Source organism: Eublepharis macularius, chromosome 4 (assembly GCF_028583425.1).
Source record: "Eublepharis macularius isolate TG4126 chromosome 4, MPM_Emac_v1.0, whole genome shotgun sequence".
Classification (NCBI taxonomy): Eukaryota; Metazoa; Chordata; class Lepidosauria; order Squamata; family Eublepharidae; genus Eublepharis; species Eublepharis macularius.
The window spans coordinates 166,256,631-166,327,006 of NC_072793.1; the positions used below are offsets into that span (position 1 = coordinate 166,256,631).

The following is a 70,376-nucleotide window of genomic DNA, read 5'->3' on the forward strand; positions in this document are numbered from 1 at the left end:
AAAAGGGCTAGATACTCCCTTTTGAATCAACATTGGGAAATAGTAGATTATGGCAATAAATTTTTATAACTATAGCAATCTAGCAATTCCTTTTTTTAAAAAAAAGCCCTCTGCAGGAGGTGCAAATGGTGGCTGCAAGTAACTGAGGCAAGGAAAGTACAGGATTAACTGCTGTTTGGGTGCTCCATTGTCCCTATGAATGCATTTGCCACAGCAGCAAAAGGTACACAAAAAATACTGTCCATCTGGAAGCATCCAAGGCCTTGATTTGAGCATTTATGTGTCTTTTTCTGCCATACGGATTTTCTCATGATTCAAAAGGGACAAGTGATGTGAGAACCACCTCCTACATTGTCAACATTCATATGGTTTCTCCCTTGTGTGGCTCCTCTGATGTACAACAAGAGGAGTTCTCTGACTGAATCTCTGCCCACAGTCTGAACATTCATATGGCCTCTCTCCTGTGTGGGTCCTCTCATGAGTAATTCGGTCTTCTTTCCGACCAAATCTTTTCCCACAAAAGGAACATTCATATGGTTTCTCCCCTGTGTGGATCTTCTCATGCCTCAGAAGGGCAGAGTGATGAGAGAACCACTTCCCGCACTGTGAACATATATAGGGTTTTTCTCCCGTGTGAGTTCTCTTGTGCCGAATAAGGTTTCGTTTCAGGCTGAAGCTCTTTCCACAGTCTGGGCATTCATAGGGTTTCTCTCCCGTGTGGGTCCCCATGTGTGTGATAAGGTTTGATTTCCTATTGAAGCTTTTGCCACAGTCTGAGCATTTATGGGGTTTCTCACCCGTGTGGATTTTCTCATGCCTCAGAAGAGCATAACGTTGAGAAAAACATGCCCCACACTCTAAGCACTGGTACGGCTTCTCTCCTGTGTGCGTCCTTTTGTGCTCTGTAAGCTTTGAACTGCTGCTGAAGCTATTGCCACATCGTGAGCATTTATACAGAATCTCACCAGTGTGTATTTTTTGGTGACTTACGAGCCGAGAGCTAGTATGGAAGCTTTTCCCGCACTCGGAGCATTCGTAAGGTTTCTCTCCTGTGTGGGTTCTCTCATGCTGAATGAGGTTGGACTTCTGAGCAAAGCTTTTGTCACACATGGAGCATTTGTGGGGCTTCTCACCTGTGTGGATTCTCTCATGTCTCAGAAGGACAGAACTCTGAGAGAACCACTTCCCACACTGCAGGCACGGAAACGGCTTCTCTCCCGTGTGGACCCTCTTATGCTCTGTAAGCTTTGAATTGCTCCCAAAGCTTTTCCCACACTGTGAGCATTTGTACAGTTCCTCACCTGCGTGAACTTTTCTGTGGCTTCCAAGTTGAGAACTAGTGCAAAACCGTTTGCCGCATTCCAAACATATGTATGGTTTCTCTCCCAAATGGATTCTCTTGTGCTTAACAAGGTTGGTTTTCTGATGGAAGCTTTTGCTATACTGTAAGTATTTCCTTGGTTTCTCCTCAGCATCTGTTCTCTCTTGTATTATCAAATGTGAACGCTCATGGAAACTTTCAGCATTGTATGAGTATTTATATGGCTTTTCCTCCAAGCACATTTCCCAATTCTCAGAAAGTGCAGAACTCTGAAGAAGGCTTTGTCTGTCCATCTTTTCACCCCTATGCCTGCAGATACCCTCTTGGAAGACACCGCCATGGAAACCTTCCTTTGATCCATTCCCCAAATGCCTTTTCTGGTGACCTTCTGGTCCCTGCTGACTTCCAAGCTTCTTATCCAATTCAGAACCCTTGAAAAAGTGTTCTTTCACTCTTTCCAGCAACGGTCCACTGACGCTCGCTTGCTCAGTTCTTCCCAGCTGAAAAGGCACGCCCCATTCTTGGTCATTACCTTCTGCAACAGAAAGAAAATAGTAACAATAACAATAATAACAACAACATTCGATTTATATACCGCCCCTCAGGATGACTTAACACCTACTCAGAGCGGTTTACAAAGTATGTTATTATTATCCCCACCACAACAATGTTGGCTGTGAATTGTGTTTCTCTACACAATGCACAATTTGCTTGTGAACTTCACTGCTGCAAGATGCAGTGCCAGCCACTAGCTTGGATGGCTTTAAACAGGTGTTTGCAGCCTTCAGCCCTAGGGTTGAACATGGCTTAGAATGGAACCAAATATGGTCCTTTAAAAAATAAAATGAAATCTTTTAGGTGTGTTTGGCACTAGAAAAAACAAGTATGTGAAAGGAGCAGTAGGCAAAGATTTTTATGGGACTTCTTAGATATGCTTTACAGAAAGGAAAATTATCGTGGTAAACAGTTGCCAATACTACAAGTGTGATCCATGCACCAATGCTCTAGAACAATCACACAAGGTGCTTCTGTGTAAATGTATTACATGTTGTGGGACCTTATGTGTGCCGCTACATTATAAAGGACTCACAAAAAATGTGTTTGGATTAGAGAAACTTTACTGACAATTGACATATTGATTAACAATCTACAATGTTAAAATGCATATTTTCAGTTATTCAGATGGGCTTTTTTGTCAATCCCTAGCTCTGAATTTTGACATTGTTTGGCTCTTAAATGATAAAAGGTGGCTGAATCCTGGTTTAAAAGGGTGGGGAGGGGGGTTAGACCCAGCCACAGAGGACAGGCCAGTCAATGGTTCAATGGCTGTTCTGGTTTTGATTGTTTTAATGATGTGTCTATTAGTTTTAATGGCTTTACAGATGACATTTTATGATGCATGTTTTAACTTGTTAGTTGCCTTTCTGGCCCTATGAGGGCAAAAAAGGCAGGATACAAATTTTGTAGAATAAAATAAAAAAATAAACATTCTTGATGGCGAAGTGTACCTCAGAATAACAGGAACGGAAGGGGGGGGCACAACGGGGGGGGGGTTCTTGTGTCCCAACTTCTGAGCCTTCCTGTGCCTCTGGTGGGAACCAAGATGCTAAATAAGATGGACTTTATGTCTAATGCAGGACACCTCCTTCTTATGGCTGGACCTAGTGGAAAATATCTGTGAGCAGAAGTGAGGGGATTATTGCCAATTCCCTGCTCCTGCTACAATCTGTGGTCCCTCCCCCTTTCTGTTCCTGGGAGTTGCCCAGGAGCATCATTGGGGGGGGTCTTGGGGGGGGGCACAGGAGGAACAAGGAAGCAAAGAATGCCTGCTCCACTATCTCCACTGACAAAAATCTCCTGAGAGACAATGATCGGCTCCAGGTCAGTGAGCTTCCACGGCCAAGTCTGATTTAATTCCAGGCCTCTTCACTCTGAGTCCAACCCACTAGCCACTATATCTCACTCTCAAATAGTAGATCCAACCACTTCATTTTAATTTTTAAAAATCCTCTTTCGCAAGGGAGGTGACATTGCAAAATGCATCAGGAACAAATGATATTATCCTGTCCCGCATAGCTGTTTGTTGGTCAGGGCTCCCCCCCCTACACACTTTTAAACAGTGTTTGATTCCTCTTGGATTTTGTACAGGGAAATCTGAAGTCACAACCATATTCACTTATGACTCTCCTAGCATGCCCCATTAAAAGGTTTGCAAATTTTGTGTCAGCTCCACACATATACATATTCCACCCCTAAATATGTGCAGACTTTTGGACGTAGATATAGGAAACAAGAAATATATGAAATGGCCTCGAAGAATTAGAGGCCATTTGTAAACCAGTGGCCAAGCTCTTGCTTTGCATATAGGCTTGTAATTTGCCTGCCTGTGGCAGATAGACCCCTGCTCTGAGCCCCAAAACCCTAGCCTTGAGAAACTAAGAAGCAGGGGGGAAATGGCCTCCATTGTGATGGTCTAGGAATCCTCCCTATGCCTCTATAGTCTTTTCCACAGAGATCCAGGAAAATTCCTAAATGACACTGCAGCCTCCCAAATTCCACCTTTTGCAGGCACCATTCTCAAAATCTTCTGACATTTGCTGAGGCAGTGCTGGCAATCCTATCTGCATACCTGTTAGGAAAGCATAAAATGTACTAGGGACTGCTCATGTACTTCACCTGGGAGCTTGGGACTTGCAGCACACACCTGATTGTCAGAACCGAAGGTGGATGCAAGGGAAGTAGAGCATGTAGTTAAGCCCTCAGACAGAGAAAGGTTTTTTCTCCATGAGATCCTTGAGACCCTTTTTAAACTGGAGAAGCCAGGAATTGAACCTGGGACCATGCAAAGCTTCCCATGAAGGGAGAGAGAGAGACTGGGCCAAAGCTAATATCCTAACCTTCAACAATAAAGATATGAGAATCTTTACCAATGAGAGAGGATTTGTCCTCCTCTTCCTCTTCCTCCTGCTTTGCATCTGTGGTGAGCCGGATCTTGACAATGTTTGAGGAGTCCTGTTCTGACTGGGAAGTAATAAGTGCTTCCTCCAACAGCACTGGCATCTGATGTATTCTCTGAGATACATAAACAAGCCAAGGAGTCAGAATGTCTTCTTTTTAATGATTTATATGCGTTACACTTTGGCTACCACTAATCCTGTTTCAGAAGATCTCTTGTGCCCAGTCTGGAACAAATGTCAACTCAGTGTGTGGCAGCAGTAGAAAAGGTCACCTCCATGGTAGGAATTATTAGGAAAGGGACTCACAATGAAACGGCCAATATTTAATGCCTCGGGTAAAGCTATGGTGCCGTCACATAAGATGTGCGGTTCTGCTTACTGTATCTCAAAAAGGATATTGCGGAACTTGGGAAAATACAGAAGAGGGCAACCAAGATGATTAGAGATTTGGAGCACCTTTCCTATGAGGAAAGGCCGGAGGGTCTGAGACTTTTCTGTCTTGAGAAAAGACGGCCTAAGGGTAGGAAGGACAGAGGTTTATACACTTATGCAAGGGGTTGAGGAATTGGATAGAGGGAGCTTTTTCTCTCTCCCCCGTAATACTAGAATTCAGGACCACCCAGTGAAGTCGATGGGCATTAGATTAGGAATGTACAAAAAGGAGATACATCATTAGTGAATGAGTAATTAAACTGTGGGACTCACTGCCAGTGGGTGTAGCACCCACAAGCACACAAGGTTTTTAAAGGGGGTTAGACAGTTCATGGAGGGGAGGTCCATGAATGGATACTACTTATAGTGACTGAAGAGAACCTCCGTATACTGTGGCAGTCAATCTGGGATGCAGCACTGGAGAAGGCCTTGGCCCCTATGCCTTGTTTGTTTGGCCCTCCAGGGCAACGGGTTGGCCACAGTGTGAGGCAGGATGCCGGACTAGACAGACCACAGGTCTGATCCATCAGGGCTCTTCTTACAAGTCCACTGGGAAGGGATCACAAGATTCTAGAACCAGCTCTGCCCTCAGAATTGCCCAGTTGCCCTTTACCTTTTGTTCGGCTATTTCAGCATCTTGCAATCCACAAAGAAAGCCTTCTGCCAGAGTCACGGCCTCAGCACAGGTCTCTGGACGACATTCCCTGACCTGGCTCTGCATTTCCTGGGGCAGGATCATGACAAATTGCTCCAAGATCACCAGCTCCAGCATTTGCTCTTTGGTGTGCCTCTCGGGCTTCAGCCACTGACGGCAAAGCTCCCAGAGCTGCCTGAAGACCCCCTGGGGACTCCCAGACTCAAGGTAGCAGAACTGCCTGAAGCGCTGGCGCCACACCTCCGAGCTGACAGCGTCCCCCTCCTCCTCAGTCTCTTCCTTCACTTTCACAGAGGGATCCAAACCATTGTACGCTTTGAGGTCTCCTCCACTGAGGCCTGGAAAGGTTGGAGATTCGCACTTCCCTCCAGGCCTCTGAGCAGCCTCAGCTGTTTCCATGGAGATTGTGTGGGACTCTCTCACATTTTCCTCAGGCAAACCCATCTTTTCCCATCCTGACTGAGGGGGCTGCATCGTCTCCAGGGAGTCCTCCCACTGGGCTTCCCAACACGGTTGCAGGCCTTCTGCTGGCTCCTCCTTAATGCATGATGAGGATGCTCCAGAGTGGGTGACCCAAGAGACTATTCCGGCACCTTCCACTGCATTTGGTTCAGCTGTGTCCGCCTCCTCCATTTCAATTCCTGGTTTGCTGTTCCTAAACTGGAAACGCAAGTTGCCTTTGCTTAGTGCAAAAAAATGCACTAAGCCCCAAATATTAGTTTGGAGGATTTTTTGTGTAATGCCAACCTCAAAACAACAGCTTGCCTCACCACTACATTTATTTATTTAATCCTTTCTATGCTTATTTATTTATTCCCTGCTTTTCTCCCCAATGGGAACCCAAAGCTATTTACAACATTCTCCCCTTCTCCATTTTATCCTCACAACAGCCCAGTAAGGTAGGCTAGGCTGAGAGGAAATCACTGGCTTAAGTCACCCAGCAAGTTTACATGGCAGAGCGGGGATTTGAACCTGAGTCTCCCAGATACCAGACCAATTATCTAATCACCATGCAATGCTAACTCTGTGCCTCTGTGTATCTTACTTACTCAAGCTGACATACAAAGATTTCCTCTTCTCATTTTATCCTCAAAACGACCCTGTGGGCTGGGTCCATCTGAAAGAGACAGAGCGACAGGCCCAAGGTCACCTGATGAGCATCATGGGAGTGTATAGAATTTGAACCCAGGTCCCTCAAAGCCTACTCTGATGCTCTAACCAGTACCTTCACTGGCCCTCATTAGGAAGATAAACCGAGTCTGAGATTTTTTTAAAACAAAAGAGCTAGAAATCCTCGCTCAAAAATGACCTGCTCTGCCGCCTTTTTAGGCAACAGCACCTAATTATCTCTGCCTCTCCCCCACCCCATGACAAAATTCCAACTGTAAGCTCCTGGGGGCAGAGATTAGTTGCTTTTTGTTTATCTTTCTATTTCCCACATTTCCTCCAAGTAATTCAAGGTAGATTGTGCGGCTCTCCCTCCACTTTTATCCTCACAACAACCCTGTGAGGTAGATTACCTCAGAGAGTGGTACTGGCCCAAGGTCACCTCTATGGCTAAATGTGGATACAAAGTCAGGACCACTACAATCAAAGTCAAACCACCACACCACACTGGTTGTATTTTGTACATAGCACTTGAAAGGGAGAATGGCCCAAATGAGCACTTAAATATGATTTTAAAAAACCAAGTATCACTGTAAACTGAAGAAGTACTTCTTGGAGAGGATTTTAGTGTTTTAAATACGAATAGAGTTTTGGATTGCATCATAGGAGCAATATTATTTCACAGTTTATTTATTTATTTATTATTTCACAGTGTGGGTGGGTGAAACAAAATCAGTGCACGCTTCAGGGCTCAGTTTGGGCAGGGCTCCCCTTGCACTGTGAAAGCTAGCCTATCAGGGAGAAGGCCAGCTAGCTGGATATCGATGTGTATGAAGAGAGGGGTGTGGGGAGCATGTTCCCCTAAGAAGTATTGATGTTAATTCCCATGCACAAGCCAAAGTGGTACAGCAAGAGTTGCCAACCTCCAGGTGGGGGAGCCTGGAGAGCTCCCAGAATTACAAGCGATCTCCAAACTACAGAGATCAGTGCCCCTGGAGAAAATGCACGCTTCAGAAGATGGACTCTGGCATTATAACCCACAGAAGACCCTCCCCTCCCTAACTCTCCCACCCCAGGCTGCACCCCTAAATCTCCCGAAAGTTCCCAGCCAGTACTTGGCGACCCAAGGTGCAGCCCTAACAGGTTGCCGGAGAAAAAGAGGGTGACGCTGCAGACTCGCTTCGTTTCCCAGCCATAGCTTTCCTCCAGTCCCCCGCGTCCAGGCTCCCTTCCTTGCCTGCGGAACTCACCTCCTTGCCAGCTTGGCATTACGCCCGCTCCACAGCCCCTCAGTTGAGCCAAGGATGCAGGGAGAGGGCGCCAAGGGGCAGTTTCTCGAGTCCCAACAGGAGGGAGGGAGGGCGGCCTCCACTTTTAGCAGCTCCCCTTTCTCCCGTGTTTCTGGGCCTCTCTAGGCAGGAGAATGCGGCGTCCGTGAATTTAACTCCTTTCTGGCCCCTTAGAAAAGCCAGCCAGCATGTCTTCCTCACGCAGCGATTGCAAAACGGAGCGTGCTCCTCAAGAGAATTCACTCCAGTACAAAGGAAAAGTTTCTTGGGGATTCGATACCTGTGCAAGAGCCGGCCTCACCTGCCGCCTCTCCGCATCATGCAACTTGACTGGCCTCAGCATCCTTCTCAAGCGGACCCTGGCAAGAATGGCATATGGGGCGTTTCACACATGCAGCGTCTAAATCGGCGTTGGTTGGATTCTGAATTTTTATACTGTTTTTATTTTTACTTCATTTCTATCCCGCCTTCCTCCCCAGTGGGAACCAAAAGCAGCTCACATTTCTCCTCTCCTCCATTTTCTCCTCACAACAACTCTGTGAAGTAGGTTAAGCTGAGTATGTGACTAGCCCAAGGTCACCCTATGAGCTTCCCTGGCAGAGTGGGAAATTGAATCTGGGTCTCCTGGACTCTAATCTGTCAATCTAGCCACTACACTACACATGAGATACTTAAAAAACACCTTTTGCCCCTCCGGTGTACTGTTGGAGGCCTCACCTGAATGTTGTCAATGCACAAAGTAGAAAATAGGCGATGTAGATTTTGTGCTGGGGTGGAGGAAACTGAGGTAAATTACCACTCCCCTAATTTAGACAGAGGTGCCCTACACAAGCAAGAAAGGTTAGGATTGAAGCAATATAGAAATAATGCCCCCATGTTGATTACAACTATACAGTTAATGTCTCTTCCCCTTTTGTATACAAATGCTCCTTCATCCCGGTAGCAATGAACACACAGAGCTATTGGCAACACATCTGTTCAGGTGTTTCCTGTAAGTGGAGCATGAAGGCAACTGTTATTCTCCATTATATGTCCCCTGCTTCTGGAAATTGAAGGTATACTGCCTCTGAATGTGGAGGCTCTATTTGTGGGTATGATAGGCAATACTTAACTGTACACGTCTCTATCCTTGAACCAGCGAGGTCTGTTCTTGAAACTCATAGGGGCTGGAGCACATGCCCCATTCACTGCAAGCCTTTTCTGTTTCCTACAAGTGATGGGCGAACTTTCCCCACCTCACACTGTAATCTGAGCCTCCAGTTACATGTTGTTGGCAAATGCATTTTGCACTATAAATTGTGGGAGGAAATTCCATAATTTTGGTGCCTCAAAGGTCAACATAACCCCCAGTAATTGGCCCCACACACCCACACACACCCCACACACGCTCGTGCGCGCGCATGCGCATAAGCATTCTGGTTGCAGCATTCTACACCAACTGTAGCTTCCAACACTCTTCAACACGTTTCAACAGCTATTCCCAAAGAAAGCATACTTTTAATTCAGCAATAGAAACAAACTACTTGATTAACGAACATAAAATGCACATAATTTAATGAACTAATATTTCTTTAATTGGATGCAGCTCAATATTAAGTAAATAATAAAAAATAAAAATCCTTCCTCTACGCTAGAATACAGTGTAGAAGAATGCTGAAGAAAACAAAGTATTAAACAAATGCTGGGGAAATTACATATAAATGAGTATATTAAACATGGTTAAAAATACAATCAACCTAAAAAATCCAGTCTTGCTCTCTGTTTTTAAAGTGCAATATGAGTGGAATTTTTCCCAATGGTGCAACAGCTTTGGAACAAAATCTTCAGATTCCTACACGCCCACACCAGCGTTGAATGTATTAGGGACCAAAATTTACCAGAAAGGGCTACTTTCATGTCTCAGAAGCAGTTGGGAGTCTCATGTCAGCAGGCAGCAGAATGAAGCAACAGAATAGACTATGCCCCTTCAGGCTGTGGGTGGAAGGATCACTGTGAAAAGCTCCCCCTTGGGAAAAATTGCCTGGAAATGGGGAAAAAAACAACACCTAGCACATCCGAGAGAAAGGTTTTGAGTTCTGCCCCCTGCTTTATTAGTTTTCTGCTCTCTTTGCAAGAGCGAGCATTAAAAAAACCCAATTTCTTTTGCCGCTGTCTGAAGTAGCACCTGCCACTCCACCACCATATAACTTTACCCCCTAATTCTGCAGCATGTTACCTATGGTGGTGAGATTATATAAAGTAGCCAAATGGACTGTACTACTCAGACTTGGAATCGAAGAAGTCCCCTTGCAAGCATTTACTTACTTTATACCCTGCCTTTCTCCCAATGGGGACTCAAAACAGCTTACATCATTCTCATCGCCTTCATTTTATCCTCACAGCAACCCTGTGAGGTAGGTTTGGATGAGTGGGTATGATTGGCCCCAGATCACACAGCAAGTTTCCATGCCAGAATGGAGATTTGAACCTGGATTTCCTAGATCCTAGCCTGACACTCTTAACCATTGCACCACACTGGATTTCTGTAGAAAACTAGCACAGCAGGGGAAAATCTAGAATCTGCTAGTTTTATCATTACAGGTTTGTTTTTTTCTAAGAGGGAGAGTCAAGACATTACATTCCTTGCTTGCATAAGAACGTAGGAAGAGCCCTGTGGGATCAGATCAGGGATCAATCTAGTCTAGTCACAGAGAGGACAATCAGATGCTTTTGGACAGGGAATAGAGGCCAAGACTTTCCACTGATGTGGCCTTCCAGCACGGGTACTTCAAAGGTTCGCTGCCTCTGGATGAGGAGGTTCTTTTTGGTCACCATGAAAAGCAGCCATTGATGGACCCCTCCTTCATGAATCTAATTCCCACTTAATGTCATCTATACTTGTGGCCATTGCTGTCTCCACTGGCTGTGAATCGCGCAACTGAATTACCTGTCCAGTGAATCCTTCCATAGGTTGAAATGGTACAGTCCATTCTGCATCCTCAGGACTGTGCCACCTCAGCCTACTATAGGGACATAGACTGGATCCTCCTTTGAGCACCCAACACTTTTATAACCAATCTTTAACAGGGCTCTCCTTTGCTGTACAGTTTCATTTCTTTGCTCCTATGAATCGTCTAGTGGGACAAGTATGACAGATGCTTTCCCTCAGACTCTAGATACTTGGGACTGAACTGCATGGCTGGCTGCAGACCAGAGCTACCCCCAAACAACTACAAGACCACTAGCAGAGGACAAGATCTACTGTGGAGATGGGGTGGGGGTGTTGAGGGAGTCGCTTAATCCTTCCCTGGTTGTCTTTCCCTGAAACACCCTCCCCAGGGTTGCTTTCCATCTGATATATGACAGATGCTTGGAACTCTGGTTTGAGGGGGAAATGAAGGGAGGAGAGACCTGCTGAGGAAAAATGGCCAGTGAGGGTGAAGGTTGCTGCTTCTCCTTTGCAAATTATGCCCTCCTCACAGTTGTTCAGCGCTCATAAATCTCCGCTCTTGTCCTTAGGCCTTTAAACTCTGGGTTATATTTTCCTAACATATTCCTTTATATAATTTCAGCACCTGCGTGCATTTTCTCATGTTTAACCAAGCATGATTTCTGACGGAAGTTTTTTCCTGTAGACTGAAGATTCATACGGTTTCTCTCCTGTGTGAATCCTTTTATGCTGTACCAGTTTGGACCTACGAGTGAAGCTTTTCCCACAGTCAAGGCATTTGTATGGTCTCTCTCCCGTGTGTACCTTTTTATGGTTGATGAGGTTAGAACTTGAAATGAAACTTTTGTCACAGCTGGAACAACTGTAGGGCTTCTCACCCCTATGTATATTTTTATATTCTACCAGCTTGGATCGAGTACCAAAACTTTTCGCACACTCTGAGCACTCATACGGTTTCTCCCCTGTGTGAGTTCTTTTGTGATGTATCAGGTTGGACATTGAAATGAAGCTTTTCTGGCACTCAGCACACTTGTATGGCTTCTCTCCTGTGTGAATGTTTTTATGTTCGATAAGATTGAAGCTTTTGCTGAAGTGTTTCCCACATTCTGAGCACTTGTATGGTTTCTCTCCTGTGTGTACCTCCTTGTGCTGAGTGAGGTTGGATCTAGAATTGAAGCTTTTCTCACACTCAGGGCATTTATACGGCTTCTCATCACTGTGAGTCCCCTCACGAATGACAAGATCTGACCTCTGACTGAAGCTATTCTCACAGAGCGAACATTTATATGGTTTCTCCCCCGTATGTACTCGGATGTGCCTTATGAGATGAGAATTTGTGCTGAAGCTTTTCCAACAGTCTGAACATTCATACGGCTTCTCTCCTGTATGGGTTCTCCCATGGTTACTCAGGGCTGCTTTCTTATTAAAGGTCTTGCCACAATCTAGGCATTTATATGGTCTTTCTCCTGTGTGGATTCTCTCATGAATAAGAAGGTATTCTTTTTGACCAAAACTTTTGCTGCAGATGGTGCATCTGTAAGGTTTCTCTCCAGTGTGGACCCTCTCATGTTTAATAAGGAGTGTTCGGCAACTGGAAATTTTCCCACAGTGTGAGCATTTATAACATTTGTCTTCCATTTGCATGATCTGATCCTTATGAAAGCGAAGACAGACGCTTTCATCAGTACCTGTCTTGACTCTCTTGTGACCGCAGATTTCCTCTTCAAGTAAATCTTCCTCATAAAGAAAGACTTGCTTAGCTGCTTTCCCTGGATGGCTTTTCAGCCCTCTTTCTACCTCCTGCTTATTTGGAGGCACCTTTTCCTGGTCACAAAATGGAAAGACATTCTGCTTGTTTCCCTCCAATAATGTCTCATTGAGTACCACTTGCCAAGGTCTTCCCCAATGAAGATTCATCTCCTCTTTTCCCCTCACTTTCTCATCATCTGCTGGAATAAACAAGAGCTTTATAAGACATATCTCATATTAGAAAGAGCAGGAATCTCTTACCAGGAAAACTAAAAGGTTAACAAAATCACAGAGCACCAATACTGAAGGAATCAATTATTAGCTTCAGTCCTGAGGAATATTTAGGAAGATGTCAAAACCACCATCAGCACCCCACTTTTTGGAAGGCTTGGTACTTGTTTTGGAGTTTGGGAGGGCCGTTATCTTAGTGGTACTGTGCCTGCTGCATAGTGAAATGGTTAAAGGGTCAGAGTAGGACTGGGGTGATCTGTGTTCAAATCCTCCCTCCTCTATAAAGTTAATTGGGTGACACTGGGTCACTCACTGTTTCTCAGAATAACTTTTCTCACAGGGATGTTGTGGAGATAAAATGGAGGAGTAAGATATTGGCCTGAGTTCCTTGAAGGAACAGCAGGATAAAAATGTCCTTAATATCAAAACATCTTCTAACCAAAAGGAAGAGGGAAAAACCAGGCTGAGAAAGAAAAGAAAACGTGATAGATGGAACAGGACTGGTGGCTTCAGGCAGCAGATTTGGGAGGGGAATGGCGACTTCCTGTCTTGGCCACCATCAGCTAGTCATGTTAAGAGGATAAATGTGTGTGCTCATAGATTGGAGAGGAGAAAGGCATAATTTATATGCTTATGCATTGTGGGGGAAAGAATAAATCCTGATACAGACATACAGTTTGGGACAGCATCCATTAGCAGTTAGCAGGGCTTTTTTTCAGGGGGAACGCGGGGGAACGGAGTTCCGGAACCTCTTGGAAATGGTCACATGGGTGGTGGCCCCGCCCCCTGATCTCCAGACAGAGGGGAGTTGAGATGGCCCTCCGCGCCACTTGGCGCGGAGGGCCATCTCAACACCCCTCTGTCTGGAGATCAGGGGGCGGGGCCACCACCCATGTGACCATTTTCTCTGAGGGCAACCCACCTCTTTCCCCAGAAAAAAAGCCCTGCCAGTTAGAATGTCAGACTGAGATCTGGGAGACCCAGGTTCCAGTCCCCACTCTGTCATGGACACTTGACTTTGGGTCAGTTACTTTTTCTCAGCTGAACCTACCTCACAGGTAGGGTTGCCAGCCAACGGCTGTTGGCTGATGCCTGGTGGGAGACAACGGAGGTGCTGTTGGTGCATGCAGCATGACATCACCTCCAGGGAAAACTTGAAGTGCTTTGTGTGCTTTGTGTTACACATTTTGATTTTTTTTTTGCCAGAGGGGTAGCTAAGTTAGCAAAACTTCACAGGAGTCCAGTAGCACCTTAAAGACGAACTCAATTTATTCCAGCATAAGCTTTCATGAGTCAGATCTGATGAAGTGAACTCTGACTCATGAAAACTTACATTGCAATATATGTCAGTAGGCTTTTAAATGCCAGTGGAATTTTGTTTAATTTTTTAAAATCGGTATGAATAATGAAGTTCTGGTTTTAGATACACACACGGGCCGTTTCCAGACGGCTTACCGGGCCCCGGAACGTCGCGCCACGGTGCGGGGAAAACGCGAAATATCGCGTTTTCCCCGCACCGTGGCGCGACGTTCCGGGGGCCGGTAAGCCGTCTGGAAACGGCCATGGTCTAACCTTAACATTATATATTTACGGATGCAATTATATTTATTTAATGATATGCATGGAGGTAATTAAATGACAAGATGTATTTAAAAGATAAAGTGAACTTTGAAACAAGAATATATGAGGCAACTTGTATTCAGGTTATTGAGTTTTCACACTGCATTATGAAACCCCCTTAAAGTCCTCAGGTGCCTCAACATTTCTGGCTGTACCGAGCAAAGAAACCGCTCTCTTACCCAGTGCTCCAGCCACCCCTTCATGCTCCTGTTTGGCCTTCCTGGAGAGCCACATCCTGTCAGTGCGTGATGGCTCCTGCTCTGATTTGGGACAGTGCGCTGTAGGGCCTCCCAGAAGGCCTGTCTGAAACAAAAGCAGAACTCAAGGCATCATGGGAGATATGAGATGGATGTAGCACAAGGAAAACAACCCATCAGCCCCTCACAGCAGACCCCTGCCTCTTTAGGGTTGCAAATTTCGGGTTTAGAAATTTGGAGTGGAGCCTGGGGAGGCCAAGTGAAGAGGGGAGCTCAGTGGGGCATAATGCCCTAGAGTCCATCCTCCAAATCAGTCATTTTCTCCAGGGGAACACTGATCAGTCGTAATTCCAGTAGAACAACAGGCCCCACCAGGAGGATGGCAACCCTGCTTCTAGTGTGGCCAGCCTCCACGTGGGACCTGGAGATCCCCCAGAATTACATATGATCTCCAGGCTACAGAGATCAGTTCCCCTGGAGCAAATGGCTGCTTTGGGGGGTGAACTCTACGGCATTAAACTCCACTGACATCCCTCCCCTCTCCAAGCCCCACCCTCCATAGGATCTACCCCCAAATCTCCAGGAATTAATCCAAACCCAGAATTGGCAACTCCAAGGAGAGCTAATCTCTGTAGTCCGGAAATCAGTTGTAATTCTGGGCGAACTCCAGGTCCGCCTAGAGGATGGTAAACCGAATGCAAATAGAAAAATGGCACAGGTTGTTGAATTGGTTTTCTGTTTGCAGGGAGTTTTTAGCATCAGGGAGCATTCCTAGACACATGTTGCTCAATCATTTATTATCATTATTTACAATGTAGTCTATCTTTCTTCCCCATCAGAGCCATCAAGACAGCAATTGAGTACGAGTGCTTTTCTCCCTCTGCCATGCACATTATTTTCCAAGCAAGGCCTAATTCTCACTGAGGTGGCAAGTAGGGTGGCCGGAGACCTGGCACTTACCTTAATGAGTCTCTCATCACGTCTGAGAGTGACATCAATGTGTAGGCCCCAGGAGCGCTCCCATGTTTTACACTGGGCCGAGAGCCCAAACTGGTCCAGTGTGAAGCACAGGAGCGCTCCTGGGGCCAGAAGTGACATTGTTGCACCGCGCCAGAAATGTGCCTGGGATACCTGTTTCTCTGCCTCCCCCCGTCATCCCAGTGAGTGGTGGAGGGGGGTGAAGGATGGGACTGGGGCATCCTTGCTCCCACCCGGGGACCAGGCAGCCCTAGTGGCGAGCTTGGATCTGGGCCTGTACCACTTCAAGCTGTCGGTGGGGAATTTATGTGACAGAATCCAAATGAAAATAACAAGAACAACAACATTTGATTTATATACCACCCTTCAAGACAATTTAACACCCACTCAGAGCAGTTTACAAAGTATGTTGTTATTATCCTCACAACAATCACCCTGTGAGGTGGGTTGGACTGAGAGAGCTCTGAGAGAGCTGTGTCTGACCCACGGTCACCCAGCTGGCTTCAAGAGGAGGAGTGGGGGAATCAAACTCAGCTCTCCAGCTTAGAGTCCCGCTGTTCTTAACCACAACACCAAACTGCCTCTCCTTGTACATAGAGGTATGTTTATCTTGTTAGCTTTCTATATAGAGAAGTAAGTGAGCCCCTCCTTGCAAACTGAAAAAGTACAGTCAAACACAGATTCACCTCTTCAGCGAGATTAAAACCCAGATCTGCAAGCCCATCTCAGTTAAAGAGTAAAAACGAGGTGTGGTGAAGATTACCCTTTCTGCTGCAATCATTATGCCAGAATGGGCCAGGGACAGTCCAAGACTACTACTCGCAGGAAGTTTGTGAGTCTATTTTATTTACACTGATGACCAAAACTGTCATTTCTTTCTCTGCAACTTGCCATCTTACCAAAAAATCTCCCGCACTCTGTGTGTGTGCGTGTGCATGCGCATGTGCGCGCGCCACTCCTTAGTCCCCACAGGTGGCTCATTACCTCTCTGGGCCCCTTGGCCTCCTGGTACCAGAGCTGCTGGTGCCACATCTCTGGGCTGATGGTATCCTCCTCAGGGCTTTTTTTCTGGGAAAAGAGGTGGTGGATCTCTCTATTATCACATGTGAGGGGCGATGATCCACGGGTCTTTGGGTGCCGGGGGCGGGGCCACCAGGCACATGATCTTTTTTCAGAGGTACCGGATCTCAGATCCAGGGAGAACCTGCTGGAAAAAAGCCCTGATCCTCCTTATCCAGACTCTCTTCCTTCACTTTCACAAAAGGATTCCGCTTTTGGACTTCTCCACTGGGGCCTGGCATAATTTGAGTCACGCGCTCTCCTAGAGACCATCGACTGGCATCAGCGACTCCTCTGAACGAGACCTGAAAATCCTCGTTCTGTTTTCCTGTTGGAGACAGAAGTGGAAGTTTTCCTTCCTGACTGAAGGTGTTTTTTTCTAGCCTTGCCTCCAAGTCTCGCTTTGACTGTTGTGGCACATACTTCTTGTGGGCCTCAGCTTTGGCAATGTGGGGGGTCTCATCTTTATGCCCCAAATCTCTTCCTTGGTGTGGCTTGCCCCTCCATTTTCATCCTTAGCTGCAGCTCTGGGGCAGGAAAAGAAATTCAAAGTTCATAACTGCTGAACTGTCATTATCAGAGCTAACAGCCTCTGGCACATACAATATTATGATTCTGTCAAAATGTCAGCGTGAGAAAAAGTACAAAGAAATTCTGGGGTAGGAGGATGAGAGAGAAATCAATACTTTAAACAAATCTTCATTTGTTTATTTTCACATTATCAAAAAGGCCTGCATCTTTCAGGACCAAGGAAGCCAGGACCAAATGGTGTAGTTTCGGATGTGAAACCTGCATTAAAATCCCCTGCTCAGCCACAAAGTGTGCCTGGCCAGCCTAACTTATCTTGCAGGGGTGTTATAAGGATAAAATGAGAGAGAGGAAGATTACACATACACATACATGTGCAGACATACATACATGTACTGCTACACGATGCTCTGTGCTCCTTAGAAGAAGGGATTTCGTCCAGGTTGGGCTTTTGGTGCCTCACTGAACAGTACAGAAGAGAAAAGGGGTCACTCTCCTACCGTGATCAACTGCAATGCCTCCTGATCCAAAGAGGGCCTTAGCTTAACACAAAGAGAATTCCAGGTTCGCCTCTGCCTGGAACCACTGCTACAGGGAAATCAAAAAGAGTCCAGTAGCACCTTTAAGACTAACCAATTTTATTGTAGCATAAGCTTTCGAGAATCACAGTTCTCTTTGTCAGATGCATGGACTACAGGGGACTTCCTAGAACACTTGCTGTTAGTGGGAGCCCCAGTTCCTCAGTTGTAATTTAAAAAAGAATTACACAACTCTTGTTTATGGGATTTTTAACCTACACCCCACCTGTAGTCTTCATCTATGTGTAATTATGGTTCAAAGGGAAGTCAATAAGGTATTATGCATACATTTAAAAAAGAAATAAATCTTCCTGCCTGCTTTCTTCCCACCTCCTTGCTTTCCAGGAGTGCTGGTCTCCCATCCGTGTTTGAACTCACCTGTATATTCTCTCATGGAAATGTGCAGTCACGGGAACAGGAGATCCAAAAGGTTTATTCCTAATTGAAAGGGAACAGGAAGGAAAGATGCTCCAGACTTTTCACCCCCAAGCACACACCCCTTCAGTTTCAGGCAGGTCTTCTCTAGCCACGGAGGCTCTCTGCATTTAACCCTTTGAGCATCAGGGTTAGCAACTGCAAAGCCGACTGTAGGTTAAACCACTTCCAGGTGGGTAACAAATAGTAGGGTTTCCACGGGTCTCACATCAAGACATTAATAATACATTCCAAATTTATCATAAAGTGCAAGTTGCATGAAAAAGTGAACAATTAGATAAATACAGTCAGTCATTCGCCATTACAAATATCCAGCATCCACTTGTCAGTTGGATATTTCAATGGAGTATAAATACATCCATTTACACAGACTTCATGCATGCAGTACTGTGGGGGTTGATTATATTATTGAATGTATGTGCTCTTTAATATACATACACATACTATACTCAAAGGGCAGTAAGAACACACATTTGAGAACATATTTCAAGAATAAACAACAGAGTGCTTGAGGCACCATTGACACAGCACTTTATAGAATCCCACAGCACTTTATAGAATCCCACAGCACTTTATAGAATCCCGCAGGAATGCTAGGAAGTTCAGATTTATGGTGAATGACTGGCTGTATTTATATAATTGTTCACTTTTTCATGCAACTTGCACTTTATGATAAACTTCCAGGTGAGGTCTGGAGATCTCCCAGACTGACAACTGATCTCCAGACTACAGATATCAGCTCCCCTGGAAAAAATAACTGCTCTGAAGGCCAGACTCCATGGTATTATAAGCTTGCTGAGGTCCCCCCCCTTTCCCAAACCTGGCCCTCTGCAGGCAGGCTCCACCCACAAATCTCCAGGAATTTCCCAACACAGAGTTGGCAACCCTAATTACTTACTGCTTCTTCCCAAAGAACATGCTGGCCTGTAACCTAACACCAGCACTGAGGTTAAGCGATGTACCTGCATGCATTTTACAGGAAATGCCAGCACGTACAGGTCTTAACATCATACCCTGAAAAAACTGCTTTCCCCTCCTCTATCTTTTAAAAATTTGATCATCCGGCCTGATGAAGAGTTCTGATGAGCTCCAAAGCTTGCAGAATGTTCTGTTTCAACTTGGTTGATCCCAGGGGTTTGTTTCTGGGGAAAGAGGTGGTGGAACTCAGGACTGCACAATGACATCACTTTGGGTCAGCTGGAACAAGGGGAGAGTTTTTTAAAGTTTAAATCACCCTAGGCGAAAATGGTCACATGGCCGGTGGCCCCGCCCCCTGATCTCCAGGCAGAGGGGAGTTTAGATTGCCCTCCCCGCCAGTGGCGCAGAAGGCAATCTAAACTCTTCTCTGTCTGGAGATCAGGGGGTGGGACCACCAGCCATGTGACCATTTTCAAGAGGTGCTGGAACTCCATTCCACTGCATTCCAGCTGAAAAAAAGCCCTGGTTGATCCTAATAAAAGCTATTGCATGGCTGTTATTTTTGTTTTCAGCTCTCGGGGTCAGTCATGACATGTAGGAAGGGGTCATAGCATACAAAGCTCAGTGGCAGGGCACAGGTCTCATGTGTAAGCGGCTCCAAAGTGAGTCTCTACAGGCAGGAGCTGTGGCTCAGTCCTAGAGCATCTGCTTGGCATGCAGAAGGTCTCAGGTTCAATCCCAGGCACCTCTAGTTCAAACGATCTTCGATAGCAGGTGATGGGAAAGACTGTCTGCAGAGGGTCCCAGGTTCTATCCCGGGCATCCCTGGTTTAAAGGAGCAATTGAGTAGGAAGTGTTGCAAAAGACCTTCCTTCCCTGACAGCTGTGGTTGGTCAGAATAGAAAATACTAAACTAGGTGGACCCATGGTCTTACTTAATATATGTTAGCTTTATATCATAAAAGATGTGCTTTGCATGCAAAAAGTCCTGAGCCCTGGAATCTTGGGAAGAGAAGACTAGAGATGGGTACAAACCAAAATATGACCTAAAAACCCCACAAAACAGGCTGGTTCGGGGTTCCCGAACCAGGGTTCATGGAAGCTCCTTTTCTGGAACTTCCACGAACTTTATACCTTTGAAGGAGTGTACTGCAAAAGCCTCTTCACATATCTGATGTGTTGCTTGGAGATATGGTCTGCAAAGAGAGCTTAGGTTTGCAGAGGCAATGCCATATGTGGTGTGAGGGTGGTGTAGCATGGTACAGGGGTTAGAGTGTCAGACTGGGATATGGGACAGCCAGGTTTGAATTCCCACTCTGCTATGGAAGCTCACTGGGTGCCCACCTTGTGAGGATAAAATGGAGTGAGAAGAACCATTTAAACTGCTTTGAGTTCCCATGAAGTAAATAAAATAAAATAAAATAAGGGAATGCAGTCAGCCAAAAAATATGCCACATCCAAGAGAAACATCAAATCGAAGGTGGTTTGTAAAACTATGGGGGGAAACAGAGAACAGAAAGAAAATAGGTTGCATAAGAAAGATACTCTCCCCCAAATGCTGCATTTTGGCAGTGAAATCTGAGACAAACCAATAAAAGTTTGTGAAAACTTTTTAAAAAACTTTTTGACTTGAGAAGCCAAAGCGCGTTGAAGAGCCTTCATGAAACAGTCCTGGGCTGTAAGTTGCCTTGAACAGAACTCTGCATATAACTTTTCTAGATAGATAAATTCATGAACAGGATTAGTAATTGAGAGCATCCTGTTTTCTGTTAAACGTCCCAGGACATTTCTGTTAAATGTGCCACTACTCGTATTTAAGATTGCACCAATTTCCACTAATTCCCCCCTCAGGACTTGAGAGACCCACCCCCCACGAGAAGGTACCAGTACACAGTTCCAGTGAATCCCATGACAAAAAAGCCCTGCAGTGTTCAAAAAGATTTCCACACGTTGGCTTGGATTCTACTAAAAATTACTATGAGGGATTCTCTCACAGAAGCAGGACTTCCTCACTTTCCTCTTGCACTGAAGGCTAAAATGCCCACCAAAACACTGAAAGTGGGGGTGGGAGGAACTAGTGTACGCCACCTAAGCTCCTTGGAGAAAGAGAAGATGAAAACATTTGCAATAATATCGGAACATTCTCTAACCAAAAAGAAGGCCCAACAACAGAAAGGGGCGGGGGGAATGAGGGAAATGTGGATGCTTACAGTGAAGTGTGGCCAGGAAGCAATCAGGGAAGGCTTCGGCCTCTATGCCGTGTTGGCCCTCCATAGTAATTGGTTGGCCACTGTGTATAACAGGATGTTGGACTAGATGGACCAATGGGCTGATCCAGCAGGGCTCTTCTTATGTTCTTATTCGAGGAAAAAGTGGCAATTGCCATCCTGCCCTTCACTAGCCCGTCAGCTGCCTGATTGCTGCCCGCCGTGGGCCAAAGGATATAATCCTTCTTATCTCCTTACACCTCCGGGCATCTCTAAAAAGCTCTGCATGCCAGCTTCCAAACGCTCACGAGAATCCTTCCTGTCACAAGAATTTGGCTGCCATTTCTAATTACCTGTTGCTGTCGGGTTCCGGAAAGAGAAAGTCTTAACTCCAGAGAGTTCAGAAAGCGCTACAGGGCATGTGCGTTTTGCTGTGCTATTTCTAAAGAGAGCAGGAGCAGGGGGAAGTGGCAAAAGGTTCTGGAGGGAGGCTGCAGTACTGCAGCAGCGGCGGCGATCAGGTGCCAGCTCTGATCGCTGCAGAGAGTGGCTCCAGAGAGTGTTGCCAACTGTAAAGTGGGGCCTGGCATTTCATAGAATCATAGAATCATAGAGTTGGAAGGGGCCATACAGACCATCTAGTCCAACCCCCTGCCCAGTGCAGGATCAGCCTAAAGCATCTCTGACAAGTATTCATCCAGCCTCTTCTTGAAAACTGCCAGTGAGGGGGAGCTCACCACCTCCCTAGGCAGCTGGTTCCACTTTTGAAGTACTCTGACGGTGAAAAAGTTTTTCCTAATATCCAGTCGGTACCTTTGTGCATGTAGTTTTAGCCCATTGCTTCGCGTCCTACCCCCTGCTGCCAACTGGAACACCTCCCTGCCCTCCTTCAAATGACAGCCTTTCAAATATTTAAAGAGAGCAATCATGCCCCCCCCCCTCAACCTCCTCTTCTCCAAACTAAACATTCCCAAGGCCCTCAGCCTTTCCTCGTAGGGCTCAGTCTCCAGACCCCTGATCATCCTCGTCGTTCTCCTCTGCACCCTCTCGATTTTGTCCACATCCTTTTTTGAAATGAGGCCTCCAGAACTGCACACAATACTCCAGGTGTGGCCTGACCAAGGCAGTATAGAGAGAGGCTATGACCTCCTGCGATTTCGACGCTATGGCCCCTTTGATACAACCCAGGACTGAATTAGCCTTTTTTGCCACCACATCACACTGACTGCTCATATTCAGTTTACAGTCCACTCTTACCCCAAGATCCCTTTCACATATACTACTGCCCAGAAGTGTATCCCCCATCCAGTATTTGTGCTTCTCATTTTTGTGGCCCAGATGTAATACTGTGCACTTGTCTTTGTTGAATTGCATCCTATTCACAGCTGCCCACTTCTCCAGAGTATTCAGGTCTTGTTGAATTTTAATTCTATCTTCTTGGGTGTTTGCTACCCCTCCCAATTTGGTATCATCAGCAAATTTAATGAGCAGCCCTTCCACTCCTTCATCCAGATCATTGATAAAAATATTGAAAAGTACCGGGCCCAAAACCGAGCCCTGCGGCACCCCACTGGACACCTCCCTCCAATCTGATGAAACGCCGTTGACCACCACTCTTTGAGTGCGGTCCTCCAACCAGTTCCCTATCTACTGAACTGTCCTATAGTCTACTTCACAGTCTTCCAGTTTGCCCATCAGAATGTCATGGGGGACCTTATCAAAAGCTTTACTGAAATCCAGATAAATCACGTCAACAGAGTTCCCCCGATCCAGTAAGCTGGTCACTCGATCAAAGAAGGAAACCAGGTTGGTTTGGCAGGATCTGTTAGGAACAAAACCATGCTGACTTCCCCGGATCACTGAGCGGTCCTTCAGATGCTTACAGATTGATCTAATATTTTCCCAGCAACAGAAGTCAGACTGACCAGCCTGTAGTTTCCCGGGTCATCCTTCCTCCCTTTCTTAAAGATTGGGATAACATTCGCTCTTCTCCAATCTTGTGGCACATCCCCAGTCCTCCAGGAGGACTTGAAGATGATGGACAGGGGTTCTGCAAGTTCTCTAGGAAGTTCTTTCAGCACTCTTGGGTGCACCCCATCTGGCCCAGGGGATTTGTATTCATCCAGTGCAGCCAGATGCCTCTCCACTACCTCTCTGTCAATGTCAATTAGCCACTCAGGTGTCCTGCCACATTTTCTACTATCTCTAGATGTGCCTGAGTTCTTCAGGGAGAAAATAGAGGCAAAAAAGTCATTAAGCCTGTCTGCTTTTTCTCTGTCCCCAGAATTACAACTCATCTCTCCAAACTACATTTTCTCCAGTTCCGTTGGAGAAAATCTCTGCTCTGGAAGGTGGATCCTATGGAATTATACACTGCTGAGATTGCTTCCCTTCCCTAACCCTGCCCAGGCTCTGCCCCCAAATTTTCCAACATGGGAGTTGGCAACCCTAGCTCCAATAGAACTGGTGAAGTGCTTACTCTCTTGTGTTGCCACCTTACACTGGGTGGGACCACTGGTCGAGTTAGTTCAGTGTGAGCTGCTGCTACGTGAAGATTTTTCCCAGCATGCCCCCATTTTTTGTAGGATTATCCACACAATGTCATGCCAAAACACACACACCTCCCAGCACTCTCTCCTTCAAGCCAGAGCAAAGAAAAATCTTCTTTGCTCCTAAAGGAGAAATAGCAGGGTGGCTGCCCTGACCTAGATAGACTAGGCAAACCTGATCTTGTTAGGTCTCAGAAGCTAAGCAGGGATGGCCTTGGTTAGTAATTAGATGGGAGACCACCAAGGACAACCAGGATTGCTATTCAGAGGCAGGCAATGGCAAACCACCTCTATTAGTCTCTTGCCTTGAAAACCCTACCAGGGCTTGCCATAAGCCAGCTACCAGCAAGGTGGTTGCAGGCAAAGCCACTGTGTGAAAGCTCAGCCTGCAGCCATTATGGAAAAAGGGGCAAAGCTTAGATAGGGTTGCCAACCTCCAGGTGGGGACCGGAGATCTTCCAGAATTACAACTGTTCTCCAGACTACACAGATTTGTGTATAGTTGTTCATTTTACTTCATTTATACTCCACCTTCCCCTCCAATGGGACCTATAGTGGTTTACATCTCTTCTCCATTTTAACTTCACAATAATGCTGTTAGATACATTAGCCTGAACGTGCGCCCCCGGACTGCGTGACGACGTCATCACATGACGACGTCATCATGCAGCAAAGCCGTCCCCATTGGCCGGCGGGTGGCTGGGGTGGTGCGAGGAGGCTGCCCATGCTCCGCATGCTGCCCAGGCCGCCTGCTGTGCCTGTCCCGCAGCTGCTGCGCCCGGTTGAGGGTGTGTGGCGGTGGCAGCGGTGTGGGGCTCGCCAGCTGCAGTAGCAGCTGCGGGCCAGGCACGCCAGCTCTGTGGCGCTTGCCTCCCCCCCCCCCGGCACCCCTTCCAGCCCTGCAGTGCCCGTGGCGCCCGCCTCACTGCCTCAATGATAGTGCCAGCCCTGAACGTGAGAGTGTGAGATCCAGATTAGAACTCCCATTCTGCCATGGACGCTGCCTGGGTAACCTTGGACCAGTCACACCCCCTCAGCCTAGCCTACCTCACAGGCTTGTTGTTGAGATAAAATGGAAGAGAGAATTATGTAAGCCACCATGGGTCTCCATTGGGAGAAAGGTGGGATATAAATAAAATAGATTTAGTGTGTATTTTTCCTGGAAGGTTCTCATTGTATGTGAACTTTTTTTTATATTGTTCTCTGCTTTGAAAACTCATTTAACTAGAAAAGCAGATCTAATAATACAAAAATGATAATTTCTTCCCAGAATTTCCATTTGTAAGAATGTATTTTTCCCAGTGAAGTGTCTCCAAAATTGGAGCATTAATTATTATTTACAAGATGGTATATCAAAAGAATGCAAGCAAAAATAAAACTAAGACCAGTCTCTGCCCCAAGGAACTTACAATCGAAACATTGACAATAGGGAAAATGATGGAAGGAGGAAAGATGGAGAAAAGGATCCAAGGCTAGCAAACGCAGTTCCAAAGACTTGGGCCAAATGTCATGTCTGTTTCTTCCAAGTGGACTTCCACAATGAAACCCCTCCCATATTGTGAGCATTTATATGGTTTTTTCTCCTGTGTGGGTCCTCTCATGTATAACAAGCAAAAGTCTCCGACTGAAGTTCTGTCCACAATATGTACAATGATAGGGTTTCTCACCCGTGTGGACCCTTTCATGCCGCAAGAGGTTACACCGAATGCTGAAGCTTTTCCCGCAGACTGAGCATTCATACGGCTTCTCCCCTGTGTGTGTCCTCTTGTGTCGGACGAGGGTTGATTTCCGACTGAAGCTTTTGCCACAGGTTAAACAGGAGTAAGGCTTCTCCCCTGTATGAATCCTCTCATGTACCACAATGTTTGCTCTGATATTGGAGGTTGCGCCACAATAGGAGCACTTAAATTTCCTCACCCGCTTTTTCTGGTTCTTGAGAAGGTCCAAGCTCTGATGGAGGCTCTTCTCAAAGTCAGCACTGGTGCCAGTTCTCTGACATTTTTCAGTCCTGTCTTGGAAGGGGCTTTCATGGAAGCTACGGTCAACATCTTCACACAGGAGGGCTTGTTCAGCCATCTTCCACAAGTAGCTTTCCTGGTGCCTTTCAGGTCCCTCCTGACTTCCAGGAATTTCTTCTGACTCAGGACCCTGGAAAAATTTCCCCTTGGCTCTTTCCAAGGATATTCCATTGACACACATTTCTTCACTCTCGGACTTTTGCAGACGAAAAGTATCCTCTTCATTCTCCGGAACTTGATCATTGTCTCCTGCCACAAACAAAATTATTTAATGTGTGAGCATGTACATGCATGTGTATACACAGGAGAGTGAGAGTGGCTCCATTCAGGCATACGACAAAATCATGATTTATTTTAACTATGGTTAGCTTATGAAACCAGGGCCGATTCCAGACGGCCCCTCGCCTCGCGAAACGTCGCGCGTCGTTGCGCAGAAAACGCGAAATATCGCATTTTCTTGCGCGAGTTTTGCGCGACGTCGTGCAAAACTCGCGCGAGAAAATGCGATATTTCGCGTTTTCTGCGCGACGACGCGTGACGTTTCGCGAGGTGGGGGGCCATCTGGAATCGGACCAGGATTTGGCTCACAGATGGTCTCTGCTTTGTCCTGACAAATGCTGTTTGCATCACCTTTCTTCTTCCCCAGCTGAGACCTAGTGGGTATCCTGACCTGCAATGTGGCAAAGGTACTACTGGAGAACAAGCTAGGATGTTCACATCTGTAAGTCACGTGAAACCAGAGTTAAGAATAATCATGGCTAATGAACCAATTTTAAGTCTTTGTTTCAGATTCTGATTTGACGGCTCTTACCTAACCCTAGGTCACAGAGTGACCTTTGTTCAGAAAATCACAGTAAACACGGATATTTTAATTAAACCATGATTTTGCATTATGTCTTCACTGAGAGTCTTTTAAGAGAAGAAACTAATACAGAGGGAATCAAGTACAAGAAGTTAATGGAAGAAACCAGAGAAGAAATAAAAGGATAGTCACATACCAACGGGACTTGAGTGGGACAGGCCAGTTATGCCTTAAGCACAGCTGTGTTCAGTGGATGACCACTCTATCACACTGGAGTTCATGTGCAGGGAAACTATGACCAGCCAGTGGGCAGAATGCCCCTGAAACACACATGAAATACTCCCGCTGTCTGCACAGTGCACCTGTCTATGGATGGAAATTCTCTACTGCCAAATTTGATCTATCCAGTTGCTGGTGTGACACCTTGAAATGGACCAATCCAAGGTCCGTCTCTTTCCATATGTCTCTGTAGGGTAATGCTGCTCTTGTGGTCATTATCTTCTGGCCGTCCCCCCCCCCCCCCCGCCACTCAGGGTTACACATACCTAGCATCTACTAGGGCCCACTTCTTCTGAATATTGGCTTCCCGCTCCGTGGCATGAGAAGGAAGGGGGAACGCAGGGTGATTAGTAAGCACTGTACGGCCGTTTTATTTGTGAGGATGTTTAGAGGGATATGAGAGGTCCCAGCATGGGATGGTTTTCATTTGATGCATTTATGAGTCTTAATGGAATGAACTGTAAACCACCTCATGCCACAAAGAGAAAGACAGGATTTTCCCCCCCTTTTTCTCATTCCCCAAATTTTGCCACCTCCCAAATTGATCATTTGCTTCTCTTATTTCACAGTACACAGAAGCCCTAAATCCTGCAGTCTGGGATGCAGCGGCTGGTCTCACAGGCCTGCGCTGCATGCTCCCTGACACCAACAGCCCCCTTGCACAGGAACAGAGTCTGGCTTCGGTAGTTCATCCAGCCAAATGTATGTGACACGGCTTATCAAACAGTGAAGTCAAATTCGTATGCCAATACATATTTTCAGATACCCTCCCCCGTCTAAAATGAAGAACAGAAAGACAGAAGAAAGGAACACCTCCCTGCTCAGAGAAATGAAGATGGCATGAGCAAGACTGGGGGCGGGGGATGCTCATCCCAACTCCTGCCCCACACGTGATAGATTTCAATTGGGAGCTGGAAGTACTAGGTAGCTTACAACTCTACTAATATCCACTGAAGAATATATGAAAAGCCAAAGATCCATCTAGGAGCCAAACAGGAGCCACTGGGAAGCCCCATCAGCTGAACATCCTCTATTATTTGCCTCTCAGCGAATGTATATTCATAGGTATACTGTCTCTGGACATGGAGGTTCCAATTAGCTATTCCTACTGGACAATTCAACGTTGCTACGAATATCATGTTAATTACTTACACTTTAATTGAGAAAGGTTTAATCTATGGGTTCGGCTTTCTGCTAGTTTTCAAATTTGCAGCTACCATATCCTACTGTATCTGTTTTCATTGAATGTCCTGTTGATTATATTGTATTTATTACTCTGTGCTATGGATTATATTGTATTCACTTGCAGCATGTAATCTGCCTTGGATCTCAGCAAGAAAGGTGGAGTAATAATAACAACAACAACAACAACAACAACAACAACAACAATAAGGCAAATAGAGGTTCCTTCCTCAGTCCTCCATGAATCTGGCTAATCTTCTTTTACAGCCATCTGAGCCGCCTTCATTAGGGACACTCCAGTGTATGAAATAAGCTTTGGTAGAATGAGCCCCAAAGTCTCCTAATGCACTCAGACCAGGGCTTTTTTTTCAGCTGGAACGCAGTGGAACAGAGTTCCGGCACCTCTTGAAAATGGTCACATGGCCAGTGGCCCCACCCCCTGATCTCCAGACAGAGGGGAGTTTAGATTGCCCTCCGTGCGCACTAAGCGGCTTGGAGGGCAATCTAAACTCCCCCCTGTCTGGAGATCAGGGGGTAGGGCCACCAGACATGTGACCATTTTTGCCGAGGGCAATTTAAACTTTAAAAAACTCCCCCCCCCTTGTTCCAGCTGACCCAAAGTGACGTCATTGTGCAGTCCTGAGTTCCACACCTCTTTTCCTAGAAAAAAAGTCCTGACTCAGATCTTTACCCAGCAAGCTGGTTTCCATAGATAGTGGTATCTGTATAGCATCTGCGGAATCTTGCTCAGATTTGGGGATGCTAATAAATGCTTCATCCAACAGGCCAGGAGTCTGGAAAGAGAAAAACAAAGAGTGAATTTGCTTTTCAGCATACGATGATGGATTTGGAACTTTCCAGGCAATAGGAAAACCGCACCAAGTAGACAAAACATGGTGTTCGAGGTTTCCATGGTGTTGGGTTGCTCAGTCTGTCTCCCATCCAAGGACTGATGAGATCTAGACCCTGCTTCATGTACGCAAACTTCCAGACCACACGTAATGGAGGTATGCTTTTTTGGATATTTCTTTTTCCATACAGGACCTTTTTATACCACTTTGTGGTCCCATTTCTAAATTTGTCAATGGAAACTGATTTATGTGTTGATGTAATAGTAACAGTTCATTTGTAAACTGCTCTTCTAGGCAGACTAGTACCCCATTCAGAGCAGCGATCAAAGTCAGTGTTGTTATTATCCCCACAACCAGGGCTTTTTTTCTGGGAAATGAGGTGGTGGAACTCAGTGGGTTGCCCTCGGAGAAAATGGTCACATGGCTGGTGGCCCCGCCCCCTGATCTCCAGACAGAGGGGAGTTGAGATTGCTGGAGCCGCACGGAGGGCAATCTAAACTCCCCTTTGTCTGGAGATCAGGGGGCGTGGCCACCAGCCATGTGACCATTTTCAAGAGGTTCCGGAACTCCGTTCCACCGCATTCCTGCTGAAAAAAAGCCCTGCCCACAACACAGCTAGGGAGGTGGGGCAGAGACGAGTGGCTTCCCAAGGCCACTTGCCTAGCTCATGGCAGTCGTGGGAGTCAGAACAGCAGAATGCTGATTCACAGCACAACCAATGAACTATTTTTTTTAGTTCTGTTGTGACCCGCCCTGAGCCTGCTTGCGGGGAGGGCAGGATATAAGTCTAATAAATGAAATGAACACTATGCTACAGCAGCTCATACAAATTAGCCCAGTGTTGTTAATGTACAAACTACAAGTAATTCCTCCCTCACACCCGAAATACACACCCTAAGGTTATCAGCTACTGGCAATGTGTTCATTAATTTGGGTAACTGAAATTTTTCCCTTAGACAATTGAGGAAATGCCACATCACTTCCTCCTCTTGGTGGTGTTAACCGTTCCTGCCAGCCACCAGGGGCTGAAGAGTCCTCTCTACAGGAAAAAGGCCTTTTCCCCATTGTGCTAGTTTTCCCTTTACAGAGAATTATTTAATATACTGAATCTTTGGGGTGGGGGGGAATGTAATCCCTGATCCACAGCTTGAAGAAGTGCAGAACTTTTTGTTATGGCCTTCTGCTGTGTGTGTAGACCAGGCCTACATATATATGTGTCTGCTGTCAAGTAGCTCGCAACGGATTTATGGCAACTCCACCAAAGGGATTTCAAGGCAAGTTATGGATGGAGCAGAAGTGATTTGGTGCTGTCTCCCTCTGCAGAGGCTTCCTTGATGGCCCCCTTCCAAGTACCAACCCTGCTTAGCTTCCGAGATCCAACAAAATCAGACTACACTGTGGCAAGAGCACTTGTAGACCAAGCCTGGAGACGTCCTGGAATTACTACTGATTTCCAGACTACAGAGATCAGTTCCCCTGGAGAAAATGGCTGCTTTGGAGGATGGACTCTGGCATTGCATCATGCTGAGGTCCCTTCCCTCCGCAAACCCCTCCCTCCCAGTCTCCACCCCCAAATCTCCAGGAATTTCCCAACCTGGATTTGGCAACCCTAGCATAAGGTAAGGCCTGCACAAATGTTGCTTTGCCCTCCTGGTTTAAATGTCCTGTGGGGATATTTCCAGGTGAACTCCACTACTGTTTCATTGCTGAGAGATAGATCGAGCAGCTATCTCTTTTTTATTTAAAATATTTATTAGCCCCCCCCCCTAAGTATTTGAGGCAGCTTGTGACATCATTAATAACAAAAGCAAGAGAACAAAAAAAAAAGCGAGAGAACAAGTTTAAAGCAAGAGAACAACAACCCCCCCCCCCCCGGAGCTCTCAGGGTTCTCCAGCAGACCAGCAGTCTGGGGATTTCTCAAGAGCCAGTTTGGTGTAGCGATGAATCAGGATCTAGGTGACCCAGATTCAATTCCCCACTCTGCCACGGATGCTCACTGAGTGACCTTGAGCCAGTCACACACTCTCAGCCTAACCTACCTCATAGGATCGGTTGTGAGGAAAAACTAGAGGAGAGGAGAATGATGCTTTGGGTCCCCAGCTAGGAGAAACGCGGAGTATAAAATGAAATAATAAAAATAAAATGCAGCTGCTGGCACCTTTGGCTTCTGTCTCTCAGGCTCTTGTAGCATCAGGAGGAAATCCTCTGCCAGGACCACAGCCTCTGCGCAGGTCTCGGGGCCACGTTCCCGGACCCAGCTCTGCATTTCCCAGGGAAGGATAGTCAGAAATTGCTCCAGAATCAGCAGCTCAAGGATCTTCTCCTTGGTGTGTTTCTGAGGGCTCAGCCACTGATGGCAAAGTTCTTGGAGCTGCCGGCAAATCTCTCGGGGGCCCTCAGCCTCGTGGTAGGAGAACTGCCTGAAGCGCTGACGCCGCATCTCCAAGCTGAAGGTGTCCTCGTCATCCAGAATCTCAACCTTCAACGTCTGAGAAGAATCCAGGTTTCTGCAAGACTGCTGTGCTTCGCCAAGGAGGTCCGGCAGCGTCTGAGTCAACCATTCCCCTCTAGGCCACTGGCTGGCATCTGCTGCTCCTTTGATGGCGGCCTGAATCAACTTCAAATTTGCCTCAGAAATAGAACAGGGAAACTGGGAGTGTCTCCATTCTGGATGGGGGGACGTCACCATCTTCAAGAACGCCTGCCACTGAGCTTCCCAACGTTGCTCTAGTCCTTCATCTGGTTCTTGTTTGATTCGTTGCGGGGCTGCCCCAGTTAGAAACTCCTGGATGGTTTCCCCCTGGACAACATCGGAGTCTCTTCCTCTGCCTTCCAGTTTCCCTCCAGACTTGGGTCCTGCTGGATCCTGCTTTTCCATTTTTATTCCTAGCTTCAGTTCTTGAATTCGAATGAAAATTCAGCAGACAGAAGTCGTGCAAAGTGGGCAAAATATTCTATACATCTAACTGTGGGAAGGAATTTTGTAGCTATGGAGGCTGCAACGAAGCCACAGGCATCAACTGGCTGAGCTGAGGTGATGCTTTAGAATCTTCACAAACATTCGAATTACTGGATAACAAAAAGAGAGTTACATTCAGACCGAATTATCGCAGGGATATTTAACCTATGTCTTAGCTGTACCAGCTTCAGACTGCAGTAGGTAGTGGTGGTAGAATTCTTTTTAAAAAAAAAAAAAATCTCTTCACATAGAAAACTAGCATATTCAGGACAATACTAATTACCTAATTTGCTATGTACAAAATTCCTTTCATGGAGAGACATTTGGTGATGAGACCTGTCACCTGTAGCTTAAAGCTGTACATGCCAAACACACACAATTGAGAACAAGGCCATAGAGTCAACTCTACTGCAATTTCCCTCAGTATAAAAGCAAAGGCTGAGCTAGGATCAGCTCCACAGGCACACCACTCTCTCTAAAATCTCACAGATGAAAACAGAATTATATTTGAACACTTGTAACACCCCTACAGATCCCACTACTCATTCTGCACTACTAAACTCTGTGTGTGTGTGTGTGCGCGCGCGCACAAGATTCTGCTTGCTTTGTGCATCTGTTCTACTACCTCTCTTTTGGTTGTTCTTCTGGGAAGTGGCCTACATGTTGATGACAATGATCAATACAGCAATGTATTTTACCTGGGCCGATTCCAGATGACTAACCTTAAGTCGCTTCATGCCGCCCTCTTCCGGATCGCGACGGGGAAAATGCGAAATATCGCGTTTCCTCGCGCGAGTTTTGCGCGTCATCGCGCAAAACTCGCGCGAGGAAACGCAATATTTCACATTTTCCCCGTCGCGATCCGGAAGAGGGCGGCATGAAGCGACTTAAGGTTAGTCATCTGGAATCGGCCCTGTTCAAAACAAATCTCAGCAGTAAACAGCACGAGAAATAGCATGGTACCTTAGCACTCATGCACATGCATCTAGGGACATGTGCACTAGGGACATGAAGTACCTCATCCCAACACAAATATTAACTTGTAGCGATCTGAAGGCATGTGAGTCTGTAGCTCACACTAAAAGAATTGCAATAAGAACACTAAAGATGTTCCTCTGGATCGGACCAGACGTCCATCTAGTCCAGCACCCTCTCACAGTGCCCAACTGGCCGTCTTAGAGGCCAAGACTTACCCCTGAAGTCACCTCCTAGTACTAGCATCCTCCACGAAGCGGTCTAATTCCCTCTTAAAGTCATCTGTGCTTGTGGCCATCATTATGTCCCTTGGCAGTGAATGCCACAATTTAATTACTCCTTGAGTGAAGAAGTACTTCTTTTTGCCTGTCCCCAGTTAACTTCCTTGAGCATCCCCAAATTCAAGTATTACAGGAGGACGGAAAGAAAAAGCTCAGTCGTACCAAATCAGGGGGAGGGAGATAAGCTTTGTTGATCTGTTGTAGTTAAAATGACAGAAAACCCCAAGGCCCCTTCAAGAAAAATATATTCTTTGTGGCAGGCACTTTTGTGGACTGCAACCCACGCCTCCACTTCGAGCATCTGACGAAAGCTTCGAAACACCACAAGACTAATGACAGCTGTGAGTCTGAACGCTGTCAGGAGGGACTTTGGCCCCGCAAAGTCTCTATTTGTGGCCCACGTAAAAGCTTCTGCCACAACAAATCTGTCAGTCTCATGCCACAAAAGGCAACCCCGCCAAGTAGCAAAACAAGGAAACTGGTGACCTGGGACCACTGCAGTGCCTGAGACACACACCCTCACTCCCCGATCTGGAACAGTGAAAGGAAGCATTGATTTACCTGTTGGCAAGCTCACTGCCTCCCTCTCTCCCTGCAGCCTGCTTTCCTTCTTCGACTCCCCTTGCATTCCACTCCTGGCTTTAAAACTCACCTGTGTCTTTTGCATTGCACCTCTGGGCAGGATAGGCGTACTCCCTCAAATGCACCAATAGGGAAATACAAGAAAAAGGGGAAGTTTCTCACCAGGAAGGAAATCAGGGCAGGGCAGGAAGGTCTTTTCATAGCTCCCTGAGCAGCTGTGCAAGAAGGTGTTCAGCTCCCCTTCTCGCCACCGCTAGACCTCTCTAGGCAGAAAGGGAGCTCTGTGCAGTTAACCCCTTCAGCCTCTCAGATGGCAAAAAGCCAGTGGCATGAACATTTGTTGATTTGCTTTATTAGTCTGACGAAGGGAGCTTTGAATCTTGAAAGCTCATACTCTGGAAATCTAGTTGGTCTTTAAGGTGTTCCTGGACCCGAATCTTGCTCTTCTACCAATATGGCTACAGCTACCCACCTGAAACTATTAATCCTGACGCTGAAGAATCTTAGAATGCTGTTGTGGTTCTCGTTCTCATTGCTTTTTAAAGATGCTGCCACGTTTTTGTTTGGTGTTCTATTCAATCTTAGAAGTTATTGGTGACTTCTTTTTAGAAAATTACTATTTCAGTATTATTCAGATGGATGGATGGATGGATGGATGGATGGATGGATGGATGGATGGATGGATGGATGGATGGATGGATGGATGGATGGATGGATGGATGGATGGATGGATGGATGGATGGATGGATGGGCATAGATTTTATTAGGGAGGGGAGATGTGAATTCTCCAGATAAATAAATAAGATCTCTGTCCAGCAGAATGTTACTGTCAAATGAGCCTTTCTGGGTCAGACCAAAGGTCAATCTAATCCAGCATTCTGTTTCCAAAAAATCCAAGCATGTTTCCACAAAGTTCACAAGCCAGCCTAAGTTAAGCCCTCTCCTGTTGCAAAATATGGTTTGGAAAATTCCTGGAGATTTGGGAACGGAACCTGGGGAGGTTGGGGCTTGGGGAGGGGAGGGACCTCAGTGAGTATAATAACATAGAGACCCTCTTCCAAAACAGTCATTTTCTTCAGAGGAACTGGTCTCTATAGCCCAGGGATCAGTTGTCATTCCAGGTAATCTCCAGGAGCCACCTGGAGACTGGCAAACCTACTCCTGCCCCACCCATTGAAATTTAGAGTGCTACTGCTTCTGAATGTGGAGGTTCCATTTAGCGACCATGGCTAATAGATCTATTCTTCTTTTAAACCTGGCAGCAGTGAGTTGCACGTATTAATCAATGGTAAGGCAGCACAGCACCCTGACCTGGATGCCCCAGACTAGCCCAATCTCATCAGATCTCTAAAGTGAAATAGGGTTGACTCTGGTTAGTACTTGGATAGCAGACCTTCAGGGTAGTCCAGGGTCACCATAAACTGGTTGCTGTGACTTGATGGAATTGTTTGGAATTAACTGTTGTACCTTTCTGCATTTTTGACAACAGCGATGCTTTATGGTAAAGCCACCTGCCCCTGTTGATTTATTGCTGCTCTGAACAGTTATCACTGCTTGGTGGACAGGCAGTGCATCAGCCACTAACTCCTACCCATTGATTTTCTGGCAGAGGAGATTGCAAGGAAGCCGAAGAATCGGTGGTGAGCCTGTCAAGAGAGGGAGGAGCGGTAGGGCAGCCCCCAGTCCAGCGTCACTCCTGGCACCACCTGCTCATGGAAGGCAGGCACTGCAATGGCGTCTCCCCTCCCTGTGAAGTGATAATATTTATTTATTTATGGATAGAAGAAACACATTGATGCCTTAAGAGATTCACAAATTGGTTTATGACTAACCAAGTTAAGCAAATCCCACTGAACAGAAACACTTCAGGTTGTCCCACTACTGGTAGTTTCACACACACACAAAAACTAGAGTGGCCTGTTCTCATGTGAACACATAAAGCTTCCTCAGACCCTTGGTCTGTAAAGGTCAGTATTTTCTACTCTGGCAGAAATTCTCCAGGTCTCAGGATGAGGTTGCTCACAACACCGGCTACCTGATCCTTTTAACGAGGTTGAACCCAGACCCATGTGCAAAGCAGATGCTCTACCAATGAGCCACAGCCCCGTCTCATTCTCTTCAGTGTCATGGAGAGCAACATACCCTACGTCTCAACTGGACCACAATGATCTCTTTGCTCCTCTTTCTCATTCTACCAAGGATTCCTTGAGAGTCACCACAGGCCCCATCTAAGCTCAACCATCATATGAAAACAAACCCAGCTCCATAGATTCCCAGAGCCCCCAGAATGTTAGATTGTTGGAACCTCACTTTTTGGCAATCATGCTTTTGGAACTTTCTAGAACTATCCATTGTACAAGCATTCAGAATTAACTATTCATTCTTCTATTTATCATGTTATCCAGTCCTTTCTCCATGGAGTTCTGATCAGTGTCTATCATTCTCCCCTCCCCCCACCCTTATCCATATGACAATCTTGTGAGGCAAGTTCAGTTCAGAGAAAACATGGCAGGCCGAAAGTCACTCTGCAAGATACCTGGTTGCGTGGGGATTTGAACACGAGCCTCCACAGTCCTAATCTAGTACTCTTAGCCACTACCCCTAAACTCCCAAACCAATTCTCATCCTTCTCTATTTTGTCCTCATTACCTTGATATACACGAACCAGTTCTACTCCCCATTTCCTCAGCAACTCATGAAATGGTTCTTCCTATCTGCTGGTAATTCTAAGTATCTCTTCAATACCCACAGAAATGAGGTGTGAGGAACTGAGAAAAGTAGGTGAAACCTGTTATTTCCTTCCCTCTAAATTTTAATGGTAATTATAAATGCCTCGTGGCAGCACTAAGCAGAAGTGAAATTACAGGAATCAAACACGCAATCTTCACGTTCTCTTCAGAACTTTTCAGATTTTTTGATCACACAGAATAGGATCAGTTGTATGGAATGGGAGCACAGGTTATCCACAATCTACCCAACGTGCACGGTTGCTATGTTGTGTGAACAGGGTCAATACACATATTTATTGTGTTTATACATTTTTGGTGCACATGAACTAATCACTGAGGATGTAATCTGTTCATGGTAAATATGCACATTCTTCCTGTTCACACATGGTGACTGTGTGTATCGGGAGGATCGCGGTCAATATGTACGTCCATTATGCAGAGTTCCCAATACACATCATTGTAATGTCTGAAAAAGATGTTGAGAAATTCTAAAGCTAGTAGAGATGCCATTTGTGGTTGGAGCGTTGACCGGGATCTGGGAGACCCAGGATTGAATCCCTGCTCTGCCATGGAAGCTTGCTGGGTGAGCCAGTCACACACTCTTAGCCTAGCATACCACAAAGGGCTGTTGTAAGGATAAAATGGAGGAGAATGATGTAAACCCCTTTGAGTCCCCACTGGGGAGACCAGTGAGGTATAAATGAAGTAAATACATTCCTTTTTGTTTTCATACAAATTCATTGCGAGCATTCTTGTCCTGCTCATCACCTTCACTGGCTTTTCCATTTCGTCCATTTCTTTTGTGGCATTTTAACATAAAAGCTGGTGTCGGTTTTAATGGTAATATTTGTATCAAATTATTCATATTAATGAAGATTCCTTTGCAGTTTTATATGTTTGGCTTCCATTCTAGTATTTATAGTGGAATCATAAGCAGTGTTACACTCTTAGAAGGATGGCACTGCCAAACCTTTTCCTTCCTCTTTTGCAAAATAATTTTGTACATTTTTAGTAACAGATCAATAAAGTTTATACTAACAATATTATTTAAATGGCCGTAAAACTGAGCCTGAAGTTTGCCAAAGGTTTGATTAAGAGGACGTAACATAAATGAAAACTTTTCTAAAAGGTGTTGCTAACAATATTACTGTATGTGATTACATAATATAATAAAACTTTGGATTTCCCCCCTTCTGTCTTCATTCTTTGAGAATCCATCCCAGACTCCTTTTTGAATTAAAAAAAGATTTTAAAATGTACCAAATGTTTTTAGTAAAGGAAACAGGACAACTATTCCAAGTGGGAAGAATCTATGTAAGAAATTGGAATTTTTGAAACAAAACAGTGTGTTCACAAAATTCAAAAACATCCCTAAATGCAAGGTGTAGACTTCGGTGTTTAACAGCCAGCGTCTATTTCATTATGTGTAGAAATCAGGTTACAAAGGCAGATTCATAAAGAAAGGCTTGTTGTAACCCCCATTAGGAATGCTTCATCTGTCTTTGTTTTTAACAAAGATTAACAAAGATTTTCTGAAACATAAGGCACTTTGGCCGAACTCTCATAGTTACAAAGATTCTGTGATTTTGCCTTATGTGCAGAGAACCTTCAGGTGAGACTTCTGGTTTTGTTACAGACATCAGATGCTTTAATTGAATCTGGCCTGAAAGGGGCTGCTCCGTGTCGACTTTGGGGACTGCTGCCGAAGCTGCCTGTGCTGCTAGCCAGGAAGGCTTGCTCCATCTGGGGCTGAGTGGAGTGGACTTTGGTAAGGGACCAGTGTGGAGTCAGGGATCCCAGTAATCCAGGGATGAGGAAAATATGGCAGTGGGACTAGGTGCTATAAAGGAAGGACACAGAGATGTAGGTCAGCTCAGTGCCTTTCCAACCTTCATCCCATCCCGAGATACGTTGGTAGTGCGGCTAGGATTTCATGCCCCTCCCCAACACTGATGTTGGCTGATTCTGCACACATTGGATAATGCACTTTCAATGCAGTTTATCAATAGTCTGAGGTGGATTTTTTGTTCCGCACACAAAAAAATCCATTTCAAATGATCTATAAAGAGGATTGGAAGTGCATTATCCAACGTGTGCGGAATCACCCGTTGTGTAACGCCAGGTCCATTAATAATAAGACCCATACACTGCAGGACTATTTTGCAGCAAGTAACGTGGACCAGTGTGACCGAGATGCAAAACATCACTCCGAATGAACTAAAAACAAACAGGCCTCTTGGTCCTTCATCAGTCCCGGGTCAGTGACTGGGTGGGGAGGGATGGCGATACTCACACAGGAGTCTTTCTCCTTCAGGCCGCTCCCTGCACCAAAGAACACTGGCACTGATTGTGTAGGCCTGGTGTGGGGTGCTGTGGAGTGTTTGGCTATCTGTCTGGTGTACTGGCTGCCTAGCGCATCAGTAGCTACCCTGTCAAGCCTGCTGGAGGTGGTGGCTGGCTGGGCCTTGGAGTAGCCCAAGCTATTAGTTTGGGGTGACTTCAATGACCATGCTGATGATGCCGCCTCCTTATAGGCTGTGGGCCTAGCGTCTTCCACGGCAGCAGTAGGACTCTCATAATTTCTGGCAGCTCCCACGCATCAGGCAGGCCACACGTTAGATTTGATCTTTGGGATGGGGATTCATGTGGATCTGGATGTAACTGAAGTGGTGTCATGGTCAGATCACTTTGTCCTGAAGGCCTGTTTGGGTGCACCCTCCCACCACCCACCCACTGCAAAGGCGGCGAGCTGATTTTATGCTCGCCTGTGGAGACTTATAGATCTGCTCGGGTTCCAGAATGCTCTGCAGGATCCAATGCCCCCTGGCAGCTCGTTGGATGTGCTGGTAGAGGGCTGGCATGCCCGTCTCGCTGAAGCCATCGATGGAGTTGCTCCCCGTCGCCCTTTCTGCCCCCATACCAGACTAGCCCTGTGTATACTGAGGAGCTACAATGGATGAAACAGGAACTGAGACAGCTACAGCGAGTGTGGCGGTGTACCCACGCTGGAGCAAGAATATCTTATAGGACGCTTATGAAAACCTGTAAGACGGCAGTGAAAGCGACCAAAAAGGAGTTTTATGCCGCTTCCATTGTATCTGCAAGCTCCTGCTCAGATCAATTATTTAGAATAATTTGATCTTTAGTCTCCCTGTCACAGGGAGAAAGGCAAATTGTTGATTGGGGACTTAGCTGTGAGGCCTTCCGGAGCTTTTTTGTGGGTACAATCTTGTCCCTCTGCTGAGACTTGCCGGTCATGGTCGATACAGTACGTTAACTGAAGGCCCCTTGGCTGTCTTATGGTTTGAGTAATCTCTTCTTTCTTCTGAGAGTGGGACCACAAGCGTCGCCTGACACAGGTTGGACACTTGCCAGCTTCCCTCAAGTTTTGATGGGAAATGTAGGCAGCTTGGCGGAATGTTGGACAAGTGACAGTTGAAAAGTCCACTGGACAGCAGTCAGAGAGTGAAGCTGCAAGACCAGGATGCCTACATTTCCCATCAAAACTTGAGGGAAGCTGACTAGTGTCCAACCTGTGTCAGGCGTCACTTGTGGTCCCGCTCTGAGACTCTTGTAGAACTCTACAGGAATTCTCTCAACTAGTAAGGCAGCTAAAGGTATTTCTTCTCTTCCCTATCCAGTTTGTTAGTTCTGTTCATAAAGCTTTTGTTACTCTTCCTGACTGCTGCATAGGCACCTCCAAGTAACCTTCTTCAGCCTAAGGAACATTCCTCCAACTTAAGTGTCTTTTCCTCCACAGAAGAGCCACTTAATTTGGAAGAAGGCTTCAAACATGAGCCAAACGGAAAAGGGAGGTACAAATATTTTAATAAATAAATACACTTTGATTAGTGGATAGGATGTTTTGGAGGTCTTTCATTGGGTTGCCATAGATCGGAGGCGACTTGACTGCACATAACACACAGTGGCGTCCAAAGCTGTGCATGCTATGATCATTCAGCCTATGTCACCGAGTTTTCATAAGAAAATGTTGCCCTGAGCTGTCCAAATGTAACAAATAAACCTGGTCTACCTTAGTCTAGTCACTGCCCCCCCCACCACTTCACTCTTTGAATCTTGCTGCCTGACAAGACATTGTGTGTGCCCAGAATGGGGCTTCCACTAAGCATGCTCAAGATTGAAACATTAATACAGTGCATCATGCAAAATCTTCAGATCTTGCCGTTGGGAGTCATTAGCACTGCCCGTCTTCAGGGTTTGGCTTCCTCCCCCAGAACTTCTATTACTTTAATCTACTTGGGGAGTAGAAAATATTCATTCAGCATACAGCGAATATGTCCACGTGCATGTCCTCTTAGGTACCACGCAGTGCGCTCTCTGCCATTTGTCGCCCTGCGGCCGCTGTGGAATATTTCACGCTCTTGATACTGTCGGCCAGTTCTGTTTCACTGGATGTTTAAAGAAACACTTACCCGCTTGACTTAAAAAATAATCAGCAGAGGGCAGGCTATCAGCGAAGCCAAAATGCAGTCTGCAGCTAGTAGAGAAGGCCACCTGTGACATACTGGTTGACAGCCGTGCACCCCCCCGCCCTTCTCCACCCCTCCACCCCGCTTTAACTCAGCGCTCCCCATCAACTGCCTCTCTATAGGCCCAAGGGAATCTGCGAATTCAATTGCCAACGCTGGGCCATCTAGAGAAAAACTGGATCTCCTCTCCTTGCTCCAACCCCTCGGGGAGCGGGGCAGGAAAAAGAATGGAGACAATTCCCAGCGACATGAATTTTTCCAAGCCCGCCTAGGAATCAGGGCTCTGTCTGCTTAACCCTTTGAGCGGCTCCTGTAAAAGCGATTTCACGTGGCTCGGAACAGGATCCTCGGGGTGGGGTGTGCGGCTGCAAAAGGGAGATGAAGGAGTAAGGCAGATCAACGGCAGGCTGTGCATTTTTAAAAAATCGATCCCTTAAAAAGCGAAAAGCGATCGACCCTGCTTGGTTCTCTAACGGTTAACTGCACACACACAAAGCTCGGCTAGCCAGAAAGGAAGGGGAGGGGACCCTTTCGGCGGATGCAGCCTCCTGACCTGCTCTTTTTTTTGCAGGTTTGCAGATTGGAGGTTGTTTTGTTTTTTGCAACCAGTGAAAGTCGGCGACAAATCCCATTCAGCTCAAGTAAGCTTGCAGCTTTGCGTTCCGTGGGGAGAAGCTGAGGGAGGCTTAACCGGGGACCAGGCTGCAACGGGGGCGTGTGGGGCTCTTGGGAGAGGGGCCGGGGCTGGAGGAAGGCGAATGCACCCACCCCCGCTGGCCTCCCCATTCCTGGAGCAAGAGAAGAAGGCTGCCAACTTTGGCACCCGCTCCCTGTGCTTTGACCGACCACTGCAGGCATTCGCTGGGGATAATATGGGCTCCATACTCTGAAAAGCTGCACCCGCAGGTCAAGTGGCTGCTAAAGGCTGAAGAAAAAATCAGGCCGTTCTTTTCAGGATCTTTGGCAGGTTTCAGTAGAAATAACCGCTGGGTTGCCTTTCAGAATCAGCTTTGCAAGTTAGTGTGGCTGTTCTAACCAAGAGAGAGTGTACAGTGGCATGAAACAATGGGCTCAGGCTGGTGTGCCTGCTGTGGCCTTTCTTGGCTGTGGGTTAGACTACTGCAAAGCACTGTTTGCAGGGCTGCCGTTGAAGACTGTTTTGAGTCTTGATCTAGATCAGTATACACTGACCTGGTCATTTTTTGGGATTTGCTGAATGGGTCATCTCCCACTTTTTTTTTTAATTCATTGGCTTCCATTCTCTTTCCTAGTCAATGCCTGTGTTGGTGATGGTAGGTGAAAGACCGGAGGCTTGCTTAGGAATCTGCCTGTACTCTTAGGTCATTGCTAGAGACTCTGTTGTGGTCACCAACTGCCCCCCAAATGCCTCCCCTGAAATTGCATTTTCTGGGTCGCATGTGTGTGTTGTATGAAAAAACAGAACATTGTTTTATTCAGATTGAGCTTTATACACAGATTTGATCAGGGCTGTTGAAGAGGCAGAAGGCAGAGATTCCAGGGCCCCTAATCACCCTGAACCCATTAGAGCTAGCAAATCTTAAGAGTTGCTTTCATATGATGGGTTGGGTCTAGTTGGCATGATAGACGTGCATTCCAGTGCATCTAATGAAGTGATCCCTGACTTATGAAAGCTGGTGCTAATAATTTCCCTTAAAAATTCTTATTACTCCAAAAGACAATCTTGTACTCCTTTCTTTAATCTCGCTTCTTGTTTGTGCTCCTTTCTTTCAGCAAAGAAGGCAAGGAAAGACCACCAGCTTCTGAACAGCCTTTGATTCGGCCTTGATTCTCCGTGATACATTGTGGTGGGAATTCTGTTCTGTTCTGTGGAATCTTCCTTTTGAATCCTTGTAAGTGCCAATCTAAAACCTGTGGGTTTTGGTTGCCTCTTTGGATGAGAAGGAAGGCTTGAGCTTCCAAGAGCTGGGGTCACCCATTGTGAGAGAAAATGGCCGTAGAGAAGGCAAGAGGGTCCACAGTCCTAGGTCTCCATCTCCGGGCTCTTCTACAGCAGGACACAACATCAGCCATGAAAATGGAGAGGCCAGAGCCGGAGGGCCCCAAAACAAAGCTGGAATTGGGGGGAACTGGGGAAAACCCCGAAGACACCCGGCTGGAGATGGCTGCTCGGGGTCGAACTGGAGCACCCCAGAACATTAAACGGGAAACTGAAGAGGGACCGGTGTCCCCGCGCTGGGAATCGCAATGGACAGAGTTTGTGAAGATCGTTCACTCCCATCCATCGGGGGAGCGAACACCTCAGCTTCCAGAGACTAGGCCAACGGATTTAATGCACAATTTCCCAGCCCCGTTTGAAGGAGCAGCAGCCACCAGCCGATGGCCTAATGAAGCAAAGGAGGGTAGGCCCATACCTGGACTGAACAGAATGCCCCCCAGACTCAGCTGCAAGCCGGACTTTGCAGACCAAAGAGACACTGAGGGAATCAAAGTGATCAAGATCGAAGAGCCTGGAGGCCCAGAAATCCACCGGCAGCGCTTCAGGCAGTTCCGCTACCAGGAAGCCGGTGGACCGTGGGAGTCCTACTGCCGCCTGCGGGAACTTTGCCATCAGTGGCTGATGCCAGAGAGTCACACCAAGGAGCAGATCCTTGAAATGGTGATCCTGGAGCAGTTCCTGAGCATCCTGCCCCAGGAGATGCTCAGCTGGGTCCGGGAACGTGGTTCGGAAAGCTGCATTCAGGCTGTGGCCCTGGCGGAGAATTTCCTCCTGAGGAAGCAGGAGGCGGAGAGGCAGGATCAGCAGGTGAGAGAGTTGGTTTCTGAGCAGTCCAGAATCAGAGATGGGGTGCCAGGCTTGGCCCCTTCCGAGCAGTGACGTTTCTCCGCTTTGCATTCATTCGTTCATGGGGGACAGAGCTTCTCCGTAGGAATTTTCTGCATGCCTTCGTCCATCAGCTGCCGTTTTACCTGTGGTTTTTTCCCCGTAGATATTTATTTATTTTATATACATCATTTATTAAAATATGGAATTTGCTGCCACATAACGTATTGATGGCCACAGGTGCAGATGGCTTTAAAAGGAGATTAGACAGATTCATAGAGGAGAGGTCTATCAGCAGCTCTTAGCTATGGCGACTAAAAGGAACCTCCCCATTCAGAGGCAGTCTACCTCTGAATGCCAATGCCAGGAGGCAACATCAGGGAAAGGCCTCTTCCTCTATGCCTTGTTGTTGGCCCTCCAGATTAATTGGACACAATGTGAGACAGGATGCTGGACTAGAGAGACCAGTGGTTTGATCCTACAAATCCTGTTTATGTAACGTTCTCCCTTTCTCCTCACAACAACCCTGTGAGGGAGGTGAGGCTGAGTGTTTGTGCATCTGGCCAGACATCACCCAGGAGCATCCATGGCAGAGCGGGGATTTGAACCTGGGTCTCCCAGATCCTTCGAACCACTGCACCATGTTGGCTCTCCACCATGCTGTTGAGACATCAGAGACCTTTTTTAAAAAAAACCCCAGTAACTTCTAGAGCAATTACTTAAAAAACAACAACATTCCAGTGGTACCATAGAGAAATTAGTGGCTGTGAGAAGCTGATGGCAGGAAAATGGCATCAATGTGGGTGGAACTTTTGGAGGGCAAGAAAAGGCTTGCCTTTCCATCCGCTGTGATAATAACGCACATGGATTCCATTCTTCCCAGAAAGATTGAAGCAAATCAGGCTTGGGAAAGGGTACATTAAGGGTGGGGAAAGCACAATTCAGTCAGGATTTAGAGCAGGCTGTTGGGTGGCTGTGCTCCCCCCTCCCAAATGTGCTGCAGTTTGGATGCCAAAGGGAAGAGAAACCTCTGTGCAGAAGCGGCCTCAGTCGGCAGCCCTTTTTGCTTCCCCTTGGATCCCTGTTCCAGGACTCAAACGCTCATTCCCGTTTCAGGGGTCAGAAGCCAAACAGGAGGCGGTTCCACGTTTCCCAGTAAGCGACGGGACTTCACTGGAAACGGCTCTGGGTCAGCTCTACAGAGAAGTCAAGCTGGAGCAGGATGGAGAAACCACCGCCCTTGGTAATTTATTTGTTAAAGCTTCTGCTTTTCTATTTATTTGCTTCGTTTATATCCTGCCTTCCCCCCCCCCCAATAGGGACCCAAAGCAGCTTACATCATTCTCTTCTCCATTTTCTCCATCTTCTTCTCCGAATCCGGGAGACCCAGGTTCGAATCCCCGTTCTACCATGGAAGTTGGCTGGGCGACGTTGGGCCAGTCACCAGTCACACATGCTCAGCCTAATCTACTTCACAAGGCTGTCATTTAATTAATTAATTAATTAATTAATTAATTAATTAATTGATTAATTGATTGATTAATTAATTATTCAATTTTAGAACTGTAACAATAATCCAACAACAAACCAACATAATACATTGCATTTACAAATATTAACACAGTGCTTCAACTTTAATACATCAACAATGAGTGGTGTGAAGAGGGAGGTTGCAGATCTCTTGCTTCTATGTATTCGTAAAATGGGATCCATTTTTCCCAGAAGTTTGATCCCGAAGATTGATACTCCGTCTGATGTAGGTTGTCAGTTACTGTTTCCATTATCAAATGGTTCCAGATTTTTGTAAACCAAAGTTCTGTAGTAGGTGGAGATTGGTCTTTCCATTTGGTTGCTATTGCACTCCTAGCTGCCACCAGGAGAGAGTTGATAAGGTCTCTTCTAACCTTCATAAGGCTGTCACAAGGGAAAAATGGGAGAATGATGTAAGCTGCTTTGGGTCCCCACTGGAGAGAAAGGCAGGATAGAAATGAAGTAAAATGAAATAAATAGGAAAGATTTTGGCTGTTGCTCACCGTACTCATGATATTGATACAGTGGTACAGGTTGATGGCTCCCTTGAAAGAAAGACAGGCCAAGAGCTTATAAACATGAATCAACAGCTCTCTGGTGAATCCCAACCACCTCCCTGCTGTCATTTCTCTCAGTTGATTACTAGATTCAAGAAGAGCACACCAAGCAAGCTGCAGCCGGGTGAATTTTTGTGTCTTTTCTAGAGACCACTGTTGACATGTATTGTGGTATGGGAGGCTTGTGACCTGATTGTTTGGCCTTCCGGTACATCTAGTTGGCCACTATGGGAAACGGGATGCTGGACTAGATGGACCATTGGTCTAATCCAGGAAGGTATTCTTTTATGTTCTCCAGGCAGAGGGAGAGTTTCTTCTCAAGACCTGCAACTCCTATAAGTGGAGATTCCAGGATTCGAACCTGGAACCTCCTGCATAGCAGGACTCACTCTTCCTCCTGTATACACATTCAACAGCTTTCCCCTTAATTTCTGCAGGTGCTTGGAAGCCAACTGAGAATGTTGGGATGCCGTCAGAAAGAGGAAAATGTCAGGACTTGGAAGACCTTTTGAAACGTACAGAACCAAAGAAATTTCAGGGAAATGAAATGGTGGAACATAGGAGTAACTCCCTCATCTCTCAGGCTGGAAGCCTTTACGAAATGGCAATCCAGCAAGCACTGCATAAAGAGAATAAAAAGAGTAAGAAGTTAGGAGAGAATTTGTTCCGAGACAAATCGCACCTGAATCGCCATCCGAGAACCCAGTCGGGAGAGAAACTCTACGAGTGCTCAGACTGCGGGAAAGCTTTTGTCTCAAAGTCCGGCTACGTCGTGCATTCAAGAATACACAGTGGAGAGAAGCCCTATGAATGCTCGCACTGCGGCAAAAGCTTCCGCCAGAGCTCTCAACTGAACAGCCACAGCAGAATCCATACGGGCGAGAAACCGTTTAAGTGTTTGGACTGTGGAAAGGGATTCGGCCGGAGCTCGAACCTCATTTCTCATCAGAGAATCCACACGGGGGAGAAACCGTATGCCTGCTCGGTGTGTAACAAGCGCTTCTGTGACAAATCGAGTCTAGTGAGGCACGAGAGGCTTCACACGGGAGATAACCCATACAAATGCACCGTGTGTGGGAAAAGCTTCAGCCAGAGCCATCATCTCATTACACACCAGAGAAGCCACACAGGCGAGAAGCCGTACCGATGTTTGCATTGCAGCAAAAGCTTTTGCGATAAGTCAACATATATTAGGCATCAGAAAAACCACACAGGGGAGAAGCCGTATAAATGCCCTGACTGCGGAGAATGTTTCAGTCGGAGCAAGCACTTCATCAGACATCAGAACATTCACTCTGCGAGGGAGCTGTACCCGTGTTTAGACTGTGGCGAAAGCTTCTGCCGCAAATCAAGCCTGAAGACACACCAGAGAATCCACACTGGGGAAAAACCCTTTGAATGCACAGACTGCGGGAAGAAGTTCAATCGCAGCACGAACCTGATTAGCCATCAAAGAATCCACACAGGAGAGAAACCGTATGCCTGCCCAGAATGTGGAAAGAGGTTCAATCGTCGAGCACACCTTATGGGCCATCAGAGGGTCCACATGCAGAACAGAGAAAACCCTTAAGTGCTCAGAGCTTGCAAAGACAGTTTGGACAGGACTGGCCTTTCAATACAGACTTTTAAAAAAATCAGTTATTTAAAAAACAGACTGCTTTTCCACTTTTAAAAAAGTATCCAAAGCGCCTAAAACAGAGATAAACAGAAAAGCAAAAGGCCAAAGAGAGGAAGCAAATCAGTGGAAACAATCACAGCAAATCAGAGAGCAATGAAACTCAGAAAAGCAGCAGAAAGACAAATCCATCCATCAAAAATGTAGGAAATGAAAAGGGACTGAACTGGAAGTAACATCAGTGCCTCGCTACTCTGACGGAGTGGGAAGGGATTTCTGTTCTTTAAAATGGAAAGTTGACTGCTCCAGATTGATGGCTGACAGGTTAACAGGGAGTCACTGTGGTTTCTCCTGGGCTCAAAAATCTTTGTTGGATCCCATTTTGGTTCTGGGCACAATTCAAAGTACCGGTGTTGACCTTTAAGACTCTAAAAGGTCTGGTATTGGGGTATGTGAGGGATTGTCGTTGGAAGCCCCTTTCTGCATTTCCCCACCTTTTGGAGGTTAGCCAGGGTCAACTGGACAAAGGATGTTTTTGTGGTGATGCCTCATTTGTAGAACTCCCCACAAGAGACAATGCCAGACACCATCTTTGAAGTACTCTTCGCACAATGCATAACTGACTTGTGGAACACATTGCCTAGTAGATGTTGTGATGGCTGCTAGCTTAGAGGACTTGGGGCGGGGGCGGGGGGGCAGTGGAAGGGACTGGACTAATTCCCAGAACATAGTAGGTCCATCGTGGCTATTTGCCATGATGGCAGCATAGAGCTTCCACGTGGAGAGGCAGTGTATCTCTGAATACTAGTTGCTTGGGGACGGATAACAGGAGAAGGCTGTAGCATTCGTCCCTTGCCTGGGGGCTTCCAGGGGCATTTGTTAGGCCGCTGGGGAGAACAAGGTGCTAGACTAGATGGATCTTTAGCCTGATCCAGCAGGGCTATTCAAATGTGCTTTCAGGCAACAGGCCAAGTCTGAGCCGTTTGTGCTTTTGATAGTTTGTTCCCATTCTTCTTGCCTGGCTGCCCAGTTCCTTTGTTTTGATTTCAGCTTGTCTTGAGGTTTCCTGTTCTTTTTCTTCTTCTTGCACTGTCGTTTTAATTGCTGTTTTAGTTGAGAACATTTAGACTGTTCTGAATTGTAGTTGTGCTTGGGTTTTATTTTTTTTTCCATTTTTATTACATTGCTGTAAACCACCTTGAACGTACGGGGCGGGGGCAGAAAGGCAGCGTGAAAAAAATGTGTTAAATCAACCCAAGAACAAAATGTGTGTCCCTCCCATGGGTTTTTTTCATTCCTTTCCCCTCTCTTTACTGTTAATCTTCCAGTTCTTTCTCCTCCATTCTTTAGCACACTCCAATAAAGCTTTTTCCCCAAACAAGACCAAAAATTTTTTAATTTTTGAGAGTCAAAGTTCCTTTTGTTAGATAACAAAGTGCTTTAGATTTCATCCCTTTAACCTTCCCCCCCGCTACTTTTCCTGTAACTTTCAGCTCCTGAGAAGCAGTATTTTTGTACCTCTACCTTATCTAACTCACTGCAAGCCGCAAATCAGCCATTAGCTCTACTAATATTATTGTTCTGTGCAGTGAGAGGTTTCAGGGGCAACTCTATCAGATTTGTTCATTTGGGAAGATTTCTGTCAATGAAGTGTTGTGCCAGGCAGTTCACATCATAAAAACAAAACTGTTTTGGGCTTGCCTCCCTAACTGGAAGGAGCCGTGGTCAGAGCAGTGACTGATGCAGACATGCGAACTGGCAGCTTTCTCCCAAGGGAAGTGGTTCTTCTTCAGCCGGAGGGCTTGAATGCTCCAATCACAGTTCATGTAGAGATGGGACAGAAGCACTCATCCCGATGGAGGCTGATTGAAAGGAAGCAGTGAACAATGACTAACACAAGAGATGCAACGGGCACCCTTGCCTGGGAGTGAATAATTCTCCTGGATCAGGAGAAACATAATTGTCTTGTCACCGTTGCTGAGAAAGGCAGAATGACTTGCTTTTAGTGGGCACTGATTGGAAGGAGGCCAACTCAAGAGCAGTAAATCATGCAGAGATACAGCAGGGCAGCCTTATCCTCTATAGGGGGGATACTTTTGGCTCATAGGAGCTTTTGATTGCTTAATTATTTCTTCTTGCACGCTAATGTGCTTCAAACTATGGACAGGCCAGTTCTGTGTGGTTCTAGATTGCCACTTCTCAGGACCTCACACAAACAAACAGAAGACAGAGAAATGGGAAGGAAATAAGTCTCCGAGTATGAAGCTCAAGGTTGAACAGAACTAGAATTTTATTCAGAGGGTGGCAGTCTTCCAGTGAAGGGCAGCAAATCCTTAGTTGTGCACAATTAAATGCCCCAGAAAGGGGGAGTTAATTCAGCAGTCTGAGTCTTCAAGTTCATAGAGCTTATACGCTGTAATTTTTCCACATATTGCTTTTCTGTCTCTTCCCAAGAACATGTTTACCCTTTCCATACAAAACAGCTTTGTGGTTTTACAGAAAGATATGTAAATCTACAAGGAAGACTTGGTTTTCGAATGTCTCCACACAGATTCGCCTGCCAAAAAAACCAGTTGGATACGTTTGCTGACTTGGCCATGTTGCAAAGGATTCTGGAGGTGTTCTGGGGTGCCCACCTTGGTTTTGGGGCCAAAGTAGACAAAGGGAGGGAATCAGTGTGGATTTGAACACATGGCCATCTGTTAAGCCAAATGTTAACAACAGCTGGCAAGGGTTGCTAAACCATGAACCCTCCCCACCCCTCTAGGTTGCTTTGTTTTGGTGCTTTTGGTAGCTTCCTTCCTTGCCTGCTCAAATTTGTGTGAGAAAAAGACTGAAAGAAAACTTCATAAAGCAACAGAATTCAGAAAACTATACATTGTGCTTGGCTTTCTGAACTGATCTCCTTACCTTACCCCATTTTACACATGAAAGGGGAGAATCGGGTATTAAATACACAGGATTCTCCAGTGCTGTGTCTCATTTGGCTCTTGCAGAGGAAGGAAGGGATAGACCTGGACTGTACCACTTCAGTTTGCAAATGGGGTACTATGAAGGCATGTTCTTCTATACCCTCCCCCCACCAAATCCTTCGATGAAGAAATCTGGCTTATCAGCCAGGAGCCCAAGTTAAAACCTTTCTCCCTGACATGCTAGGTTTGAACATGTTTGTAAATCCTTGCACATAGAAAAATAGCATATCAGGGGGACAAAGCTCAGACAGTGTGGCCATTAAAGTTGCTGGGAAATTCCCTGGAGGCGTGGGTAGACTGCTTATCCCACAGAGGCCCCCACAGCACCATTACCCTCTTTCTCTGTGAGGCTGTGGTGGCAACCTTGATAATGCTGTCTGTTGCTGGCAACACCTGAGTCTCACTTTGCCCCTATTGCACTCCACATCCTGCACAGCACAGCTGAAGCAGCTGCTGCAGCATCTGGATTTGGCTGCCACTGCTGCTGGCCAAGCCCATTAGCATAGAGCTGGCTGGCTCCATAGGCCACCCCCTCCCTGGTCTGGACTGCAATGTAGAGCCCCCCCCCCAACTGCACCTGATGGAACTGAGGCAGGCAGAGCTCCTGATTGGCCAGGCCAACGCCACTGCCCTTATCTGACCCAGCCAAAAAGCTTGAATGTAGGGGAAGGAGGCTCACTGCTTCCCAGTCGTTGCCCTGGCAACTGCTTGGGATGTGCTCGGCCTAAGGAGAGTATGTAAAGCCTGAGGAGATGCTGCGAGGGACCCTTCTAATTGGGGAAAAGGCATTGTCAGTGTAATTAAAGCGAGCCCAGCTGTGCTTCACTGTTCAGCCCTTTTGGATAACACAAAAGCATTAGAGTAGGGGGTTAAGAATGTCAGACTAGGACCTGGTCAACCCAGGTTTGAACTCACATGTCTGCCACAGAAGCTTGCCGGGTGACCTTGGACCAGTCACACACACTATAAATGGAGAATAATGATGTAAGCTGCTTTTGAGTCCCCATTGAGGAGAAAGGCAGAGTATTTAAAAAAAGGACGCCAAGCTGAAGCAGAAATACAGAAGAGAGACACCGTGGCAGAAGAGCATCAGTTTTGCGCACAGGAGGCCCCAGTTTCAATTCTCAAGGTCTCTGATGGAACTTTCTTACGTAGCTAGTGTTGGTGGGAAAACCTCTCCCCACCTGAAGTCCTTGAGAGATACCCGTCAGAATGGACAACCCTGAGTTAGATGGAATAGAAGTATGATTCGGCATAAGAAAGTTCCGTACGATGCCACTTATGCTGATGTTTATTTGAAGAAGAAATGCTGGCAAGGGGGATGTTTTTGTAACAAGGGGAAAGACTGTTACGGAAAGATTGTCATTCCTTTTTAAAAAACATGTGTCCTCAATATTCTTTTTATATTGAAACTCAAATGGGGGGAAATGATTTGTTAATGGAGAGTTGCATTGAGGTAGTACAGAAGGCCTGTTGGCTGAACAAGCAAAGACACATCATTAGGTTTGGGGAAGGAAGAGAAAAAGGACACTGTCGCAGAAGATGGGTTCTTAGTTTTGATCTTTGGGAATAGCCATTTGCCATCTTAAGATTCTAGTTTCAGGTCTGCCGCTCAATGCAATTTAAACTTTAAAAAAAGTTTGGGGCTAACCTCTTACGATTCAATTATATTTCATTTTATTGTGATTTTGTAAGCTGTCTTGTGTATTTTTGAACAAGGATGGGGAAAGTCCTCTAAAGGAATAAACCCAGTAGAGGTGTATCCTTAGAGTCACTAAAGATCATGTCAAAATTTAAAGAAAGCTGGATGCTGTCTCATTTTTTGGTTTCTTCAATGTTGCCTTTAAAAGGAAACCAAAATAAAGATCCCTCCCCATGTGTTTATTTGAGGGACGCCAAGAATATAAGACAAATCCTGTTGCTTTGGACTAGAGGTCTATTTAGTCCATCTTTGTATTTCCCACAATGGCTGACCAGAAGCCCTGGAAGGCCAGCAAGCAGGGGCCTAGAGGCAAAATTCCTCTCTCCGAACATGGACATCACACTTTGCCATCATGGCTCTTAGCCATGGATGATTTTGGTGGGTAGCCATGTTGGTCTGCAGTAGAACAGCAGGGTTTGAGTCCAGTTGCACCTTGGAGACCAACTAGATTTTCAGAGTGTAAGCTTTTGAGTCAGTTCCCCTCTTCAGACACAAGTAGGAATGGAGATCCCTGAGCCTTTATATCCCAGCCAAAGGTGAGTAGGGAGTTACAAGGGAGGGCATCAAGATGCAAAGGTACAATGCAGCTTGATTAGATGGGAGGGGTGTAGCAGAGCATAGCTACCACCCTAGTATAGAAGAACTGCCAAATCTCATCTATGCCAACTCAACCCCCCCCCATGTCCAGTCCCTTGTGTTTTTCCTCAAAACAATGGGAGAGATCAGCTGGATGCGAAGAAGATTCAGCTGGTCTCAATATCCCGATCACTTGGGATCTAAGAATCCAGCTCCTCTCCACTTCTATACACAGGACTAGGGCAGACGTGGGGGCACCAAAACCCACCGATTTACTTCCAAGTAATTGTTTTTAGGCCTGCAACTTTAAAGAAGGAACCGCTAACCATGTTCCACATCTATTTTTTCCTACATTTCCAAGTGACCCGCCAACACTGTCCTTTTTCGCAAGTTTACAGAATTTGGCTGCAGATAAACTTTCTGCAGCTAACTTCCATAATCTGCCACATCTGCCAGTTGAGATCTTCATTGCAACTCCATGTGCCCCAAGCTTGATAGCGATCTGAGACAGGGCTTTTTTTGTGGTGGCGCCTCACCTCTGGAATGCCCTCATCCATGAGACTCATCTGGTATGTCCCTTATTCTCTTTTAGGTGCCAGGCCAAAACTATTCTCTTTCCCCAAATTTTTAACTAATGAAGTTCCATCTTTTTTTTAGCTATCTTACAACCTATTCCCACCCTACTCCTGTTATCATTTTAAGACTACAGTTTTAAGCACTTTTATACCCTGGCTTCTTTTTAGTAATACTGATTTGGTTTTAATTGTTTTGTTGATATGATTTAATAATGTGTTTTTGCAAGCCACCTTGTGCAAGTCTGGAGAGGGGGCATATAAATTTTCTAAAGACATAAATATATCACAACCTAATTTCGACTGGCAAACATTCATGAAGAGACTTCAGTGCTCTTTATTATTGTCTGTATATCTTTTACATTCTAGCACTGAGCACAGTGACACATTAGATTGGGATGGACAAGCAGTTTCAACAGATAGTGGGGTGGCAAGCCCAAGGCTTCCTTTTTAGAGCTTCCCTGGTGCTCAGATCCTACTACAATAACCTGAATTATGTGCTCTTGAATTGTCTTTTTTAATGTTTTGTTGCTCTGGTTGGAGCTCTCACTTGGATCATTCAATCATCCTATACCGAATCATTCAGACTGCATTCAGATATTATGACAAACATGCTTGGCTCTGGTGTGCACAAATGCACCTTGTTCTTGCATGTTCCGCTCACTCCTCTCCCTGTTCCATCATGGGGCATGACTGAAAATTTGGGAAGCCCTGAAGTAAATTCTAATATGTTGTGATGTTTGCATGTAGGCATTCAGGCAAATTTTTGCTGACTGTAGCCTGTATTACTACCAATGAACTGACAGCACAATCAAGTTATGAATAGCATGGTATCCATTCTAGAGGTGTGCAACAACAACAAAAAATCTGGGCAATCTTGATCTGGGTTTCAGGGATCCCCCCAAAATCTGGGATCTCTGAAATCCAGGTAAAATTCTCTAATCCATGTATTGTCGAAGGCTTTCACGGCCGGAGAACGATGGTTGTTGGGGGTTTTCCGGGCTGTATTGCCGTGGTCTTGGCAAGACCACGGCAATACAGCCCGGAAAACCCCCAACAACCATCATTCTCTAATCCAGTTTGGCAATATTAGAGAATCCTGGATTTATCTGGCCATTACTCCTATGGGGGAAAATAACCAGGGGACTGGGAGGGCATTTTTCAAGCAAACGCCACTAAATTTTCCAGAAACCTACTCTTGACTGTCCAGTAAAGACCTCCCAAGTTTCAAGAAGACTGGACCCTGGGGTCCAATTCTATTGGCCCCTGAACAAGGTGACCCTAGCCACTCTCCACTGTTTCCTATGGCAGGAAAGTTTCCCAGCTGGCTCCCAGCAAGACTGCCACTGGTCAGAGGCACACTCCTAAATGCAAGCTCAACCCTGAGAAAGCCCAAACGAACCAAACCGAAGCAAGGGAACAGTAGCAAGGGGACTACAGCAAATCTGAGAATCATGTTAATCCAGCAAATTCCACCCAAACCAAACTGAAGCAAGAGACACTATTGCAACTTAGTCCGATAAAACCAGTGTCACTCTCAGAAGCCAGGCAGAACCCAGGGCCGGTGAGGAAACACCATGCAAACAGGTACCCAGCCACTCAACAGCAGAGCCACCAACCACAAGGCAATGGCAAGGAAGCACAGCTGTAAGTAACTCAGTATAAGATAGACCCCTCTTGGGAATCAAAGTGAGAGGGAGGGATAATTTGGGGCCACGCAACATCTCCTGCCTCTGCAATCTGCCCTGCAGCCTGCACTGCCACTCTCACTGGCTCAGAGCAGCCTCAAGACACAGCCACAGGCTCCAGCATCCCCTCTTCACTGGCCATCCTGTTCCCTCCCACCCCTGCAAAATGAAGGAAGTTCACACAAGACCACCACAACAGCATTCCCTAGCCAGTAGCTTTATTTTGGCTATTTCTAGGGGTTTGCCTCCGCTTGTTTGGGGCACTCAGATGGCATGTCAAATTCTATGCTGTCCCTAATATCTCTCTGAATCTGCCTGTTCCAGTGGCAAGAACAACATTTTTGGTACTGCTTTGCTTAAATTTTTGCACAGATTGCTGCCAACATCCAAGAACGTCCGCTCCTGGCTGGGCTGGTGTTTGTGGAGTTGGGTTTGAAACTGTGTACTTTATGGTGTGCCAATGGGATCAACTGCCCCTTCTGCTGGTTAAAACATGTTTCCTCACCTTGCCAACACAGACCTGCAGAGGATGCAGGTACAAAGTCTGTGCTCACTTCACTCACTCTGAAAGTCCAGAGCTGGGCAATCGAAGAGCGGCAAGTTGACCTTCAGGAAGACCAACTGCTCGAGTCTCTGGGGGACCAGGCAAGTGTGAGGAGGGCTAACAACGTTGCCCAAGCTGGAAAAGACACACTCACTCTGCACACTTGTTGGAGGGCACGAGAGGAGCCTCTGAGCCTCAAGAGAGAGGTCTGGCCAAATTGCCGCTTTCTTGGCCCAGTAGCTCAGAGGATCAGTGGAAAGCAACTCGCAAGGCTCAGCAAGGTAGGCCCTGACTATTGCCTCCGCTGAATCCTGGCTCATGCGCCTCACGTTCCCAAAGGGGCTGAGGGCACACCGGAGTAATTCCATCTCCAAGGACATCCCAGCACTGGCAGTGGGGGGAGCCTGTGGAAACGGGGTAGTGCAGGGAACAGCAGAACTGGTCCACTCCTCTGCCCCCTCTGCTGGCAGGGTACCCCTCCTGGCCTGCGTTTTCTTCACCCGTCCAGAGAGCTCTTTGCTCAAGCTGGTGAGGTTCCCAGCCCGTTCGGCGATGGTGCCCTTGATGCGCGGGTCGCACAAGGTCGCCAACATGTATGGCTCCTTCTCGGTGAGAGGTTCTAGCTGGGATGCGATGCCCTGTTGCAGCCTTTCCACAAGCGAGCGCACTGCTGGAACAAGTTCTGCATATCCTGCTTCTGGGTCCAGGAAGGAGGCCATCCTAGTCTGAAGTATCTGCACCAAAGGAATGACCAGACCCAGGGTTGCTGTGTCAGACGAGACTGCAATGGCAAAGTCCTTAAAGGGCCTAAGGACCTCCACCATCTGGGAGATGGTCAGCCAGTCCTCTTGGCTGAACTCGCCCTCCCCACTCCAAGTATCGCTCTCCGAGAGCCACAGTGCGAGGGCAGCCTGCTGCTCCACCAAACGTTCAAGCATGGCATGTGTGGAGCTCCAGCAAGTGACAATGTCAGTGATAAGGTGATGTTCTGGCACACCTGTCAGGGCCTGCTTCTGGTGCAGTTGACGACCTGCTTTCACACTGTGCGAGAAGTGATCCGTGAGATGCCGGCATCTCTGAAGGAGCCTCTGGAACTCAAGAGTCACAGTGTCCACTCCGTGCTCCTCGAAAGAACCCAGACCCAGAGCGTCCTTCACCACAAGGTGAAGTTTGTGAGCTGTGCAGTAAATGTGCTCGAGGCCCACTGACGTTGCTGCTGCCTTAATGTCTGAGCCTCCATCAGTCACCATGTATCCCGTGGCGATGTTCCTGTCTACCCACTCCAGCAACTGACTCTCGATGGTGGCCGTGATGGTGTCCACCGTGTGTGTCTCGTCGAGAACCTCAGCATGGAGCAAAGCCTTGCAGTAACCGGCCCGGCGGTCCCCCATCTGGCCCTGCCTGGTGCTGGACATCCCACCCCCACCCTGAAGGTCATCAGGCTGCCACCAGTGTGCACACAGCGAGAGGTGTGCATGCTGCGACTGAGGGCAAGTCCAGATACCCGATGTGAAATGCACAGTTCTCCCAGCAGCACGAGACAACTGCGCCTTTACATAGTCCTTGGCAGCCCTGTAAAGGGAGGGCACCACGATCTCACTCAGTGTGGTGCAAGCAGGGGGCGTGTACCAAGGACAGACTTCTTGGAGCAGCCCGCGGAAGCCAATACCCTTGACCATGGAAAAAGGGTGTCCATCTATGGCAATCATCTCAGCAATTTTCCGAGTGACCCGCTTCGTTGCCCTCTGGATCCCCTCTCTTGACACACTAGAGCCACCCCCGCCCAACACCTCTGTCAGGGATTCTTGGCGTCCCTTCCCTACAGACCTGGAGGGGACAGCGCCAGAGGTGCTTGGCGGTCGTGTGGGGCCAGCCTCTTTCTCCCCCAGAAGCAGCTCTGGCCGGTGGTGCTTCTTCAAGTGGTTCCTGAGGCTGGTAGTCGAGAGATGATTCAGGTCTTTCCCTCGACTGACCCAGACCCAACAGTGCTGGCACTGGGCATACCGGGGATTCTCCGTCCTCTGGAAGTGCTCCCAGACCTCAGACGTGTAAGGGCATCCACGCCGCCCTGCAGCTACGGGCACCCCAGGAGCTGCCGCCCGCGAGGCACTCAGGGCAGACACGTCGTGTCTCAGGGGAGCAGAAAAAGACAGCTGAGGGCAAAGGAGTTGAGATGTGGGGGGCTCTTCCTCCATCTCTTCCTCTTCTTTCACCATCCGCTTGTCCTGCCTCTCCCTGACGGACTTGATGCTGGCAATAGCAGAAACCGAGAAAGTCTCTCCCCACAGTTCCTCCAGCTTCCTCTGGGTCCCTGAGGCGAGCTCAAGGGCCGGAATACTCCTGTCCCTCAAGTCCCCACCAGAGGACACCTCATGCTGCTGCTCCTCCTCCCAATGCTGGGGCTGAGCAGCTGGAGGAGCAAGCCCCTGCCTAGTGCTATCTCCATCCTGAGGCACCTGTGGGGATGACACTCCTACAGCCACCTCAGTGAAGAGGACCTTGCCAGGCCTTTTGCTGTCAACAGCCAAGCTGGTGTGGGTGTGCTTGTGGGCGATGAAAGAGACTTTCCGACTGAAGCATTTGCCACACTCCGAGCAGATGTACGGTTTCTCTCCTGTGTGAATTCTCTCATGCATTAGGAGGCGTGATCGGCCTTTGGTGGTTCTACCACAAAATGAGCCTACGTGTAGAGTTTTTGTTCTCTGGTTTTCAAGGGCCAAAATGCGGTGGACTCCATTTCGGGGAGTACGTTTACACAAACGGTTGTTGCTGCCCTGTGCTGGTTTCCCTCGATTGTTTTCCTGGTCTCTTTCTGGCTCTTGCTGAGTTTCGGGCACTTCTTCTTGGTCATAAAATGGGAAGACGTTCCCCTTGATGTTTTGCAATACTGTCTCATGGAGTTCCACCTGCTCAGGCCTTTCCTGCTGGGAGTTCTCCTGGTTTGGACTCATTTGTCTCTCACCTGTCAAAACAAACAAAACGCATGAATGAGACCAGGGTTGTGTCACACAGAGTCTGCCCCCTGCAGCTTCCATTTTCTCCAGGGGAACTGATCTCTGTAGTCTGGAGATCAATTGTAATTGCAGGAGATCTCCAGGCCCCACTTGGCAGTTGGCAACCCTACTCCCAGTCTCCACATGACTAAACATTCCCCCTCCCATTCAAGTAATTAGCTTCCATTGGCTGAATTGCACATGTGCAGATTCTGTACCCGCCCACTCCCTGCAACCTTCTGAATTCCAAGACAGGGGATGGGGCTCAGGAACGACTTTGACAATTTAGGGCCCCGAGAGCAACCCTGGAAGAAATTAGGGGATGGGACCTGGTGCGCCAGCATTGTGCCAGTGCACTAATGTCACTTCCATTAAAAAACAGAAGTGACATCTTTAGACACTCTAGTATTTACAAAAACTCTATGGTTTTACTATCATTTTTGTAGATGCTAGAGCATCCACTATGTCATTTCCGTTTTTTACCAGAAATAGTGCCAGCGTGCTGGTGCAACACTGGGGAGTCCCATTCCCTCCACCCATTTCCTCCCACCAGCATCTGCCAGCAGGCCAAAACCTGGGATGCTAGGAGGTCTCCTGCTATAGTACTGGAGGTCACAGCAAGTCCCCCCTTCCTCCAATCTTCCCACAATTTTTTTTGTTTAGTTCTTTAGCCTATAGCTCTAGAATTTTGTACATATCTTTCCTTTGCTGCAACTGTCTAAAATGTCAAAAATGCAAGTTTTCATAGCCTTCACCCCTGGATTCTACGCAGATGCAATTCTTTCCTTTTTTGTACCGTTCTCAACATTTGGACCTCAAATTTAAACTCAGTATTTGTCCAGTAGTGACCAGAAAGTGCAGATTGTACTTCTGGGCGCCTCTAGTTCAGCTGCAGCTCACTCTGTGTTTATGCCATTGCTTCTCTGGCTGCACTCCGCAGAGCAGAAGCCAAGAAATAGGCTCAGTAAGAAAGACTGTCAATGGGACCAGTGTGACCAGTGAATCCTTACCCAAAAAGCTGGTCATCCTTCCATTCGTCTGCTTTCCCCCCATGGAGAACTGCATCTTGACAGTGTTGGAAAGGTCTTGCTCTGCTTCAGGGGACTTAGCAGCCTTGATGTTCTCCAGTGGACTGTGCACCTGAAGAGAGAGTTGCTATTAAGCACTTGCTCATTGGCCTGCATTTTGCTTTGTAAGTGGCAAAACACTTGGAAACACTGCTGTGAAACATGACCTGCAATTGTCCAGTGCCCTACATGAACTACTCTAGGGGTCTCCAACATGGCACCCATGGATGCCATGGCACCCATCGACACCTTTCCTAGTGACATCACATGATTTTAAGAAAATGGATGGAGCCAGGTGGGGCTTTCACCTTACAGGACATCTGATTGGCCAGTAGAGATTTGATTGGCTGTGCAGATTTTTAAAACATTGCTTTGGCAGCAGCTTCTATCACAGCACAAAGGTCTTTGGGATTGAAGGCAAGCTATGGCAGCCATTTTGTGGCTGGCTCTGACTCCTGAAGCAGCCATTTTATGGCACCAGTATTGTGGCTGCACCCTGTTTCAGAATTTCAAAGATTTTCACAGGCTCAAAAAGGTTCGGGACCCCAGACCTAGAATCTGCTGTAGCATGTTGTTTTGATATTTTAGAAAACAAGAATTTTAAGAAAGAGCCATACTGGATGAGGATTTGGGAGAGCCAGATTTGAATCCCCACTCTGTACTGGAAGGGTTGCTGGGTGACCTTGGGACAGCCGCTATTTCCCAGACTAATTTATCTCTTAGAGGGTTTGTGAGAATAAAATGGTGGAGGGAGAATCACTGTCGGTCCCCATTGGGAAGAAAAGCAGGGAATGAATGAATATCTCCAAAACTCTTCCAATAGTCAAAGGTATTTAACTTTAACTCTGGTTTAGAATCCTGGTTGGGGTAGGGGAAAGAAACTCATGGTGCAATTAAAGTAGAATGTCTACTTTAATTTGATGTCTGAATGAGGCTAAAGTAGGGTCCTGGTTAAATGAATTAGAAATCTGTTATTCTGTTGGTTGAATAGAAGGTATTGTTTTATATTTAATTTTTTTTGTGAACAACTTCGGAAACATCTGTTCTAAAGCAACACAGGAAAACAGTAAATAAAGGCAAGGCTATTGCTGCTTACATAGCTTTACAAAATATTATAAGCAAAGGAGACAAGTCCTTGCCCCAAGGAGTCTGCAATATGCCCCAAGGAGTCTGCAATATAAATAACAAAGGTGAGGAAGGATGGCTGAGGGCAGGGAATCAAACTCTAGGATAGCCAGCCATAAATGCTACTACACGTAGCCAATTTGGTAAGCTCCATATGGTGCAAAGGGACCCAAAAGAGCCAGTGTGGTGTAGTGGTTAGAATGGTGGACCAGCATCTGGGAGACGCAGGTTCAAAGCCCCAGTAGGCCATGGAAGCTTGCTGGGGCTGGGTAAGCTCTGGGCAGTCTCATACTCTCAGCCTAGCCTACCTCACAGTGTCGTTGTGAGGAAAAACTGGAGAAGAGGAGAATGACATACACTACTGAGCGCCTTGAAATAAGTGTGGGATAAAAAGGCAGCAGGATAGATAGTCATGGGGGCACATTTCTAACCTGTACACACACGTGCATTAGGCAGGTCTTCCATAACTGCAAAGATAAAAGGCCATCGGCCTCCTATTTTGAATAAAGTGTCAGGGGTTGTAAAGGGGGAGAAATGGTCCATCTGCCTCAAATGTGACCACCCTACTTACCTTTAGCTCCAGCTTCTCAGCCCCTTGCAGCACCTGGTGGAAATCCTCTGCCAGGGCTACTGCTTGCGCGCAGGTCTCAGGACTGTGTTCCCTGACCCAGTTTTGCATCTCCAGCGGCAGGATGCTCAGAAACTGCTCCAGGATAAGCACGTCCAGAATCTGCTCCTTGGTGTATCTCTCTGGCCTCAGCCACTGATGGCCAAGTTCCCAGAGTCGGCCGCAGACCACTCGGGGCCCATCAGCCTCCTGGTAGCTGAACTGCCTGAAGCGCTGACGGCATGCCTCCATGTCGGCCAGACTTTTCTCATCCGCAATCTCTCCCTTCACTTTTACAAAAGTCGCTGGCTTTTTACAGGCCTGCTGAGCCCCAGAAAGATCTGCCCTGGCGACATTCTCTCCTCCAGGCTCCTGGCCAATATCAGCTGCTGCTTCGAGCAAGGCCTCAAATTCCTTAGTACTCCCCTCAGACTTGGGCCAAGACAGCCGAGGAGACTGGTTTACCTTTGGGGACTCCGGCCATTGGGCTACACAGAGCTCTGGCAGTTCTTCATCCGCTTCTTTCTTTATTTGTTGTGGGGCTGACTCAGTTTGATACTTGTGGATGGACATAACTTGGATGTGAGGGCCCTGTTCTCCCACCATTACTGTCGCCTTTAAATTGGGTCCTCTCAGAGTTTGCTTCTCCATTTTTGTTCCTGGCTGAAGGTCCTGAACTTGAAAGGAATGTACTCAGTATTAACCATTGCAAGGTAAGGTCTGCAGGACAAAAACTTTCCCCTCACAATTATAACGCGGTGCCATTTTTGATAGCTCTCTCAGAACAGCAGTACCATTCACAGTAACCATTATAAAATCAAAAAGAGTCCAGTAGCACCTTTAAGACTAACCAATTTTATTTTAGCATAATCTTTCGAGAATCAAGTTCTCTTCGTCAGATGCCTGATACAGAGACCTGTATCAGGCATCTGACTAAGAGAACTTGATTCTCGAAAGCTTATGCTAAAATAAAATTGGTTAGTCTTAAAGGTGCTACTGGACTCTTTTTGATTTTGCTACCACAGACTAACACGGCTAACTTCTCTGCATTATAAAATATACACCAAGTAGGAATGTGACTCAATTAAATAAATGTCAGCTGGTTTTTTAGTGTTCAAAGAATTTCTGATAACTTCTACCCTATTGCAACATGAATCTGGCTAAAAACATTTTCTATCCTCTTTGTTATTTTAATGATGTTACCTCATTCTGATATTGTATGGCACCCTCTTTCAGGAATTATTTTATGCTGCTGATTGTACTGATTACCCTTTTATCATGAGATCATTTTACAGTTAAGAATTTTAACTGTGGGGAACTTTAAAAAAATCTTTTAAACTGTTTGAATTAATCCTAGTCTACTAGAAACAAAGCCCATTGTAGCAAAAAATACAACGGGCTCTAGAAAGGGCAGGGGGGCCTGGCTGGCCATTGCCCCCTCCCCAGAACCCGGATCTGGGGCAGGGGAAGGAGGGCAGGGGGGCATGCCCACCTCCAGGCCCCCTGCCCTCACCCCCATTGTAGCTTGGGGGGAGGTGAGCGAGGTATGCCCGCTGCCATGCCCCCCTTTGCCCCTGTGTGGCCCTCTCACCTCTCCATTAGGACTTGTAGGGTTGCCAGCTCCAGCTTGGGACATTCCCGGAGATGGGGGGGAGTGGAGCCTGGAGAGGGTGGGCTTTGGAGAGGAGAGGGACCCCAGGTGGAAATAATGCCTGTTGAGCCTACCTTCCAAGGTAGCCATTTTCTCCAGGGGAACTGAGCTCTGTCACCTGGAGATGAGTTGTAATTCTGGGAGATTTCCAGCCACCACCTGCAGACTGGCAACTTTAGGCTTTTTGGGGGGCAAGGCAGGCAAGCCTGCCCCCCCCTCATCCTTCATGATTGTGGCTTTGTGGGGTGTGCAGGCAAGCAAGGCTTGCCCGCGGCCACATGCCCCTAGGGTTATCAGCGTCCAGGTGGTAGCTGGAAATCTCCCAGAATTACAGGAGATCTCCAGGCCATAGAAATCAGTTCTCTTAGAGAAAAATAGCCCTTTCAGAGGGTGGACTCAATCATAAGCTGCTGAGGCCCCTCCTCTCCCCCAGTCCCAGCCTCTCCAGAATCTTCCCCCCCAACACACACACACACACACACACACACACAATCACAGCTTTGGGGAGGGAGCAGGAGAGCCAGGCTTGTCCACCTCTGTGCCCCACCGCCTCTCCCCCCAGAATCATGGCTTTGGGTGGGGGGGGGAGCAGGCCAGGGAGGCTTCCATGCCACTTGACCCGCCCCCCAGGATCGTGGCTTTGGTGGGGAGAGGAGGCCAGCGATTGGGGCGCTGCTGGCAAGGAGCATGAGGGGGCGGCTCCAGGCTCCTCCACCAGGCAGCCACCCTGATTGGGTCACTGCGGGCGGGAGGCACACGGGGGGGGGGGGGCTGGCGGATTGAGGCTGCTCTGCGCAGAGGTCACTACACAGAGGTAGACCACAGCAAACTACCTCTGCTCATGTCTTGCCATGAAAACCCCATGGCTCTGGGGTCAGCGGGAGTCAGTTGTGACTTGATGGCACACAATTATTATTAGTCAAGGATTAAAAATGTGCAGAAGAATGGTTCAGCTACTTCTAGAAACCTGACCTCACAGTATTTGATTGATAAAATTCCTTACAATTTGTTTTGAAAGTGAATCTCATTGTTTGTCCATAGCAGGTAACTAATATGTTTTTCAAAAACCAGCAGAAGTATCAAAATCTGGTAATATCTTTTCAATTGTCCTTATAAAGCTAATACTTTAAAAATAGCTTAACTATATTTGGCCAGTTAAAGAACTAAATCTTTTTTTAAAAAACACTGGTCATTGATCACCTACTGATGCCTGCAGATTTAGCCAGTATGGTGTAGTTGGTTAGTCAACTTTCAAAAATTCAGAGTAGGACTATCAGGAGACAGTAATCTGCGTAACAAAGGAATGGTCCCATCTTCTAAAGGGGTATCACAATGGCCTGAAAAGTGCCCTTCCCCTTAACATCCACCCTGATAATAATAATAATAACATTCAATTTACATACTGCCCTTCAGGACAACTCAACTCCCACTCAGAGCAGTTTACAAAGTATGTTATTATTGATGTATTGTCGAAGGCTTTCACGGCCGGAGAACGATGGTTGTTGGGGGTTTTCCGGGCTGTATTGCCGTGGTCTTGGCATTGTAGTTCCTGACGTTTCGCCAGCAGCTGTGGCTGGCATCTTCAGAGGTGTAGCACCAAAAGACAGAGATCTCTCAGTGTCACAGTGTGGAAAAGATGTAGGTCATTTGTATCTACTCAGGAGGGGTGGGGTTGAGCTGAGTCATTCTGTAAGAGTTTCCCAGGGTGTGGAATGCTAATGGCGGGAGGCTTCACTGTGTCCTGAGGCGGTTCTTTTGCATATGGATTGGTGCTTGATGTGCTAATCTTCTCTGCAGGGCTATTGTCGGGTGTGGAGTGTTTTGTTGGCCTGGTGTTTTTCAGAACTGGAGCCCATGCTCTGTTCATTCTTAAGGTTTCTTCTTTCCTGTTGAAGTTTTGCTTATGCTTGTGAATTTCAATGGCTTCCCTGTGCAGTCTGACAAAGTAGTTGGAAGTGTTGTCCAGTATTTTGGTGTCCTGGAATAAGATACTGTGCCCTGTTTGAGTTAGGCTATGTTCAGCCACTGCTGATTTTTCAGGCTGTCCAAGTCTGCAGTGTCTTTCATGTTCTTTTATTCTTGTCTGGATGCTACGCTTTGTGGTCCCGATGTAAACTTGTCCACAGCTGCAGGGTATACGGTATACTCCTGCAGAGGTGAGGGGATCTCTGCTGTCTTTTGCTGATCGTAGCATCTGTTGTATTTTTCGGGTGGGTCTGAATACTGCTTGAAGGTTATGCTTTTTCATAAGCTTTCCCATCTGATCAGTAATTCCTTTGATATATGGCAAAAACACTTTTCCTGTGGGAGACTGTTTTTCTTTGGTTGTTTGATTCATCCTGGGTTTGATTGCTCTTCGGATTTCATTTCTGGAGTAGCCATTTGCCTGAAGTGCGTGGTTTAGATGATTAATTTCCTCATTGAGAAAGCGCGGCTCACATATCCGTCTTGCACGATCCACTAATGTTTTCATTATGCCTCTTTTCTGTCGGGGGTGGTGATTGGAGTTTTTGTGTAAGTACCGATCAGTGTGAGTTGGTTTCCTGTAGACCTTATGACCTAACTGAAAGTTTGCTTTGCGGATGACCAAGGTATCCAGGAATGAGAGTTTTCCCTCACTTTCTTTCTCCATTGTGAATTGTATGTTCAGGTGGATGTTGTTGAGATGATTCAAAAACTCCATCAATTCTTCCTCCCCATGGCTCCAAATGATGAATGTATCATCCACAAACCGGAACCATACACTGGGTTTGTGGGGTGCTGATTCTAGAGCTGTTTTTTCAAAATGTTCCATGTAGAAGTTTGCTATAACTGGGCTGAGTGGGCTCCCCATGGCCACCCCATCCATCTGTTCATAGAATTCGTTGTCCCATTGGAAGTAACTGGTTGTCAGACAATGATGGAATAAGGCTGTTACATCCTCTGGGAAAATCCGATTAATCAGTGCAATAGTGTCTTTTACTGGAACCTTGGTAAACAGGGATACAACATCAAAACTGACAAGTATGTCTTGTGGATTGAGTTTCAGAGAACTGATTTTGTTGATGAAATCTGCTGAATCTTTGATGTAAGACGAGGTTTTCCCGATGTGGTCCTGCAGGAGATCTGCCAGATGTCTAGCTAATTCATATGTCGGTGAACCAATGGCACTCACAATGGGTCGGAGTGGGACTGAATCTTTATGTATTTTGGGGAGTCCATATAGTCTAGGTGGCTGTGCTTCTGTCTTGCATAGTTTGCTGTGCGTGTCGGGATGTAGTGAGGAATTCTTGATCAGCGCATTTGTTAGCCTGGTGATTTTGCAAGTGGGATCTCGTTTTAGTTTTTTGTAGGTGGAGGGGTCCAGGAGTTCCTTAATCTTCTTTTTGTATTCCTCCGTTTTCATGATCACTGTAGCATTGCCTTTATCAGCTGGTAGAATGATGATGTCTGGATCTGCATTGAGGGTCTTGATGGCATTTCTCTCCTTGCGTGTTATATTGCGTGTTATATGTTATTATTATCCTTACAAAAATCACCCTGTGAGGTGCGTGGAGCTGAGAGAACTCTGAGAAAGCTGAGACTGACCCAAGGTCACCCAGCTGGCTTCAAGTGGAGGAGGGGGGAATCAAACCCAGTTCTCCAGATTAGAGTCCCACTGTTCTTAACCACTACACCAAACTGGCTCTCTGATAAAAAGTTCTGGAGAACCTGAACTCTTACACACAGTTATGTCTCATTGTGTTTGATATTAATAAAAGGTATTACGTGTCATTTGTTTGTTTCTGGGTTTCACCTGATCCCTGCTATCAAGATGCAAAAGAAGCAAAATGGAGTATCTTTTATTATACAACCAACAAAAACAACAGCAAACTGTGCAAGCATTTAAGATCTCCAGAACTCTTCATCAGGATGGATGTTTTCAGGTCATGATCTGAGGGCCTCTTGTGAGCATCCTGCATGGATCTTGAGCTGGTACAGAAAATAGTGCCACAGAGGAAGTATTTTGCATTTCAGCCCACACCCAAAGGCAACCTTAATTTCATGATTTCTGCCCTCCATGCATCTGATGAAGAGAACGTGATTCTCGAAAGCTTATGCTACAATAAAATTGGTTCGTCTTAAAGGTGCTACTGGACTCTTTTTTATTTTCCTATCTGAATTAATTGTTGTTTGACCGATACTCTGTTTTTAATGCTAAAGACAATTTCAAATGTATTTACTCTATGCAGAAAATTGCATTTTGCAAAATCCCAACAAATAAAGATAGCCTTGCAACTTCAAAACGTTTAGCAATGATGAGACCATAGGAACCAATCATTCTCTGTAGGATCTCAGGCCAAGAAAGTCTTTTCCAGAAACAGGCACCCCAAATCTTTTTTTAAAAAGGACATGCCAGTGATAGAACCTGGGAACCCCCACATGCAAAGCAGGTGTTTTTCCCATGCATATGGCAACAAATGAGATTTATACATTCCCCAACCCCAGATTCAGTCTAAAATCTCCCAGACAGGCTGCAATAGTCTTAAGAGATTTTTACTTCCAGATTCTACTGACAGTGGAATAAATTAGGTCTTTGGTGACTTCCCCTACTCAGGATTGTCGAGTTTTGAAGCCAGCCCTGCAGCGGGCACTTTAATGCAATTGTGCTGCATTAGCAGGTATCAGTTTTAATGTTGTGATTTCTGCTCATCGAGTGCTGCTAAAGGCACGAAAGCAAGTCCGGCTGTACCCCCGCCCCAGTCAGTTGGCACTGCCAGCAGGACAACCCCACTTTTTCTCATCTGCATTCAAGAATCTCGTTCCTTCATAACGCAACATCCAGATGTTAACTCACCTTTTCCTGGAGGTCTTAACATCGCTTTCCTTTTGAACCAGCGGCTCTCTAAAAACTGCCCCAGTACTGAGAAATCAAAAAGAAAAGTCGCTCACGAGGAGGGGAAGAGGAGGAGGAGGCAGGAAAGAGCCCGGGGATTTGCACGTGCATCTTCCCCCTAATCTCTCTAGGCATTAGAACTCTGTGGATTTAACCCTTTGCGTGGTCACCGAGGAAAACGAACAGTGTTTTCAAGGGAGGAATACTGGCAGGCGCTTCTTTAGGTTGGCCAACTTTTTAATCAGCTGTTGCTCCTGTGCCTTAAACTGCAGGTTGAAGTGCCCGTATTTAGCCATGAGGGATAACGTTTATATGAGATCTTTCAGACTTATTTGATTAATTACAAATCTTCTGATCCGCTACAAAGATGCTCTTGATTAACACCACATAAAGATGATTTTAAAAGAATGGTTCTTTGATTTAGTAAAAACTTGCAAGAACAGTGGTTGGCAGGCACCATCTTACAAGAGGCATCCTTTATTATTGCACACTCTGGAGGGAAGGCCTCTTTTTAAGACAGGGCAGGCACCACCTTAAGAACATAAGAAAAGTCACCCTGGAAGAGCCAGTGGTGCATCTAGTACGGCATAAAATGGCCACCATCAGGGTCCAGAGGCCGAGGTCTCTCTCGATAGTCTCCTAACACAGGTGTTCAGAGATTTACTGCCTCTCATATGGAGGTTCCCTTTGATCATTATGACTAATAGCCATAGGGTTGCCAGCCTCCAGGTGGTGGCTGGAGATCTCCCAGAACTACAACTGATCTCCAGGCCGGAGAGGTTAACTCTCTGGAGAAACTGTCTGCCTTGAAGGGTGGACTCTATGGCATTATACTCTGATGAGGTCCCTCCCCTCCTCCAATCCTGCCTCTTCAGGCTGCACCCCCCCCCCCCCAAATCTCTAGGAATTTACCATCCTGGAGTTGGCAACCCTACGTAGCCATTTATTTATTAATGTCATTTATAGACCATCTTTCTCACAGAGACTCAAGGCATATTACACAGTTTTGATGGCCATGAATCTGTCTAGTCCCTTTTTTATTCCATCTATGCTTGTGGCTCTCACTGTGTTCTCTGGCAATGAATTGTACAATTCAATTACTCCTTGAGTGAAGAAGCCCTTCTTTTTATGCATCCTGAATCTACTGCCCATCAAGTTACTTGTGTGCTCCCAACTTCTAGTATTATGGGAGAAGGAGAAAAATCCAACTTTTAGAAATCTCTGCCTCATCCTCTCTTTGTTGTCTTTTTTCTAAATGGAATAGTCCCAGAGCCAAGCTACAAGGGACACCTGACACAGGTTGGACACTTGTCAGCTTCCCTCAAGTGTTTGATGGGAAATGTAGGCGTCCTGGTTTTACAGCTTGGCTCTCCATTACAGCTGCAAGACCAGGATGCCTACATTTCCCATCAAAACTTGAGGGAAGCTCACAAGAGTCCAACCTGTGTCAGGCGTCACTTGTAGCTTGGCTCCCAGACTCTTTAGCAACCCTCTGTTCAGGCAAATCGCACTTTTTAAAATGAAGCCTCTTTTTTAAAAAAAACTTTACAGCTTATTTTGTCGTGGCATGGGTCATTAACCGCTCAGGCATTAGAAGAGGCATTGTTCTCTGACACCCAGGCAGAATGCCTCTTCTAAGATGGTGCCTGTTCTGCCATGTGTATTTTTTCAGGCAAAAACAAGGCAAAGGATTGCTCCCAGAAGCAACCACCAGTTAAGTGCCAGGTTCGACCCTTTGGGAGGGTAAGGGGACCTGGCAACCCTACAGAAGTGTGATTAGTCCAAGGTCAGCCAATGACAGGGTTGCTGAGTCCCCACCTTGTCAAAACCAGGGAGTGGCGGGGGGGGGGGCTCACCAATGCTTTGTTTGGAGTTGATTTTTTTTAAAAAAACCAGGCTTGGAGTGATCCTTCACTTCTGAGTCACACCAGGAATTACATAATCAGCAAGGGATGTGAGTGCACACATTTTGCATATCCCCCATCTAGATCTATCAGTGTAATCTCATCAGCAAGGACAAGTCTTCCTGAGCACTAAATCAAATTACTATCAAGCAGCCAGGTGGGCTTGATTACTTGTACTGACCCTGTCTGAATGTCTCCTATCAACCTGCGAGCCTCCACCATGCCAGCCCTTTTTCTCTGCTCTGCATAAATGAAATCACGTTTTGTTACCTTTCTGGGAAAGGTAACCTTTTGTTAGCCATCCTAGTTTCACATCCTGGCTTTCTTTTTACTTTCTCTTCTCATGTAACTCTCCACAGGCATGTCTCTATGAACATAATTGCAGTTATCTTATGCTTGAGTACCTTTTTAATTCCTGTACCCCTATATCTCACTCAGTAAATTCTAATCCGTGCTTTGGAAAAGATTTAGTTGTTTCATGGTTATCGGTAGCCTATTAGAGGCGCTTTGAGCTTGTCTGCTCACTGTCTAGATAAAAGACCCCTAAATCATGTTCTGCTCCTCCAATTGGCCAGTGTGTCAGTTTTCTAAGCTAGCCAGGCTGTGGAAGCGGGAAGAGGGTTCCCCCTGATACTAAGCTTAATTCCCCCAAATTGGTTGCAGTTCTGGGTGAGTGTCCCAGACCCAAGTCAGAGAGCCCACATGTATCTAAGGACACACGTGAAAG

General features: G+C 46.6%; 3 protein-coding genes and 1 pseudogene across 5 annotated transcripts; 1 reads left to right on the top strand and 3 right to left on the bottom strand.

Moving 5' to 3' along the window:
• Positions 1-276: 276 nt before the first annotated feature.
• Positions 277-7,798, bottom strand: LOC129327763 (zinc finger protein 345-like; annotated as a pseudogene).
• A 1,639-nt stretch (positions 7,799-9,437) lies between these two features.
• LOC129329407 (zinc finger protein 436-like) lies at positions 9,438-16,934 on the bottom strand. Of its 2 annotated transcripts, none has more exons than XM_054978971.1 (3): positions 16,450-16,934; positions 14,470-14,593; positions 9,438-12,636 (listed from the first exon to the last, which is right to left on the bottom strand). In XM_054978971.1, exons 1-3 carry the CDS (start codon positions 16,495-16,497, stop codon positions 11,336-11,338), a joined length of 1,473 nt encoding a protein of 490 aa, XP_054834946.1. In that variant the 5' UTR covers positions 16,498-16,934; the 3' UTR covers positions 9,438-11,335. The 2 variants fall into 2 exon arrangements, with proteins under 2 accessions (XP_054834946.1, XP_054834945.1); XM_054978970.1 differs by having other exon boundaries at positions 9,438-12,639.
• An 8,107-nt stretch (positions 16,935-25,041) lies between these two features.
• Positions 25,042-33,794, bottom strand: LOC129329402 (zinc finger and SCAN domain-containing protein 23-like). 2 transcript variants are annotated; one of them, XM_054978963.1, is made up of 4 exons: positions 33,740-33,794; positions 31,031-31,941; positions 28,712-28,814; positions 25,042-26,006 (listed from the first exon to the last, which is right to left on the bottom strand). In XM_054978963.1, the coding sequence occupies exons 2-4, from the start codon at positions 31,748-31,750 to the stop codon at positions 25,306-25,308; spliced, it is 1,524 nt and encodes a 507-aa protein (XP_054834938.1). In that variant the 5' UTR covers positions 31,751-31,941; positions 33,740-33,794; the 3' UTR covers positions 25,042-25,305. The 2 variants fall into 2 exon arrangements, with proteins under 2 accessions (XP_054834938.1, XP_054834939.1); XM_054978964.1 differs by lacking the exon at positions 33,740-33,794 and adding an exon at positions 33,649-33,697.
• A 7,646-nt stretch (positions 33,795-41,440) lies between these two features.
• LOC129329378 (zinc finger protein 397-like) lies at positions 41,441-48,783 on the top strand. Its single transcript, XM_054978925.1, has 4 exons — positions 41,441-41,529; positions 42,641-43,673; positions 44,808-44,934; positions 46,216-48,783. Exons 2-4 carry the CDS (start codon positions 42,858-42,860, stop codon positions 47,346-47,348), a joined length of 2,076 nt encoding a protein of 691 aa, XP_054834900.1. The 5' UTR covers positions 41,441-41,529; positions 42,641-42,857; the 3' UTR covers positions 47,349-48,783.
• Positions 48,784-70,376: the final 21,593 nt, after the last annotated feature.

Excerpts from the sequence above, each read along its gene's own strand:
- LOC129329402 (XM_054978963.1), bottom strand. The coding sequence starts at position 31,750 with ATGGAAAAGCAGGATCCAGCAGGACCCAAGTCTGGAGGGAAACTGGAA. Across the intron at positions 28,815-31,030 it reads CTGAGAGACAGAAGCCAAAG|ACTCCTGGCCTGTTGGATGA; the intron begins GTGCCAGCAGCT and ends TTCTCTTTCCAG. Across the intron at positions 26,007-28,711 it reads TATGGAAACCAGCTTGCTGG|GAGACAATGATCAAGTTCCG; the intron begins GTAAAGATCTGA and ends TGTTTGTGGCAG.
- LOC129329378 (XM_054978925.1), top strand. The coding sequence starts at position 42,858 with ATGGCCGTAGAGAAGGCAAGAGGGTCCACAGTCCTAGGTCTCCATCTC. Across the intron at positions 43,674-44,807 it reads CGGAGAGGCAGGATCAGCAG|GGGTCAGAAGCCAAACAGGA; the intron begins GTGAGAGAGTTG and ends TTCCCGTTTCAG. Across the intron at positions 44,935-46,215 it reads TGGAGAAACCACCGCCCTTG|GTGCTTGGAAGCCAACTGAG; the intron begins GTAATTTATTTG and ends TAATTTCTGCAG.
- LOC129329407 (XM_054978970.1), bottom strand. The coding sequence starts at position 16,497 with ATGTGGCACCAGCAGCTCTGGTACCAGGAGGCCAAGGGGCCCAGAGAG. Across the intron at positions 14,594-16,449 it reads AGGCCAAGGGGCCCAGAGAG|ACAGGCCTTCTGGGAGGCCC; the intron begins GTAATGAGCCAC and ends CTTTTGTTTCAG. Across the intron at positions 12,640-14,469 it reads AGGGGTGGCTGGAGCACTGG|CAGATGATGAGAAAGTGAGG; the intron begins GTAAGAGAGCGG and ends TGTTTATTCCAG.